Source organism: Hordeum vulgare, chromosome 1H (assembly GCF_904849725.1).
Source record: "Hordeum vulgare subsp. vulgare chromosome 1H, MorexV3_pseudomolecules_assembly, whole genome shotgun sequence".
Lineage (NCBI taxonomy): Eukaryota > Viridiplantae > Streptophyta > Magnoliopsida > Poales > Poaceae > Hordeum > Hordeum vulgare.
In genome coordinates this window covers 1,921,620-1,993,708 of record NC_058518.1, presented here as the reverse complement: position 1 = coordinate 1,993,708, position 72,089 = coordinate 1,921,620, and the positions used below count along the sequence as shown (strand labels likewise).

The following is a 72,089-nucleotide window of genomic DNA, read 5'->3' as shown; positions in this document are numbered from 1 at the left end:
AGATCGCGTTTCCGCGGAGCTCGGGCGGAGCCCTGCTGAGACAAGGTCATCACCAACCTCCGGAGCGCCGTCACGCTGCCGGAGAACTCTTCTACCTCTCCGTCTCTCTTGCTGGATCAAGAAGGCCGAGATCATCGTCGAGCTGTACGTGTGCTGAACGCGGAGTAGCCTTCCGTTCGGTACTAGATCGTGGGACTGATCGCGGGATTGTTCGCGGGGCGGATAGAGGGACGTGAGGACGTTCCACTACATCAACCGCGTTCACTAACGCTTCTGCTGTACGATCTACAAGGGTACGTAGATCACTCATCCCCTCTCGTAGATGGACATCACCATGATAGGTCTTCGTGCGCGTAGGAAAATTTTTGTTTCCCATGCGACGTTCCCCAACAGAGAAATCCTCAAGTCCTTGGTGATCTGCACCAGCTCCTTTCCGAACGGCATAGTGGTGTCGGGCTGGCAAAACTCCGTGAACTTAACAGGGATGAAGGTGGCCATCTAAACATTGGAAAATCGGAGAGAAGTCAGAATTGATCAGAAGAGGAAATAGAAGATTTATAGACATATGAGAAAATTGTTTTCTTCCTAAGGCTTTTCCATTCCTAGAGGTTACGTCCTAAGGTCAGCATGTGCACTGATACCATTTCTGTAGCGACCCGACTCAAGACGAGTCAAGCCTCTCGTGTTTCCGTACCATCCCAAGATCATGCTGGTACACACACAGTACATAATGTATATATTCAAGAGTTCAATCACACAACTTTATTAATCGAAATCTCATAAAGAGTACTTTATTACAATAAAGGATTACAATAAAGTGGCTGAAGGCCATCTCATGAGATTATCTAACGAAGACTAGCGGAAGCATCAGGTAGACGGGTCCATCCGACTCCAAGGGCATGTCGCTGAGCGTAGATCGTAGCCTCACTCCTGGTCGGAAAAGTACTCTGCAACATGATACGTTGCAGCCGTGTAGGTCAGCATACTAAATATGCCGGCAAGTCATCAAAGAGAGGGGGTAAAATAATAATCAACTATCTCTACATGCATATTTGGCCGGTGGAGCTAAGTTTTGCATAAAGCCAGTTTTATCCTACAACAAGAGGGGTTTGAAGCAAAATATTACTACATTGTTTGTTGTTAACGAGATGGTTCCGCCAACCAATTCTCGTACCCGAATAGTTGTTAACACCCACATCATTAATAAGTTGTGTCGAGAGTTCAGGGGAAATTCAATGCCTTCGGCTCAAGTTGTCCATGACCGTGGACACGGCTAATCGATTAGGTTGAGCACTCTGCAGAGTTTTGCACACGTTCCCCACAAGATTTGATCACCCCCGGGTTTGTCCTCGCACTTCAGGGTGTTTGAAGACCGGATGATCAAAACATGGTCTTTCAACGGGTCCCTCTGAATCCCTGTCGGTGCCCATCCATTCCTGCCGTTCTTCTACATCTGCTAGCACCGCCTGTCTAGAGTCGCCACATTGTCCAACCAAGCCAGAGCCCATAATGACTTGTGGCTGTGCAGGTAAGCCTTGAGTCTTGAAGTCTTCGTCCGTCTCTTCGAGCCTGGGTGAAGCTTTCCGCAGGATGACATGGCCTCTCCAGCATCCCGGGCATCCACTGGGTTCTCCAGGGAGCCGATCAACCGTCCTTCACCCAGAGTTGCATTGCGTCCGAGGTCTTGAAAATCTTGTCTTAGCCGGTCTTGATTATTATATCAACCTCGCATCGCTCGTGGTATACACTCAACCGATAACCCGTCTACTCAAGCATAGCATTAAGAAATTGTCGTCCCGGGGCCAAGTATCGGGGTTGTTGTGTTCCTACCACATGATACGACAACTTATGCTAAAGTTTCCAAGTACCTAGGCAGCATGCAAATTGGGCAAAGAAAGGTGATCTACCATGCATCGAAAACATAGGTAAAATAACATGATCAAAATGACTTGCCTTGATGATAGTTGTCTTGCTCGAGCGCTTCTAAGTAACACGCTTCGCACTCCGGATGATCTACCGATACAAACATAAAACACACCATAAGCACTTCAATCATGCAACAAGTAAAAATAACATCACATGTAGGGATTTGCTAAAGCCTAAGCAAAAGAATTCATCACGCGCCGGTATGGCAGAAACTTGTTTCTGTTGCAAACACCAGTAAAAATACTTTACATTTTTTTAAACTTCTACCACAGTAATATTTTATCACTAGGAAGCAGTAGCAAAAAGAATCAACTCAAAATCATTTTTTAAACTCCTGGAATAGGCAAAAAAAGGTTTAAAGTAAATCTTCTCTAACTTATATTTGAAAATTTCAAACATAGACACATTATATGTTTTTAAAAACTACAGGAAATTTTTGAGCTACTGGAAAAAGAATCAATGTCATTGGACTTCCGAATAAAAGGTTGTGGCCAAAACAAAACAGAAACTTTCTGTTTTTGAAATTTAGACAGAAAAATATGAAGCTAACTAGTACAAAAAAGAGGGTAGACGTGGCATGTTGCTATAGGCCGAGGGGTGCGTTTGCTGCAAACTTAGGAGCAATTGGCCTAGGCTTAGCAAAAACTACTGGCTAAATTACTAAGTGAAAATAAACCGCTGGTTTTCTAATATAAACCGAAGAGGTATCCTAGGGATCTAATCTAGGCCATCCCACTAAGATCTAAGGGCTAAAAAAAGAAAAGAAGAAAGAACAGAGGGATGGAGGGAGTACCATGGCTGGGAGGGGGTAGCTCCGGCGAGGGGCGTCGCCGGCGAGGGGGGAGGGGGCTCCGGGGCGTTGGAGGAGTCGGGGCGGCGGCGGTGGTGGTCCTCCGGCGAAGGGGGGCCTCGGGCGGAGCGGAGAGGGGCCTGGGGCGCTGCTCCAGTAGGGCGATGGAGGTAGCAACAGCTTGGGCTCCTGCTGCTGCCGGCGAGGGTGGCTCGGGCGGTGGTTTGGCGAGGTAAGGGTGGGAACAGGGACGGCTCGGGGTGGGCTCTTATATAGGCCAGGGGAGGGGAGAGCTAAGGAAGGGAGGGGAGGAATCGGGGAGGATCCCGAAGTTCTGGAGGGCACGCTCGGTCTCGGTCTGGGAAGAAAATAGGAAGGGGGAGGAAGGTGGTGACTGACGGGGGCTTGGCTCGGTTGGTGGGGCCCAGCGGCCAGTGAGAGAGAGGAGGGGAAGAGTGGGGCGGTCGCCCTGGATTTAAGGGATTCAGATCCCGGGGACAGGGGATTTTGGCCCAAGTCTAAAAAGCGCTCGGGGGCGGCGGCTAAAAGGAAAAAAAAAACTTTCTTATTTCTGACTTTTTCCGAGACAGAAAATCAAAAACGAAATAAAAGGAAATAAATCAATATTAATATAGGGTACTATATACCAAAAAAATCAGAAAAATATCCTCTACCCGAATAACATTTCTCCAAAGCAAAAATAAAAAATTTAAAAAAATGTTTTTTTCAGAAATTCACTAAATTGCTTTATTTCTTTTTGCAAATATTTTTGCAAATAATCCTTGGATTTTCTTGGCTCCAACATTTCAGAAATTATCCCACACTTTGGAGGGTCATTTTCCTCCGCGCTCTCTCTTGCGTGCAAGAGAGTATTTCTCCGGGCATTAGTCGTGCGAGGAAAAATGGAAATGCAAAATCGAAAAGACAAAAGAAATTCACGTGCTAAATTTAATTCACTCAATATGCATAGATGCTTAGCTACAATGTAAAACATTCCCAATTAGGAAAATTGGGATGTTACAGTTTGTGAACGAACAACTTAAGAAAAGTTTTCAAAACTGTTCCTACAAACGGTTCCTTTGAATTGTTTGGTTGTCATGAGTATTTTGAGTACTCGTTGATGAAAAATGGACTCTGTATGGGGCACATATCACTGTATTAGTTCACACTACTCAAAATTGATTCAGAACCGAGTTTATAGAGAAGTTCTTGTCTTGCTCGATCCGTATTTTTCTGTTCTTTTTCCATCAAATATCCATATGAGATGCAATTAGGTCTATGGATAAGTTAGAGACCATATTTCCTACGATTCACTAGGGTTCAAGCTGGGACATCGTGTATGTTCTCTTGAGTGTGCTCCTCGAGTGTTCATTAAGTTCCTGTGAAGTTTGTGAACGAACTCCTTAAGAAACATGTTCCATAAGTTTCCTACGAAATTTTCATGTGAATTGTGTGTTCTTCATGAGCGTTTCGGGTAATTGTTGAGGGAGAACTGACTCGTATGCATCAGATATCTCTATATTAGTTTATACTGCTCAAAACTGATCCAGAACCAAGTTTATAGAGGAGTTCTTTTCTTGTTGGATCCTATATTCCCTCTCATTTTCCCCTAAAAATCGCAATATGACATCCATTAGCTCTAGGTATACGCGAGAGACCATAGTCTGAAGATGTCCTAGGGCACAAGCTAGGACTTGGTGTATGTTCTCTGAACGCATTCGTCTAGCATTCATTAAGAAAGTTCCAATGCAGTTTGTGAACGAACACCTTCAAAAAAGTTTTCAAAATTGTTCCTACAAACGGTTCCTTTGAATTGTTTGGTTGTCATGAGTATTTCGAGTACTCGTTGAGGAAAAATGGACTATGTAAGGGGCAGATATCTCTGTATTAGTTCACACTACTCAAAATTGATTCACAACCGAGTTTATAGAGCAAATCTTGTTTTGTTCGATCCGTATTTTTCTGTTCTTTTTCCATCAAATATCCATATGAGATGCAATTAGGTCTACGGATAAGTGAGAGACCGTATTTCGTATGATGCACTAGGGTTCAAAACATGGTCTTTCAACGGGTCCCTCTGAATCCCTGTCGGTGCCCATCCATTCCTACCGTTCTTCTACATCTGCTAGCACCGCCTGTCCAGAGTCGCCGCGTTGTCCAACCAAGCCAGAGCCCATAATGACTTGTGGCTGTGCAGGTAAGCCTTGAGTCTTGAAGTCTTCGTCCGTCTCTTCGAGCCTGGGTGAAGCTTTCCGCAGGATGACATGGCCTCTCCAGCATCCCGGGCATCCACTGGGTTCTCCAGGGAGCCGATCAACCGGCCTTCACCCAGAGTTGCATTGCGTCCGAGGTCTTGAAAATCTTTTCTTAGCCGGTCTTGATTATTATATCAACCTCGCATCGCTCGTGGTATACACTCAACCGATAACCCGTCTACTCAAGCATAGCATTAAGAAATTATCGTCCCGGGGCCAAGTATCGGGGTTGTTGTGTTCCTACCACATGATACTACAACTTATGCTAAAGTTTCCAAGTACCTAGGCAGCATGCAAATTGGGCAAAGAAAGGTGATCTACCATGCATCGAAAACATAGGTAAAATAACATGATCAAAATGACTTGCCTTGATGATAGTTGTCTTGCTCGAGCGCTTCTAAGTAACATGCTTCGCACTCCGGATGATCTACCGATACAAACATAAAACACACCATAAGCACTTCAATCATGCAACAAGTAAAAATAACATCACATGTAGGGATTTGCTAAAGCCTAAGCAAAAGAATTCATCACGCGCCGGTATGGCAGAAACTTGTTTCTGTTGAAAACACCAGTAACAATACTTTAATTTTTTCTGAAACTTCTACCACAGTAATATCTTATCACTAGGAAGCAGTAGCAAAAAGAATCAACTCAAAATCATTTTTTAAACTCCTGGAATAGGCAAAACAAGGTTTAAACTAAATCTGCTCTAACTTATATTTTAAAATTTCAAACATAGACAAATTATATGTTTTTAAAAACTACAGGAAATTTGTGAGCTACTGGAAAAAGAATCAATGTCATTGGACTTCGGAATAAAAAGTTGTGGCCAAAACAAAACAGAAACTTTCTGTTTTTGAAATTTAGACAGAAAAATATGAAGCTAACTAGTACCAAAAAGAGGATACACGTGGCATGTTGCTATAGGCCGAGGGGTGCGTTTGCTGCAAACTTAGGAGCAATCGGCCTAGGCTTAGCAAAAACTACTGGCTAAATTACTAAGTGAAAATAAACCGCTGGTTTTCTAATATAAACCGAAGAGGTATCCTAGGGATCTAATCTAGGCCATCCCACTAAGATCTAAGGGCTAAAAAAAGAAAAGAAGAAAGAACAGAGGGATGGAGGGAGTACCATGGCTGGGAGGGGGTAGCTCCGGCGAGGGGCGTCGCCGGCGAGGGGGGAGGGGGCTCCGGGGCGTTGGAGGAGTCGGGGCGGCGGCGGTGGTGGTCCTCCGGCGAAGGGGGGCCTCGGGCGGAGCGGAGAGGGGCCTGGGGCGCTGCTCCAGTAGGGCGATGGAGGTAGCAGCAGCTCGGGCTCCTGCTGCTGCTGGCGAGGGTGGCTCGGGCGGTGGTTTGGCGAGGTAAGGGTGGGAACAGGGGCGGCTCGGGGTGGGCTCTTATATAGGCCAGGGGAGGGGAGAGCTAAGGAAGGGAGGGGAGGAATCGGGGAGGATCCCGAAGTTCTGGAGGGCACGCTCGGTCTCGGTCTGGGAAGAAAATAGGAAGGGGGAGGAAGGTGGTGACTGACGGGGGCTTGGCTCGGTTGGTGGGGCCCAGCGGCCAGTGAGAGAGAGGAGGGGAAGAGTGGGGCGGTCGCCCTGGATTTAAGGGATTCAGATCCCGGGGACAGGGGATTTCGGCCCAAGTCTAAAAAGCGCTCGGGGGCGGCGGCTAAAAGGAAAAAAAAAACTTTCTTATTTCTGACTTTTTCCGAGACAGAAAATCAAAAACGAAATAAAAGGAAATAAATCAATATTAATATAGGGTACTATATACCAAAAAAATCAGAAAAATATCCTCTACCCGAATAACATTTCTCCAAAGCAAAAATAAAAAATTTAAAAAAATGTTTTTTTCAGAAATTCACTAAATTGCTTTATTTCTTTTTGCAAATATTTTTGCAAATAATCCTTGGATTTTCTTGGCTCCAACATTTCAGAAATTTGCCCACACTTTGGAGGGTCATTTTCCTCCGCGCTCTCTCTTGCGTGCAAGAGAGTATTTCTCCGGGCATTACTCGTGCGAGGAAAAATGGAAATGCAAAATCGAAAAGACGAAAGAAATTCACGTGCTAAATTTAATTCACTCAATATGCATAGATGCTTAGCTACAATGTAAAACATTCCCAATTAGGAAAATTGGGATGTTACAGTTTGTGAACGAACAACTTAAGAAAAGTTTTCAAAACTGTTCCTACAAACGGTTCCTTTGAATTGTTTGGTTGTCATGAGTATTTTGAGTACTCGTTGATGAAAAATGGACTCTGTATGGGGCACATATCACTGTATTAGTTCACACTACTCAAAATTGATTCAGAACCGAGTTTATAGAGAAGTTCTTGTCTTGTTCGATCCGTATTTTTCTGTTCTTTTTCCATCAAATATCCATATGAGATGCAATTAGGTCTATGGATAAGTTAGAGACCATATTTCCTACGATTCACTAGGGTTCAAGCTGGGACATCGTGTATGTTCTCTTGAGTGTGCTCCTCGAGTGTTCATTAAGTTCCTGTGAAGTTTGTGAACGAACTCCTTAAGAAACATGTTCCATAAGTTTCCTACGAAATTTTCATGTGAATTGTGTGTTCTTCATGAGCGTTTCGGGTAATTGTTGAGGGAGAACTGACTCGTATGCATCAGATATCTCTATATTAGTTTATACTGCTCAAAACTGATCCAGAACCAAGTTTATAGAGGAGTTCTTTTCTTGTTGGATCCTATATTCCCTCTCATTTTCCCCTAAAAATCGCAATATGACATCCATTAGCTCTAGGGATACGCGAGAGACGATAGTCTGAAGATGTCCTAGGGCACAAGCTAGGACTTGGTGTATGTTCTCTGAACGCATTCGTCTAGCATTCATTAAGAAAGTTCCAATGCAGTTTGTGAACGAACACCTTAAGAAAAGTTTTCGAAATTGTTCCTACAAACGGTTCCTTTGAATTGTTTGGTTGTCATGAGTATTTCGAGTACCCGTTGAGGAAAAATGGACTCTGTATGGGGCAGATATCTTTGTATTAGTTCACACTACTCAAAACTGATTCAAAACCGAGTTTATAGAGCAGTTCTTGTCTTGTTCGATCCGTATTTTTCTGTTCTTTTTCCATCAAATATCCTTATGAGATGCAATTAGTTCTACGGATAAGTGAGAGACCGTATTTCCTATGATGCACTAGGGTTCAAGCTGGGACATGGTGTATGTTCTCTGAGTGTGCTCCTCGAGTGTTCATTAAGAAAGTTCTTGTGAAGTTTGTGAACGAACTCCTTAAGAAACATGTTCCATAAGTTTCCTATGAAAGTTTCATGTGAATTGTGTGTTATTCATGAACGTTTCGGGTAATTGTTGAGGGAGAACTGACTCGTATGCATCAGATATCTCTATATTAGTTTATACTGCTCACGACTGATCCAGAACCAAGTTTATAGAGTAGTTCTTGTCTTGTTGGATCCGATTTCCCTCTCATTTTTCCCTAAAAATCGCAATATGACATCAATTAGGTCTGGGGATAAGCGAGAGACCATAGTATCAATATGTACTGGGGCACAAGCTGGGACTTGGTGTATGTTCTCTGAATGCGTTCGTCTAGCATTCATTAAGAAAGTTCCAATGCAGTTTGTGAATGAACACCTTAAGAAAAGTTTTCCAAATTGTTCCTACAAACGGTTCCTTTAAATTGTTTGGTTGTCATGAGTATTTCAAGTACTCGTTGAGGAAAAATGGACTCTGTATGGGGCAGATATCTCTGTATTAGTTCACACTACACAAAATTGATTCAGAACCGAGTGTATCTAGTAGTTCTTGTCTTGTTCGGTTCGTATTTTTCTGTTCTTTTTCTATAAAATATCCATATGAGATGCAATTAGGTCAGTGATAGACCATATTTCCTATGCTGCACTAGGGTTCAAGCCGGGACATGTTGTATGTTCTCTGAGTATGCTCCTGGAGTGTTCATTAAGAAAGTTCCTGTGAAGTTTTTGAACGAACTCCTTAAGAAACATCTTCCATAAGTTTGTTATGAAAGTTTCATGTGAATTGTGTATTCTTCATGAGCGTTTCAGGTAATTGTTGAGGGAGAACTGACTCGTATGCATCAGATATCTCTATATTAGTTTATACTGCTCAAAACTGATCCATAACCAAGTTTATAGAGCAGTTCTTGTCTTGTTGGATCTGATTTTCCCTCTCATTTTCCCTAAAAATCGCAATATGACATCAATTAGGTCTAGGGATACGCGAGAGACCATAGTCAGAAGATGTACTAGGGCACAAGCTGGGACTTGGTGTATGTTCTGTCAACGAGTTCGTCTAGCATTCATTAAGAAAGTTCCAATGCAGTAAGTGAACGAACACCTCAAGAAAAGTTTTAAAAATTGTTCCTACAAACGGTTCCTTTGAATTGTTTGGTTGTCATGAGTATTTCGAGTACTCATTGAGGAAAAATGGACTCTGTATGGGGCAGAAATCTCTGTATTTGTTCAGACTACTCAAAATTGATTCAAAACCTAGTTTATAGAGTAGTTCTTGTCTTCTTCGATCCGTATTTTTCTATTCTTTTTCCATCAAATATCCATATGAGATGGAATTAGGTCTACCGATAAGTGAGAGACCATGTTTCCTATGATGCACTAGGGTTCAAGCTAGGACATGTTGTATGTTCTCTGAGTGTGCTCCTCGAGTGTTCATTAAGAAAATTCCAGTGAAGTTTGTGAACGAACTCCTTAAGAAACATGTTCCATAAGTTTCCTATGAAAGTTTCATGTGAATTGTGTGTTCTTCATGAGCGTTTCGGGTCATTGTTGAGGGAGAACTAACTCGTTTGCATCAGATATCTCTATATTAGTTTATACTACTCAAAACTGATCCAGAACCAAGTTTATAGAGTAGTTCTTGTCTTGTTGGATCCGATTTTCCCTCTCTTTTCCCCTAAAAATCGCAATATGACATCAATTAGGTCTAGGTATACGCAAGAAACCATAGTCTAAACATGTACTAGGGCACAAGCTAGGACTTGGTGTATGTTCTCTAAACGCGTTCGTCTAGCATTCATTAAGAAAGTTCCAATGCAGTTTGTGAACGAACACCTTAAGAAAGGTTTTCAAAATTGTTCCTACAAACGGTTCCTTTGAATTGTTTGGTTGTCATGAGTATTGCTAGTACTCGTTGAGGAAAAATGGACTCTGTATGGGGCAGATATCTCTGTATTAGTTCACACTACTCAAAGTTGATTCAGAACCGAGTTTATAGAGCAGTTCTTGTCTTGTTCGAACCGTATTTTTCTGTTCTTTTTCCATCAAATATCCATATGAGATGCAATTAGGTCTATGGATAAGTTAGAGACCGTATTTCCTATGATGCACTAGGGTTCAAGCTGGGACATCGTGTATGTTCTCTCGAGTGTGCTCCTCGAGTGTTCATTAAGAAAGTTCATGTGAATTTTGTGAAGGAACTCCTTAAGAAACATGTTCCATAAGTTTCCTATGAAAGTTTCATGTGAATTGTGTGTTCTTCATGAGCGTTTCGGGTCATTGTTGAGGGAGAACTAACTCGTTTGCATCAGATATCTCTATATTAGTTTATACTACTCAAAACTGATCCAGAACCAAGTTTATAGAGGAGTTCTTTTCTTGTTGGATCCTATATTCCCTCTCATTTTCCCCTAAAAATCGCAATATGACATCCATTAGCTCTAGGTATACGCGAGAGACCATAGTCTGAAGATGTCCTAGGGCACAAGCTAGGACTTGGTGTATGTTCTCTGAACGCATTCGTCTAGCATTCATTAAGAAAGTTGCAATGCAGTTTGTGAACGAACACCTTCAGAAAAGTTTTCAAAATTGTTCCTACAAACGGTTCCTTTGAATTGTTTGGTTGTCATGAGTATTTCGAGTACTCGTTGAGGAAAAATGTACTATGTAAGGGGCAGATATCTCTGTATTAGTTCACACTACTCAAAATTGATTCAAAACCGAGTTTATAGAGCAAATCTTGTTTTGTTCGATCCATATTTTTCTGTTCTTTTTCCATCAAATATCCATATGAGATGCAATTAGGTCTACGGATAAGTGAGAGACCGTATTTCGTATGATGCACTAGGGTTCAAAACATGGTATTTCAACGGGTCCCTCTAAATCCCTGTCGGTGCCCATCCATTCCTACCGTTCTTCTACATCTGCTAGCACCGCCTGTCCAGAGTCGCCGCGTTGTCCAACCAAGCCAGAGCCCATAATGACTTGTGGCTGTGCAGGTAAGCCTTGAGTCTTGAAGTCTTCGTCCGTCTCTTCGAGCCTGGGTGAAGCTTTCCGCAGGATGACATGGCCTCTCCAGCATCCCGGGCATCCACTGGGTTCTCCAGGGAGCCGATCAACCGGCCTTCACCCAGAGTTGCATTGCGTCCGAGGTCTTGAAAATCTTGTCTTAACCGGTCTTGATTATTATATCAACCTCGCATCGCTCGTGGTATACACTCAACCGATAACCCGTCTACTCAAGCATAGCATTAAGAAATTATCGTCCCGGGGCCAAGTATCGGGGTTGTTGTGTTCCTACCACATGATACTACAACTTATGCTAAAGTTTCCAAGTACCTAGGCAGCATGCAAATTGGGCAAAGAAAGGTGATCTACCATGCATCGAAAACATAGGTAAAATAACATGATCAAAATGACTTGCCTTGATGATAGTTGTCTTGCTCGAGCGCTTCTAAGTAACACGCTTCGCACTCCGGATGATCTACCGATACAAACATAAAACACACCATAAGCACTTCAATCATGCAACAAGTAAAAATAACATCACATGTAGGGATTTGCTAAAGCCTAAGCAAAAGAATTCATCACGCGCCGGTATGGCAGAAACTTGTTTCTGTTGAAAACACCAGTAACAATACTTTAATTTTTTCTGAAACTTCTACCACAGTAATATCTTATCACTAGGAAGCAGTAGCAAAAAGAATCAACTCAAAATCATTTTTTAAACTCCTGGAATAGGCAAAACAAGGTTTAAACTAAATCTGCTCTAACTTATATTTTAAAATTTCAAACATAGACAAATTATATGTTTTTAAAAACTAAAGGAAATTTGTGAGCTACTGGAAAAAGAATCAATGTCATTGGACTTCGGAATAAAAAGTTGTGGCCAAAACAAAACAGAAACTTTCTGTTTTTGAAATTTAGACAGAAAAATATGAAGCTAACTAGTACCAAAAAGAGGATACACGTGGCATGTTGCTATAGGCCGAGGGGTGCGTTTGCTGCAAACTTAGGAGCAATCGGCCTAGGCTTAGCAAAAACTACTGGCTAAATTACTAAGTGAAAATAAACCGCTGGTTTTCTAATATAAACCGAAGAGGTATCCTAGGGATCTAATCTAGGCCATCCCACTAAGATCTAAGGGCTAAAAAAAGAAAAGAAGAAAGAACAGAGGGATGGAGGGAGTACCATGGCTGGGAGGGGGTAGCTCCGGCGAGGGGCGTCGCCGGCGAGGGGGGAGGGGGCTCCGGGGCGTTGGAGGAGTCGGGGCGGCGGCGGTGGTGGTCCTCCGGCGAAGGGGGGCCTCGGGCGGAGCGGAGAGGGGCCTGGGGCGCTGCTCCAGTAGGGCGATGGAGGTAGCAGCAGCTCGGGCTCCTGCTGCTGCTGGCGAGGGTGGCTCGGGCGGTGGTTTGGCGAGGTAAGGGTGGGAACAGGGGCGGCTCGGGGTGGGCTCTTATATAGGCCAGGGGAGGGGAGAGCTAAGGAAGGGAGGGGAGGAATCGGGGAGGATCCCGAAGTTCTGGAGGGCACGCTCGGTCTCGGTCTGGGAAGAAAATAGGAAGGGGGAGGAAGGTGGTGACTGACGGGGGCTTGGCTCGGTTGGTGGGGCCCAGCGGCCAGTGAGAGAGAGGAGGGGAAGAGTGGGGCGGTCGCCCTGGATTTAAGGGATTCAGATCCCGGGGACAGGGGATTTCGGCCCAAGTCTAAAAAGCGCTCGGGGGCGGCGGCTAAAAGGAAAAAAAAAACTTTCTTATTTCTGACTTTTTCCGAGACAGAAAATCAAAAACGAAATAAAAGGAAATAAATCAATATTAATATAGGGTACTATATACCAAAAAAATCAGAAAAATATCCTCTACCCGAATAACATTTCTCCAAAGCAAAAATAAAAAATTTAAAAAAATGTTTTTTTCAGAAATTCACTAAATTGCTTTATTTCTTTTTGCAAATATTTTTGCAAATAATCCTTGGATTTTCTTGGCTCCAACATTTCAGAAATTTGCCCACACTTTGGAGGGTCATTTTCCTCCGCGCTCTCTCTTGCGTGCAAGAGAGTATTTCTCCGGGCATTACTCGTGCGAGGAAAAATGGAAATGCAAAATCGAAAAGACGAAAGAAATTCACGTGCTAAATTTAATTCACTCAATATGCATAGATGCTTAGCTACAATGTAAAACATTCCCAATTAGGAAAATTGGGATGTTACAGTTTGTGAACGAACAACTTAAGAAAAGTTTTCAAAACTGTTCCTACAAACGGTTCCTTTGAATTGTTTGGTTGTCATGAGTATTTTGAGTACTCGTTGATGAAAAATGGACTCTGTATGGGGCACATATCACTGTATTAGTTCACACTACTCAAAATTGATTCAGAACCGAGTTTATAGAGAAGTTCTTGTCTTGTTCGATCCGTATTTTTCTGTTCTTTTTCCATCAAATATCCATATGAGATGCAATTAGGTCTATGGATAAGTTAGAGACCATATTTCCTACGATTCACTAGGGTTCAAGCTGGGACATCGTGTATGTTCTCTTGAGTGTGCTCCTCGAGTGTTCATTAAGTTCCTGTGAAGTTTGTGAACGAACTCCTTAAGAAACATGTTCCATAAGTTTCCTACGAAATTTTCATGTGAATTGTGTGTTCTTCATGAGCGTTTCGGGTAATTGTTGAGGGAGAACTGACTCGTATGCATCAGATATCTCTATATTAGTTTATACTGCTCAAAACTGATCCAGAACCAAGTTTATAGAGGAGTTCTTTTCTTGTTGGATCCTATATTCCCTCTCATTTTCCCCTAAAATCGCAATATGACATCCATTAGCTCTAGGGATACGCGAGAGACGATAGTCTGAAGATGTCCTAGGGCACAAGCTAGGACTTGGTGTATGTTCTCTGAACGCATTCGTCTAGCATTCATTAAGAAAGTTCCAATGCAGTTTGTGAACGAACACCTTAAGAAAAGTTTTCGAAATTGTTCCTACAAACGGTTCCTTTGAATTGTTTGGTTGTCATGAGTATTTCGAGTACCCGTTGAGGAAAAATGGACTCTGTATGGGGCAGATATCTTTGTATTAGTTCACACTACTCAAAACTGATTCAAAACCGAGTTTATAGAGCAGTTCTTGTCTTGTTCGATCCGTATTTTTCTGTTCTTTTTCCATCAAATATCCTTATGAGATGCAATTAGTTCTACGGATAAGTGAGAGACCGTATTTCCTATGATGCACTAGGGTTCAAGCTGGGACATGGTGTATGTTCTCTGAGTGTGCTCCTCGAGTGTTCATTAAGAAAGTTCTTGTGAAGTTTGTGAACGAACTCCTTAAGAAACATGTTCCATAAGTTTCCTATGAAAGTTTCATGTGAATTGTGTGTTATTCATGAGCGTTTCGGGTAATTGTTGAGGGAGAACTGACTCGTATGCATCAGATATCTCTATATTAGTTTATACTGCTCACGACTGATCCAGAACCAAGTTTATAGAGTAGTTCTTGTCTTGTTGGATCCGATTTCCCTCTCATTTTTCCCTAAAAATCGCAATATGACATCAATTAGGTCTGGGGATAAGCGAGAGACCATAGTATCAATATGTACTGGGGCACAAGCTGGGACTTGGTGTATGTTCTCTGAATGCGTTCGTCTAGCATTCATTAAGAAAGTTCCAATGCAGTTTGTGAATGAACACCTTAAGAAAAGTTTTCCAAATTGTTCCTACAAACGGTTCCTTTAAATTGTTTGGTTGTCATGAGTATTTCAAGTACTCGTTGAGGAAAAATGGACTCTGTATGGGGCAGATATCTCTGTATTAGTTCACACTACACAAAATTGATTCAGAACCGAGTGTATCTAGTAGTTCTTGTCTTGTTCGGTTCGTATTTTTCTGTTCTTTTTCTATAAAATATCCATATGAGATGCAATTAGGTCAGTGATAGACCATATTTCCTATGCTGCACTAGGGTTCAAGCCGGGACATGTTGTATGTTCTCTGAGTATGCTCCTGGAGTGTTCATTAAGAAAGTTCCTGTGAAGTTTTTGAACGAACTCCTTAAGAAACATCTTCCATAAGTTTGTTATGAAAGTTTCATGTGAATTGTGTATTCTTCATGAGCGTTTCAGGTAATTGTTGAGGGAGAACTGACTCGTATGCATCAGATATCTCTATATTAGTTTATACTGCTCAAAACTGATCCATAACCAAGTTTATAGAGCAGTTCTTGTCTTGTTGGATCTGATTTTCCCTCTCATTTTCCCTAAAAATCGCAATATGACATCAATTAGGTCTAGGGATACGCGAGAGACCATAGTCAGAAGATGTACTAGGGCACAAGCTGGGACTTGGTGTATGTTCTGTCAACGAGTTCGTCTAGCATTCATTAAGAAAGTTCCAATGCAGTAAGTGAACGAACACCTCAAGAAAAGTTTTAAAAATTGTTCCTACAAACGGTTCCTTTGAATTGTTTGGTTGTCATGAGTATTTCGAGTACTCATTGAGGAAAAATGGACTCTGTATGGGGCAGAAATCTCTGTATTTGTTCAGACTACTCAAAATTGATTCAAAACCTAGTTTATAGAGTAGTTCTTGTCTTTTTCGATCCGTATTTTTCTATTCTTTTTCCATCAAATATCCATATGAGATGGAATTAGGTCTACCGATAAGTGAGAGACCATGTTTCCTATGATGCACTAGGGTTCAAGCTAGGACATGTTGTATGTTCTCTGAGTGTGCTCCTCGAGTGTTCATTAAGAAAATTCCAGTGAAGTTTGTGAACGAACTCCTTAAGAAACATGTTCCATAAGTTTCCTATGAAAGTTTCATGTGAATTGTGTGTTCTTCATGAGCGTTTCGGGTCATTGTTGAGGGAGAACTAACTCGTTTGCATCAGATATCTCTATATTAGTTTATACTACTCAAAACTGATCCAGAACCAAGTTTATAGAGTAGTTCTTGTCTTGTTGGATCCGATTTTCCCTCTCTTTTCCCCTAAAAATCGCAATATGACATCAATTAGGTCTAGGTATACGCAAGAAACCATAGTCTAAACATGTACTAGGGCACAAGCTAGGACTTGGTGTATGTTCTCTAAACGCGTTCGTCTAGCATTCATTAAGAAAGTTCCAATGCAGTTTGTGAACGAACACCTTAAGAAAGGTTTTCAAAATTGTTCCTACAAACGGTTCCTTTGAATTGTTTGGTTGTCATGAGTATTGCTAGTACTCGTTGAGGAAAAATGGACTCTGTATGGGGCAGATATCTCTGTATTAGTTCACACTACTCAAAGTTGATTCAGAACCGAGTTTATAGAGCAGTTCTTGTCTTGTTCGAACCGTATTTTTCTGTTCTTTTTCCATCAAATATCCATATGAGATGCAATTAGGTCTATGGATAAGTTAGAGACCGTATTTCCTATGATGCACTAGGGTTCAAGCTGGGACATCGTGTATGTTCTCTCGAGTGTGCTCCTCGAGTGTTCATTAAGAAAGTTCATGTGAATTTTGTGAAGGAACTCCTTAAGAAACATGTTCCATAAGTTTCCTATGAAAGTTTCATGTGAATTGTGTGTTCTTCATGAGCGTTTCGGGTAATTGTTGAGGGAGAACTGACTCGTATGCATCAGATATCTCTATATTAGTTTATACTGCTCAAAACTGATCCAGAACCAAGTTTATAGAGGAGTTCTTTTCTTGTTGGATCCTATATTCCCTCTCATTTTCCCCTAAAAATCGCAATATGACATCCATTAGCTCTAGGTATACGCGAGAGACCATAGTCTGAAGATGTCCTAGGGCACAAGCTAGGACTTGGTGTATGTTCTCTGAACGCATTCGTCTAGCATTCATTAAGAAAGTTGCAATGCAGTTTGTGAACGAACACCTTCAGAAAAGTTTTCAAAATTGTTCCTACAAACGGTTCCTTTGAATTGTTTGGTTGTCATGAGTATTTCGAGTACTCGTTGAGGAAAAATGGACTATGTAAGGGGCAGATATCTCTGTATTAGTTCACACTACTCAAAATTGATTCAAAACCGAGTTTATAGAGCAAATCTTGTTTTGTTCGATCCATATTTTTCTGTTCTTTTTCCATCAAATATCCATATGAGATGCAATTAGGTCTACGGATAAGTGAGAGACCGTATTTCGTATGATGCACTAGGGTTCAAAACATGGTATTTCAACGGGTCCCTCTAAATCCCTGTCGGTGCCCATCCATTCCTACCGTTCTTCTACATCTGCTAGCACCGCCTGTCCAGAGTCGCCGCGTTGTCCAACCAAGCCAGAGCCCATAATGACTTGTGGCTGTGCAGGTAAGCCTTGAGTCTTGAAGTCTTCGTCCGTCTCTTCGAGCCTGGGTGAAGCTTTCCGCAGGATGACATGGCCTCTCCAGCATCCCGGGCATCCACTGGGTTCTCCAGGGAGCCGATCAACCGGCCTTCACCCAGAGTTGCATTGCGTCCGAGGTCTTGAAAATCTTGTCTTAGCCGGTCTTGATTATTATATCAACCTCGCATCGCTCGTGGTATACACTCAACCGATAACCCGTCTACTCAAGCATAGCATTAAGAAATTATCGTCCCGGGGCCAAGTATCGGGGTTGTTGTGTTCCTACCACATGATACTACAACTTATGCTAAAGTTTCCAAGTACCTAGGCAGCATGCAAATTGGGCAAAGAAAGGTGATCTACCATGCATCGAAAACATAGGTAAAATAACATGATCAAAATGACTTGCCTTGATGATAGTTGTCTTGCTCGAGCGCTTCTAAGTAACACGCTTCGCACTCCGGATGATCTACCGATACAAACATAAAACACACCATAAGCACTTCAATCATGCAACAAGTAAAAATAACATCACATGTAGGGATTTGCTAAAGCCTAAGCAAAAGAATTCATCACGCGCCGGTATGGCAGAAACTTGTTTCTGTTGAAAACACCAGTAACAATACTTTAATTTTTTTTGAAACTTCTACCACAGTAAGATCTTATCACTAGGAAGCAGTAGCAAAAAGAATCAACTCAAAATCATTTTTTAAACTCCTGGAATAGGCAAAACAAGGTTTAAACTAAATCTGCTCTAACTTATATTTTAAAATTTCAAACATAGACAAATTATATGTTTTTAAAAACTACAGGAAATTTGTGAGCTACTGGAAAAAGAATCAATGTCATTGGACTTCGGAATAACAAGTTGTGGCCAAAACAAAACAGAAACTTTCTGTTTTTGAAATTTAGACAGAAAAATATGAAGCTAACTAGTACCAAAAAGAGGATACACGTGGCATGTTGCTATAGGCCGAGGGGTGCGTTTGCTGCAAACTTAGGAGCAATCGGCCTAGGCTTAGCAAAAACTACTGGCTAAATTACTAAGTGAAAATAAACCGCTGGTTTTCTAATATAAACCGAAGAGGTATCCTAGGGATCTAATCTAGGCCATCCCACTAAGATCTAAGGGCTAAAAAAGAAAAGAAGAAAGAACAGAGGGATGGAGGGAGTACCGTGGCTGGGAGGGGGTAGCTCCGGCGAGGGGCGTCGCCGGCGAGGGGGGAGGGGGCTCCGGGGCGTTGGAGGAGTCGGGGCGGCGGCGGTGGTGATCCTCCGGCGAAGGGGGCCTCGGGCAGAGCGGAGAGGAGCCTGGGGCGCTGCTCCAGTAGGGCGATGGAGGTAGCAGCAGCTCGGGCTCCTGCTGCTGCCGACGAGGGTGGCTCGGGCGGTGGTTTGGCGAGGTAAGGGTGGGAACGGGGGCGGCTCGGGGTGGGCTCTTATATAGGCCAGGGGAGGGGAGAGCTAAGGAAGGGAGGGGAGGAATTGGGGAGGATCCCGAAGTTCTGGAGGGCACGCTCGGTCTCGGTCTGGGAAGAAAATAGGAAGGGGGAGGAAGGTGGTGACTGACGGGGCTTGGCTCGGTTGGTGGGGCCCAGCGGCCAGTGAGAGAGAGGAGGGGAAGAGTGGGGCGGTCGCCCTGGATCTAAGGGATTCAGATCCCGGGGACAGGGGATTTCGGCCCAAGTCTAAAAAGCGCTCGGGGGCGGCGGCTAAAAGGAAAAAAAAACTTTCCTATTTCTGGCTTTTTCCGAGACAGAAAATCAAAAACGAAATAAAAGGAAATAAATCAAAATATTAATATAGGGTATTATATACCAAAAAAATCAGAAAAATATCCTCTACCCGAATAACATTTCTCCAAAGCAAAAAATTAAAAATTAAAAAAAATGTTTTTTTTCCGAAATTCACTAAATTGCTTTATTTCTTTTTGCAAATATTTTTGCAAATAATCCTTGGATTTTCTTGGCTCCAACATTTCAGAAATTTGCCCGCACTTTGGAGGGTCATTTTCCTCCGCTCTCTCTCTTGCGTGCAAGAGAGTATTTCTCCGGGCATTACTCGTGCGAGGAAAAATGGAAATGCAAAATCGATAAGACGAAAGAAATTCACGTGCTAAATTTAATTCACTCAATATGCATAGATGCTTAGCTACAATGTAAAACATTCCCAATTAGGAAAATTGGGATGTTACAGTTTGTGAACGAACACCTTAAGAAAACTTTTCAAAATTGTTCCTACAAACGGTTCCTTTGAATTGTTTGGTTGTCATGAGTATTTTGAGTACTCGTTGATGAAAAATGGACTCTGTATGGGGCAGATATCTTTGTATTAGTTCACACTACTCAAAATTGATTCAGAACCGAGTTTATAGAGCAGTTCTTGTCTTGTTCGATCCGTATTTTTCTGTTCTTTTTCCATCAAATATCCATATGATATGCAATTAGGTCTATGGATAAGTTAGAGACCATATTTCCTACGATGCACTAGGGTTCAAGCTGGGACATCGTGTATGTTCTCTTGAGTGTGCTCCTCGAGTGTTCATTAAGTTCCTGTGAAGTTTGTGAACGAACTCCTTTAGAAACATGTTCCATAAGTTTCCTATGAAATTTTCATGTGAATTGTGTGTTCTTCATGAGCGTTTCGGGTAATTGTTGAGGGAGAACTGACTCGTATGCATCAGATATCTCTATATTAGTTTATACTGCTCAAAACTGATCCATAACCAAGTTTATTGAGCAGTTCTTGTCTTGTTGGATCCGATTTTCCATCTCAATTTCCCCTAAAAATCGCAATATGACATCAATTAGGTCTAGGGATACGCGAGAGACGATAGTCTGAAGATGTACTGGGGCACAAGCTGGGACTTGGTGTATGTTCTGTCAACGAGTTCGTCTAGCATTCATTAAGAAAGTTCCAATGCAGTTTGTGAACGAACACCTTAAGAAAAGTTTTCAAAATTGTTCCTACAAACGGTTCCTTTGAATTGTTTGGTTGTCATGAGTATTTCGAGTACTCATTGAGGAAAAATGGACTCTGTATGGGGCAGATATCTGTGTATTAGTTCACACTACACAAAATTGATTCAGAACCGAGTGTATCTAGTAGTTCTTGTCTTGTTCGGTCCGTATTTTTCTGTTCTTTTTCCATAAAATATCCATATGAGATGCAATTAGTTCTACGGATAAGTGAGAGACCGTATTTCCTATGATGCACTAGGGTTCAAGCTGGGACATGGTGTATGTTCTCTGAGTGTGCTCCTCGAGTGTTCATTAAGAAAGTTCCTGTGAAGTTTGTGAACGAACTCCTTAAGAAACATGTTCCATAAGTTTCCTATGAAAGTTTCATGTGAATTGTGTGTTATTCATGAGCGTTTCGGGTAATTGTTGAGGGAGAACTGACTCGTATGCATCAGATATCTCTATATTAGTTTATACTGCTCACGACTGATCCATAACCAAGTTTATAGAGCAGTTCTTGTCTTGTTGGATCCGATTTTCCATCTCATTTTCCCCTAAAAATCGCAATACGACATCAATTAGGTCTAGGGATACGCGAGAGACGATAGTCTGAACATGTACTGGGGCACAAGCTGGGACTTGGTGTATGTTCTGTCAACGAGTTCGTCTAGCATTCATTAAGAAAGTTCCAATGCAGTTTGTGAACGAACACCTTAAGAAAAGTTTTCAAAATTGTTCCTACAAACGGTTCCTTTGAATTGTTTGGTTGTCATGAGTATTTCAAGTACTCGTTGAGGAAAAATGGACTTTGTATGGGGCAAATATCTGTGTATTAGTTCACACTACACAAAATTGATTCAGAACCGAGTGTATCTAGTAGTTCTTGTCTTGTTCGGTCCGTATTTTTCTGTTCTTTTTCCATAAAATATCCATATGAGATGCAATTAGGTCTACGGATAAGTGATAGACCATATTTCCTATGATGCACTCGGGTTCAAGCCGGGACATGTTGTATGTTCTCTGAGTATGCTCCTGGAGTGTTCATTAAGAAAGTTCCTGTGATGTTTGTTAACGAACTCCTTAAGAAACATCTTCCATCAGTTTTCTATGAAAGTTTCATATGAATTGTGTATTCTTCATGAGCATTTCGCGTAATTGTTGAGGGAGAACTGACTCGTATGCATCAGATATCTCTATATTAGTTTATACTGCTCAAAACTGATCCATAACCAAGTTTATAGAGAAGTTCTTGTCTTGTTGGATCTTATTTTCCCTCTCATTTTCCCTAAAAATCGCAATATGACATCAATTAGGTCTAGGGATACGCGAGAGACCATAGTCTGAAGATGTACTGGGGCACAAGCTGGGAATTGGTATATGTTCTTTCAACGAGTTCGTCTAGCATTCATTAAGAAAGTTCCAATGCAGTTTGTGAACGAACACCTCAAGAAAAGTGTTCAAAATTGTTCCTACAAACGGTTCCTTTGAATTGTTTGGTTGTCATGAGTATTTCGAGTACTCGTTGAGGAAAAATGGACTCTGTATGGGGCCGAAATCTTTGTATTTGTTCAGACTACTCAAAATTGATTCAAAACCTAGTTTATAGAGTAGTTCTTGTCTTGTTCGATCCGTATTTTTCTATTCTTTTTCCATCAAATATCCATATGAGATGGAATTAGGTCTACCGATAAGTGAGAGACCATGTTTCCTATGATGCACTAGGGTTCAAGCTAGGACATGTTGTATGTTCTCTGAGTGTGCTCCTCGAGTGTTCATTAAGAAAGTTCCTATGAAGTTTGTGAACGAACTCCTTAAGAAACATGTTCCATAAGTTTCCTATGAAAGTTTCATGTGAATTATGTATTCTTAATGAGCGTTTCAGGTAATTGATGAGGGAGAACTCACTCGTATGCATCAGATATCTCTATATTAGTTTATACTGCTCAAAACTGATCCAGAACCAAGTTTATAGAGCATTTCTTTTCTTGTTGGATCCCATTTTCCCTCTTATTTTTCCCTAAAAATCACAATATGACATCAATTAGGTCTTGGGATAAGCGAGAGACCATAGTCTGAAGATGTACTGTGGCACAAGCTGGGACTCGGTGTATGTCCTCTGAACGAGTTCGTCTAGCATTCATGAAGAAAGTTCCAATGCAGTTTGTGAACGAACACCTTAAGAAAAGTTTCCAAAATTGTTCCTACAAACGGTTCCTTTGAATTGTTTGGTTGTCATGAGTATTTCGAGTACTCGTTGAGGAAAAATAGACTCTGTATGGGGCAGTTATCTCTGTATTAGTTCACACTACTCAAAATTGATTCAGAACCGAGTTTATAGAGCAGTTAATCTTGTCTTGTTCGATCCGTATTTTTCTATTCTTTTTCCATCAAATATCCATATGAGAAGCAATTAGGTCTACGGATAAGTGAGTGACCGTATTTCTTATGATGCACTAGGGTTCAAGCTGGGACATGGTGTATGTTCTCTGAGTGTGCTCCTCGAGTGTTCATTAAGAAAGTTCCTATGAAGTTTGTGAACGAACTCCTTAAGAAACATGTTCCATAAGTTTCCTATGAAAGTTTCATGTGAATTGTGTGTTCTTCATGAGCCTTTAGGGTAATTGTTGAGGGAGAACTGACTCGTATGCATCAGATATCTCTATATTAGTTTATACAGCTCAAAACTGATCCAGAACCAAGTTTATAGAGCAGTTCTTGTCTTGTTGGATCCGATTTCCCTCTCATTTTTCCCTAAAAATCGCAATATGACATCAATTAGGTCTGGGGATAAGCGAGAGACCATAGTATCAATATGTACTCGGGCACAAGCTGGGACTTGGTGTACGTTCTCTGAACCCGTTCGTCTAGCATTCATTAAGAAAGTTGCAATGCAGTTTGTGAGCGAACAACTTAAGAAAAGTTTTCAAAATTGTTCCCACAAACGGTTCCTTTGAATTGTTTGGTTGTTATGAGTATTTCGAGTACTCGTTGAGGAATAATGTACTCTGTATGGGGAAGATATATCTGTATTAGTTCACACTACTCAAAATTGATTCAGAACCGAGTTTATAGAGCGGTTCTTGTCTTGTTCGATCCGTGTTTTTCTGTTCTTTTTCCATCAAATATCCATATGAGATGCAATTAGGTCTACGGATAAGTGAGAGACCGTATTTCCTATGATGCACTAGGGTTCAAGCTGGGACATGGTGTATGTTCTCTGAGTGTGCTCCTCTAGTGTTCATTAAGAAAGTTCTTGTGAAGTTTGTGAACGAACTCCTTAAGAAACATGTTCCATAAGTTTCCTATACATTTTTCATGTGAATTGTGTGTTCTTCATGAGCGTTTCGGGTAATTGTTGAGGGAGAACTGACTCGTATGCATCAGATATCTCTATATTAGTTTATACTGCTGAAAACTGATCCAGAACCAAGTATATAGAGCAGTTCTTGTCTTGTTGGATCTGATTTTCCCTCTCATTTTCCCCTAAAAATTGCAATATGACATCAATTAGGTCTAGGGATACGCGAGAGACCATAGTCTGAAGATGTACTGGGGCACAAGCTGGGACTTGGTGTATGTTCTCTGAACGCGTTCGTCTAGCATTTATTAAGAAAGTTCCAATGCAGTTTGTGAACGAAAACCTTAATAAAATTTTCAAAATTGTTCCTCCAAACGGTTCCTTTGAATTGTTTGGTTGTCATGAGTATTTCGAGTACTCGTTGAGGAAGAATGGACTCTGTATGGGGCAGATGTCTCTGTATTAGTTCACACTACTCAAAATTGATTCAGAACCGAGTTTATAGAGCAGTTCTTGTCTTGTTCGATACGTATTTTTCTGTTCTTTTTCCATCAAATATCCATATGAGATGCAGTTAGGTCTACGGATAAGTGAGAGACCTTATTTCCTATGATGCACTAGGGTTCAAGATGGGACATGGTGTATGTTCTCCAAGTGTGCTCCTCGAGTGTTCATTAAGAAAGTTCCTGTGAAGTTTGTGAACGAACTCCTTAATAAACATGTTCCATAAGTTTCCTATGAAAGTTTCATGTGAATTGTGTGTTCTTCATGTGCGTTTCGGGTAATTGTTGAGGGAGAACTGACTCCTATGCATTAGATATCTCTATATTAGTTTATACTGCTCAAAGCTGATCCAGAACCAAGTTTATAGAGCAGTTCTTTTCTTGTTGGATCCCATTTTCCCTCTTATTTTTCCCTAAAAATCACAATATGACATCAATTAGGTCTTGGGATAAGCGAGAGACCATAGTCTGAAGATGTACTGTGGCACAAGCTGGGACTCGGTGTATTTTCTTTGAACGCGTCCGTCTAGCATTCATGAAGAAAGTCCCAATGCAGTTTGTGAACGAACACCTTAAGAAAAGTTTTCAAAATTGTTCCTACAAACGGTTCCTTTGAATTGTTTGGTTGTCATTAGAATTTCGAGTACTTGTTGAGGAAAAATAAACTCTGTATGGGGCAGTTATCTTTGTATTAGTTCACACTACTCAAAATTGATTCGGAACCGAGTTTATAGAGCAGTTAATCTTGTCTTGTTCGATCCGTATTTTTCTGTTCTTTTTCCATCAAATATCCATATGAGATGCTATTAGGTCTACGGATAAGTGAGTGACCGTATTTCCTATGATGCACCAGGGTTCAAGCTGGGACATGGTGTATGTTCTCTGAGTGTGCTCCTCGCGTGTTTATTAAGAAAGTTCCTCTGAAGTTTGTGAACGAACTCCTTAAGAAACATGTTCCATAAGTTTCCTATAAAAGTTTCATGTGAATTGTGTGTTCTTCATGAGCGTTACGGGAAATTGTTGAGGGAGAACTGACTCGTATGCATCAGATATCTCTATATTAGTTTATACTGCTCAAAACTGATCCAGAACCAAGTTTATAGAGCAGTTCTTGTCCTGTTGGATCCGATTTTCCCTGTCATTTTTCCCTAAAAATCGCAATATGACATCAATTAGGTGTAGGGATACGCGAGAGACTATAGTCTGAAGATGTACTGGGGCACAAGCTGGGACTTGGTGTATGTTCTCTGAACGCGTTCGTCTAGCATTCATTAAGAAAGTTCCAATGCAGTTTGTGAACGAACACCTTAAGAAAAGTTTTCAAAATTCTTCCTCCAAACGGTTCCTTTGAATTGTTTGGTTTTCATGAGTATTTCGAGTACTCGTTGAGGAAAAATGGACTCTGTATGGGGAAGATATCTCTGTATTAGTTCACACTACTCAAACTTGATTCAGAACCGAGTTTATAGAGCAGTTCTTGTCTTGTTCGATCCGTATCTTTTGTTCTTTTTCCATCAAATTTCCATATGATACGCAATTAGGTCTACGGATAAGTGGGAGACCGTATTTCCTATGATGCACTAGGGTTCAAGCTAGGACATGTTGTATGTTCTCTGAGTGTGCTCCTCGAGTGTTCATTAAGAAAGTTCCTGTGAAGTTTGTGAACGAACTCCTTAAGAAACATGTTCCATAAGTTTCCTATGAAAGTTTCATGTGAATTATGTGTTCTTAATGAGCGTTTCAGGTAATTGATGAGGGAGAACTCACTCGTATGCATCAGATATCTCTATATTAGTTTATACTGCTCAAAGCTGATCCAGAACCAAGTTTATAGAGCAGTTCTTTTCTTGTTGGATCCCATTTTCCCTCTTATTTTTCCCTAAAAATCACAATATGACATCAATTAGGTCTTGGGATAAGCGAGAGACCATAGTCTGAAGATGTACTGTGGCACAAGCTGGGACTCGGTGTATGTCCTCTGAACGAGTTCGTCTAGCATTCATGAAGAAAGTTCCAATGCAGTTTGTGAACGAACACCTTAAGAAAAGTTTCCAAAATTGTTCCTACAAACGGTTCCTTTGAATTGTTTGGTTGTCATGAGTATTTCGAGTACTCGTTGAGGAAAAATAGACTCTCTATGGGGCAGTTATCTCTGTATTAGTTCACACTACTCAAAATTGATTCAGAACCGAGTTTATAGAGCAGTTAATCTTGTCTTGTTCGATCCGTATTTTTCTATTCTTTTTCCATCAAATATGCATATGAGAAGCAATTAGGTCTACGGATAAGTGAGTGACCGTATTTCCTATGATGCACTAGGGTTCAAGCTGGGACATGGTGTATGTTCTCTGAGTGTGCTCCTCGAGTGTTCATTAAGAAAGTTCCAGTGAAGTTTGTGAACGAACTCCTTAAGAAACATGTTCCATAAGTTTCCTATGAAAGTTTCATGTGAATTTTGTGTTCTTCATGAGCGTTTCGGGTAATTGTTGAGGGAGAACTAACTTGTATGCATCAGATATCTCTATATTAGTTTATACTGCTCAAAATTCATCTAGAACCAAGTTTATAGAGTAGTTCTTGTCTTGTTGGATCCGATTTTCCCTCTCTTTTCCCCTAAAAATCGCAATATGACATCAATTAGGTCTAGGTATATGCAAGAAACCATAGTCTGAAGATGTACTAGGGCACAAGCTAGGACTTGGTGTATGTTCTCTGAACGCGTTCGTCTAGCATTCATTAAGAAAGTTCCAATGCAGTTTGTGAACGAACACCTTAAGAAAAGTTTTCAAAATTGTTCCTACAAACGGTTCCTTTGAATTGTTTGGTTGTCATGAGTATTGCTAGTACTCGTTGAGGAAAAATGGACTCTGTATGGGGCAGATATCTCTGTATTAGTTCACACTACTCAAAGTTGATTCGGAACCGAGTTTATAGAGCAGTTCTTGTCTTGTTCGATCCGTATTGTTCTGTTATTTTTCCATCAAATATCCATATGAGATGCAATTAGGTCTATGGATAAGTGAGAGACCGTATTTCCTACGATGCACTAGGGTTCAAGCTGGGACATCGTGTATGTTCTCTCGAGTGTGCTCCTCGAGTGTTCATTAAGAAAGTTCATGTGAATTTTGTGAACGAACTCCTTAAGAAACATGTTCCATAAGTTTTCTATGAAAGTTTCACGTGAATTGTGTGTTCTTCATGAGCGTTTCGGGTAATTGTTGAGGGAGAACTGACTCGTATGCATCAGATATCTCTATATTAGTTTATACTGCTCAAAACTGATCCAGAACCAAGTTTATAGAGGAGTTCTTGTCTTGTTGGATCCGATATTCCCTCTCATTTTTCCCCTAAAAATCGCAATATGACATCCATTAGGTCTAGGGATACGCGAGAGACCATAGTATGAAGATGTACTGGAGCACATGCTGGGATTTGGTGTATGTTCTGTCAACGCATTCGTCTACCATTCATTAAGAAAGTTCCAATGCAGTTTGTGAACGAACACCTTAAGAAAAGTTTTCAAAATTGTTCCTACAAACGGTTCCTTTGAGTTGTTTGGTTGTCATGAGTATTTCGAGTAGTCGTTAGGAAAAATGGACTCTGTATGGGGCAGATATCTCTGTATTATTTCACACTACTCAAAATTGATTCAGAACCGAGTTTATAGAGCAGTTCTTGTCTTGTTCGATCCGTATTTTTCTGTTCTTTTTCCATCAAATATCCATATGAGATACAATTAGGTCTATGGATAAGTGAGAGACCGTATTTCCTACGATGCACTAGGGTTCAAGCTGGGACATCGTGTATGTTCTCTCGACTGTGCTCCTCGAGTGTTCATTAATAAAGTTCCTGTGAAGTTTGTGAACGAACTCCTTAAGAAACATGTTTCATAAGTTTCCTATGAAAGTTTCATGTGAATTGAGTGTTCTACATGTCCGTTTCGGGTAATTGTTGAGGGAGAACTGACTCGTATGCATCAGATATCTCTATATTAGTTTATACTGCTCAAAACTGATCCAGAACCAAGTTAATAGAGCAGTTCTTGTCTTGTTGGATCCAATTTTCCCTCTCATTTTCCCTAAAAATCGCAATATGAGATCAGTTAGGTCTAGGGATACCCGAGAGACCACAGTCTGAAGATGTACTGGGGCACAAGCTGGGACTTGGTGTATGTTCTCTGAACGCACTAGCATTCATTAAGAAAGTTGCAATGCAGTTTGTGAACGAGCACCTTAAGAAAAGTTTTCAAAATTGTTCCTACAAACGGTTCCTTTGAATTGTCTGGTTGTCATGAGTATTTCGAGTACTCGTTCAGGAAAAATGGACTCTGTATGGGGCAGCTCTGTATTAGTTCACACTACTCAAAATTGATTCAAAACCGAGTTTATAGAGCAGTTCTTCTCTTGTTCGATCTGTATTTTTCTGTTCTTTTTCCATAAAATATCCATATGATATGAAATTAGGTCTACGGATAGGTGAGAGACCGTATTTCCTATGATGCACTAGGGTTCAAGCTGGGACATCGTGTATGTTCTCTCGAGTGTGCACCTCAAGTATTCATTAAGAAAGTTCCTCTGAAGTTTGTGAACGAACTCCTTAAGAAAGATGTTCCATAAGTTTCCTATGAAAGTTTCATGTGAATTGTGTGTTCTTAATGAGCATTTCGGGTAATTGATGAGGGAGAACTGACTCGTATGCATCAGATATCTCTATATTAGTTTATACTGCTCAAAACTGATCCAGAACCAAGTTTATAGAGCAGTTCTTGTCCTGTTGGATCCGATTTTCCCTGTCATTTTTCCCTAAAAATCGCAATATGACATCAATTAGGTGTAGGGATACGCGAGAGACTATAGTCTGAAGATGTACTGGGGCACAAGCTGGGACTTGGTGTATGTTCTCTGAACGCGTTCGTCTAGCATTCATTAAGAAAGTTCCAATGCAGTTTGTGAACGAACACCTTAAGAAAAGTTTTCAAAATTGTTCCTACAAACGGTTCCTTTGAATTGTTTGGTTTTCATGAGTATTTCGAGTACTCGTTGAGGAAAAATGGACTCTATATGGGACAGATATCTCTATATTAGTTCACACAACTCAAACTTGATTCAGAACCGAGTTTATAGAGCAGTTCTTGTCTTGTTCGATCCGTATTTTTTGTTCTTTTTCCATCAAATTTCCATATGATATGCAATTAGGTCTACGGATAAGTGGGAGACCGTATTTCCTATGATGCACTAGGGTTCAAGCAGGGACATCGTGTATGTTCTCTCGAGTGTGCTCCTCGAGTATTCATTAAGAAAGTTCCTGTGAAGTTTGTGAACAAACTCCTTAAGAAACATGTTCCATAAGTTTCCTATGAATGTTTCATGTGAATTATGTGTTCTTAATGAGCGTTTCAGGTAATTGATGAGGGAGAACTGACTCATATGCATCAGATATCTCTATATTAGTTTATACTGCTCAAAACTGATCCAGAACCAAGTTTATAGAGCAGTTCTTTTCTTGTTGGATCCGATTTTCCCTCTTATTTTTCCCTAAAAATCACAATATGACATCAATTAGGTCTTGGGATAAGCGAGAGACCATAGTCTTAAGATGTACTGTGGCACAAGCTCGGACTCGGTGTATGTCCTCTGAACGAGTTCGTCTAGCATTCATGAAGAAAGTTCCAATGCAGTTTGTGAACGAACACCTTAAGAAAAGTTTCCAAAATTGTTCCTACAAACGGTTCCTTTGAATTGTTTGGTTGTCATGAGTATTTCGAGTACTCGTTGAGGAAAAATAGACTCTGTATGGGGCAGTTATCTCTGTATTAGTTCACACTACTCAAAATTGATTCAGAACCGAGTTTATAGAGCAGTTAATCTTGTCTTGTTCGATCCGTATTTTTCTATTCTTTTTTCCATCAAATATCCATATGAGAAGCAATTAGGTCTACGGATAAGTGAGTGACCGTATTTCCTATGATGCACTAGGGTTCAAGCTGGGACATGGTGTATGTTCTCTGAGTGTGCTCCTCGAGTGTTCATTAAGAAAGTTCCTGTGAAGTTTGTGAACGAACTCCTTAAGAAACATGTTCCATAAGTTTCCTATGAAAGTTTCATGTGAATTGTGTGTTCTTCATGAGCCTTTAGGGTAATTGTTGAGGGAGAACTGACTCGTATGCATCAGATATCTCTATATTAGTTTATACAGCTCAAAACTGATCCAGAACCAAGTTTATAGAGTAGTTCTTGTCTTGTTGGATCCGATTTCCCTCTCATTTTTCCCTAAAAATCGCAATATGACATCAATTAGGTCTGGGGATAAGCGAGAGACCATAGTATCAATATGTACTGGGGCACAAGCTGGGACTTGGTGTATGTTCTCTGAACCCGTTCGTCTAGCATTCATAAAGAAAGTTGCAATGCAGTTTGTGAGCGAACACCTTAAGAAAAGTTTTCAAAATTGTTCCTACAAACGGTTCCTTGGAATTGTTTGGTTGTTATGAGTATTTCGAGTACTCGTTGAGGAAAAATGGACTCTGTATGGGGAAGATATATCTGTATTAGTTCACACTACTCAAAATTGATTCAGAACCGAGTTTATAGAGCGGTTCTTGTCTTGTTCGATCCGTGTTTTTCTGTTCTTTTTCCATCAAATATCCATATGAGATGCAATTAGGTCTACGGATAAGTGAGAGACCGTATTTCCTATGATGCACTAGGGTTCAAGCTGGGACATGGTGTATGTTCTCTGAGTGTGCTCCTCTAGTGTTCATTAAGAAAGTTCTTGTGAAGTTTGTGAACGAACTCCTTAAGAAACATGTTCCATAAGTTTCCTATACATTTTTCATGTGAATTTTGTGTTCTTCATGAGCGTTTCGGGTAATTGTTGAGGGAGAACTGACTCGTATGCATCAGATATCTCTATATTAGTTTATACTGCTGAAAACTGATCCAGAACCAAGTATATAGAGCAGTTCTTGTCTTGTTGGATCTGATTTTCCCTTTCATTTTCCCCTAAAAATTGCAATATGACATCAATTAGGTCTAGGGATACGCGAGAGACCATAGTCTGAAGATGTACTGGGGCACAAGCTGGGACTTGGTGTATGTTCTTTGAACGCGTTCGTCTAGCATTTATTAAGAAAGCTCCAATGCAGTTTGTGAACGAAAACCTTAAGAAAATTTTCAAAATTGTTCCTACAAACGGTTCCTTTGAATTGTTTGGTTGTCATGAGTATTTCGAGTACTCGTTGAGGAAGAATGGACTCTGTATGGGGCAGATGTCTCTGTATTAGTTCACACTACTCAAAATTGATTCAGAACCGAGTTTATAGAGCAGTTCTTGTCTTGTTCGATCCGTATTTTTCTGTTCTTTTTCCATCAAATATCCATATGAGATGCAGTTAGGTCTACGGATAAGTGAGAGACCTTATTTCCTATGATGCACTAGGGTTCAAGCTGGGACATGGTGTATGTTCTCTGAGTGTGCTCCTCGAGTGTTCATTAAGAAAGTTCCTGTGAAGTTTGTGAAAGAACTCCTTAATAAACATGTTCCATAAGTTTCCTATGAAAGTTTCATGTGAATTGTGTGTTCTTCATGTGCGTTTTGGGTAATTGTTGAGGGAGAATAGACTCCTATGCATCAGATATCTCTATATTAGTTTATACTGCTCAAAACTGATCTAGAACCAAGTTTATAGAGCAGTTCTAGTATTGTTGGATCCGATTTTCCCTCTCATTTTTCCCTAAAAATTGCAATATGACATCAATTAGGTCCGGGGATAAGCAAGAGACCATAGTCTGAAGATGTACTGGGGCACAAGCTGGGACTCGGTGTATGTTCTTTGAACGCGTCCGTCTAGCATTCATGAAGAAAGTTCCAATGTAGTTTGTGAACGAACACCTTAAGAAAAGTTTTCAAAATTGTTCCTACAAACGGTTCCTTTGAATTGTTTGGTTGTCATTAGAATTTGGAGTACTTGTTGAGGAAAAATAAACTCTGTATGGGGCAGTTATCTCTGTATTAGTTCACACTACTCAAAATTGATTCGGAACCGAGTTTATAGAGCAGTTAATCTTGTCTTGTTCGATCCGTATTTTTCTGTTCTTTTTCCATCAAATATCCATATGAGATGCTATTAGGTCTACGGATAAGTGAGTGACCGTATTTCCTATGATGCACCAGGGTTCAAGCTGGGACATGGTGTATGTTCTCTGAGTGTGCTCCTCGCGTGTTTATTAAGAAAGTTCCTCTGAAGTTTGTGAACGAACTCCTTAAGAAACATGTTCCATAAGTTTCCTATAAAAGTTTCATGTGAATTGTGTGTTCTTCATGAGCGTTTCGGGAAATTGTTGAGGGAGAACTGACTCGTATGCATCAGATATCTCTATATTAGTTTATACTGCTCAAAACTGATCCAGAACCAAGTATATAGAGCAGTTCTAGTCTTATTGGATCCGATTTTACCTCTCATTTTTACCTAAAAATTGCAGTATGACATCAATTAGGTCTAGGTTTACGCGAGAGACCATAGTCTGAAGATGTACTGGGGCACAAGCTGGGACTAGGTGTATGTTCTCTGAACGCGTTCGTCTAGCATTCATTCAGAAAGTTCCGATGTAGTTTGTGAACGAACACCTTAAGAAAAGTTTTCAACATTGTTCCTACAAATGGTTCCTTTGAATTGTTCGGTTGTCATGAGTATTTTGAGTACTCGTTGAGGAAAAATAGACTCTGTATGGGGCAGTTATCTCTGTATTAGTTCACACTACTCAAAATTGATTCAGAACCGAGTTTATAGAGCAGTTAATCTTGTCTTGTTCGATCCGTATTTTTCTATTATTTTTCCATCAAATATCCATATGAGAAGCAATTAGGTCTACGGATAAGTGAGTGACCGTATTTCCTCTGATGCACTAGGGTTCAAGCTGGGACATGGTGTATGTTCTCTGAGTGTGCTCCTCGAGTGTTCATTAAGAAAGTTCTTGTGAAGTTTGTGAATAACTCCTTAAGAAACATGTTCCATAAGTTCCGTATGAAAGTTTCATGTGAATTATGCATTCTTCATGAGCTTTTCGGTTAATTGTTGAGGGAGAACTGACTCGTATGCATCAGATATCTATATATTAGTTTATACTGCACAAAACTGATCCAGAACCAAGTTTATAGAGCAGTTCTTGTCTTGTTGGATCCGATTTTCCCTCTCATTTTTCCCTAAAAATCGTTGTATGACATCAATTCGGTCTAGGGATATGCGAGAGACCATAGTATCAATATGTACTGGGGCACAAGCTGGGACTTGGTGTACGTTCTCTAAACGCGTTCGTCTAACATTCATTAAGAAAGTTCCAATGCAGTTTGTGAGCGAACACCTTAAGAAAAGTTTTCAAAATTGTTCCTACAAACGGTTCCTTTGAATTGTTTGGTTGTCATGAGTATTTCGAGTACTCGTTGAGGAAAAATGGACTCTGTATGGGGCAGATATCTCTGTATTAGTTCACACTACTCAAAATTGATTCAAAATCGAGTTTATAGAGCAGTTCTTGTCTTGTTCGATCCGTATTTTTCTGTTCGTTTTCCATCAAATATCCATATGAGATGCAATTAGGTCTACGGATAAGTCAGAGACCGTATTTCCTATGATGCACAAGGGTTCAAGATGGGACATGGTGTATGTTCTCTCAGTGTGCTCCTCGAGTGTTCATTAAGAAAGTTCCTGTGAAGTTTGTGAACAAACTCCTGAAGAAACATGTCCCATAAGTTTCCTATGAAAGTTTCATGTGAATTGTGTGTTCTTCATGAGCGTTTCGGGTAATTTTTGAGGGAGAACTGACTCATATGCATTAGATATCTCTATATTAGTTTATACTACTCAAAACTGATCGAGAACCAAGTTTAGAGAGCAGTTCTTGTTTTGTTGGATCCGATTTTCCCTCTCATTTTTCCCTAAAAATTGCAATATGACATCAAATAGGTGTAGGGATACGCAAGAGATCATATTATGCAGATGTACTGGGGAACAAGCTGGGACTTGGTGTATGTTCTCTGATATATAGGCATCACATCCATAGGGAAACAGGCTAACTCCTGCCTGCACCTATTACTATTACTGGACCCATCAACCCCTATCCCGCATGCATCTAGACTATTAAGTAAAACAGGGTAATGCTTGGAGAACAATGACATGAAATAGACAGAGAACTCAAGCAATATGAAGTAACCCCTACTATGTCACTACAAAGATGTGGGCCAACAATACAAAGACGTGTCTTGACCCCTACTATGTTACTCGGATATAGGGTACCACCAGATTGAATCCAGTACAACGCACGCCTAACACTGAAGAAAGATTAATCTAGTTGGCCAAACTAAATAATTAGATCGGAGAGATTTACGATTCCATTTTTGTATCAACGTTTACATACACAATTAATGGAAAAAGTGTAAGAAATGAAGAACTTAGAAGAACTTTTTATGACTTTTATTTCCATGATTGGACAAGTCCTGGTCGAGTCACAGTCATGGTGCATGACACTTTATTTATCATTACTACATCGATTGGTCCAGCGATTATGGAATGATGATCCATGTACTAATTATTATAGCTCTCATCTGTTCATTGTCCTCCAACACCGGTGACTACACTGATAAATGGTGCTATGATAGTGGAGCAGTTATGTGGGACATTAAAGTTGCACATGGCCGGAACGGACTGCAACAACAACCATCTGATTGCTTCCATTTGAGCTAGTTGTTGCGGTTGGACGATGCCCTAACCCTGGACGAGCACACATTGACCCACCTGTTGTGGCTGAGGCTGTTGTTGCACGATCTGCACGCCTTGTCTTTGGCCTTGCTGCATGAAGATGGCATGCACAATGCTATCGGTTGCTATGCATTTGTATTGTTCAGGGATCCGTGCCAATTGCAGGAAACACTGTTGCTGCATCACTTGACAATTGCTCTGCTGCAAGATCTTTGACCAGAGGTACAATACCTATTTTGCTGTGCTACATTTTATTGGGAAATTGATACAAAAGCACATAGTTATGTGATATTCACGACAAAGATCATGTGTATATAGGCATCACATCCATAGGCAAATAGGCCAACTCCTGTCTGGACCTATTACTATTACTCCACCCATCGACCGCTATCCCGTATGCGTCTAGACTATTAAGTAAAACAGAGTAATGCTTGGAGAACAATGACATGAAGTAGACAAAGAGAACTCAAGCAACATGAATTAACCCCTACTATGTCACTACAAAGACGTGGGGGAAACAATACAAAGACGTGTCTTGACACCTACTATATTACTCGAATATAGGGGTACCACTTAGAAGAACTGATATAAGAAATAAAGCACTTAGAAGAACTTTTTATGACTTTTATTCCCACGACTGGACAAGTCATGGTCGAGTCACACATCATGGTGCACGACACTTTGTTTATCATTATTACATCGATTGGTCCATCGATTATGGAACGATGATCCATGTACTAATTATTATAGCTCTCATCTTTTCATTGTCCTCCTACACTGGTGACTACACCAACAAATGGTGCTCTGGTAGTGGAGCAGTTAGGTGGGACATTAAAGTTGCACTTGGCCGGAATGGACTGCAACACCAAGGATCTGATTGCTTCCATTTGAGCTAGTTGTTGCGGTTGGACAATGCCCTGACCTTGGACGAGCACACATTGACCAACCTGTTGCGGCTGAGGTTGTTGTTACATGATCTGCACACGGATATAGGGTACAAAGACATGGAAGAATGATATAAGAAATGAAGCAGCTAGAAGAACTTTTTATGACTTTTATTCCCACGACTGGACAAGTCCTGGCCGAGTCACACACCATGGTGCACGACACTTTGTTTATCATTATTACATAGATTGGTCCATCCACTATGGAATGATGATCCATGTACTAATTATTATAGCTCTCATCTTTTCATTGTGCTCCAACACCGCTGAGTAAACCAACAAATGGTGCTCTGATAGTGGAGCAGTTAGATGGGACATTAAAGTTGCACATGGACAGAACGGACTACAACATCAAGGATCTGATTGGTTTCATTTGAGCTAGTTGTTGCCGTTGGACGAAGCCCTGACCCTAGACGAGCACACATTGACCAACTTATTGTGATTGAGGTTGTTGTTGCGCGATCTGCATGCCTTGTCTTTGGACGTGCGGCATGAAGAGGGCATGCACAATGCTATCGATTTATGTGCATTTGTATTGTTCAGGGATCTGTGCCAATTGCAAGCAACACTGTTGCTGCATCACCTGACAATTGCTCTGCTGCAAGATCTTTGACCACAGGTACGATCACAACGACATGGGCCTGTGATACGTCCATTTTGCATCATGCTTTCATGTTGATATTTATCGCTTTATGGGATGTTATTACACTTCATGGTACAATACTTATGCCTTTTCTCTCATATTTTACAAGGTTTACCTGAAGAGGGAGAATGCCGGTAGCTGGAATTCTGGCCTGAAAAAGGAGCAAGTTTGAGATACCTATTCTGCGAAACTCCAAAAGCCGTGAAAATCAACGAGGAATTATTTTGGAATTTATAAAAAATACTGGGCGGAAGAAGTACCAGAGGGGACCCACCAGGAGGCCACAAGCCTGCTAGGCGCGGCCTACCCCCTCGCCGCGCCTAGGGGGCTTGTGGGCTCCCTGTTGCCCCTCTGGCTCCCCTCTTTTGCTATAAGGAGGGTTTCGTTCCAGAAAAAATCAGGAGGAGGATTTCGGGAGGAATCGCCGCAGCCACGAGGCGGAACATGAGCAGAACCAATCTAGAGCTCCGGCAGGATCGTCCTGCCGGGAAACTCCCCTCACGGAGGGGGAAATCGTCGCCATCGACATAACCAACACTCATCTCATCGGAGAGGACTCATCACCATCAAAATCTTCATCAGCACCATCTCATCTCCAAACCCTAGTTCATCTCTTGGAACCAATCTCTGTCTTGCGACTCCGATTGGTACTTGTAAGGTTGCTAGTAGTGTTAATTACTCATTCACTACTGGAATTGAGAAATTTGCCGTCTGCCATGCCTTTGCCGTCTGCTGACGCATGGCAAAGATCCTCTGTGCCGTTAGGTGGTACAAAGCAGATGGCAAAGATGTTGCTGATGGCAAAGGTTTTATTTGCCGTCGGCCACCTCTTTGCCGTCTGCTGACGCATGGCAAAGGCCCGAGAGGCGGACGGCAAAGAGCACGCAGACGGCAAAGGGGCGCCACCCTAACGGCCGAAGCCCGCCCCACCCCACCCACCCCTTTGCCGTCTGCCTCCTAGCTTCTGCAGACGGCAAAGGGGCGCTCCCCCTAACGGCACCCAGCCCCCACCCCCGCTCCCCTAACGGCACACTCCACCCCCACTCCCCTCGATCTCCTGCCTCTCTCACGCACGCCCCTGCCCACTCCAGTGCCGCCGCCACCACCACCTGAGCTGCTCCGGCCCAACGCCGCCGCCCACGATCGGAGCTCCCCGCTCCCCTCCTCCCCGTGTCCCTCCTCCCTACGGCCCTCCTCCTCGCGCTCTACCCACCCAAGCACTGCCACCACAACCACTGGAACCGCTCTGGCCCACCACCGCCGCCCATGGCCGGAGCTCGCCCTCCCCTCCTCCCGGCGCACCTCCTCCCCACGCCCCTCCTCCCTGCCACCCAGGGCCGGAGCTCGCCCTCCCCTCCTCCCACTACCCTCCTCCCACTGCAGGTAAGTTTTTTTTGTCTTTATTTCCTGTTTTTTCTTTTAAATTAGATAGTTAATTTAGATAGTTAGTTTATTTTCTATTTTTCTGTTAAATTGGATAGTTAGTTTTTTTCCGTTTTTATGTGAAATTAGATAGTTAGTTTATTAGGTAGAAAAAGTAGATAGAGAAGAAAAAATAGATAGAAAAAAAACATAGAAGAAAATAAGAGAATAATAAACTAGAAGAAAAAGGAAGAAGAAGAAGAAGAAGAAGAAGAAGAAAGAAGAAAGGAGGAGAAAGATAAAAGAAAGAAGAAGAGGAGGAGGAGGAGGAGGAGGAGGAGAAAGAAGAAGAAGAATAATAATATGATGATCAAGAAGAAGAAGAAGAAGAGGAGGAGAGAGGAGAAGAAGAAAGAAAGGACCCCGACCCCCGGCCCATGACCCCCGACGCCCGACGCCACCAACCCCCGACCCTCGACCCCCGACCTCCGACACCACTAAGACCCGATCCTGACCCCCGACGCCCGACACCACTGACCCCCGACCCCCGACTCCCGACCCCTGACTCCACTAACCCCCGACCCCCGATGCCCGACGCCATTGACCTCGACTCCAGAAGCCACTGACCCTCGACCCTCGACCCCCGACGTCCGACGCCACTGACCCTCGACTCCCGACGCCACTGACCCTCGACCCCCGACCCCCGACGCCCCTGACCCTCGACCCCCGACCCCCTACCCCCGACCCCCGACACCATTGACCCCCAACCCCCGACCCCCGACACCTCTTCGGCCTCTTGTTGACCAGAGAGACCCCAACCCCTGACGCCAGTGATCCTCGACCCCCGACAACACTAACCCCCGACCACCGACACAACTAACCCCCGACCGCCGACGCCACCGACACCCGACACCACCGACCATCGACGCCACCGACACCCGACACCACCGACCATCGACGCCACTAAGCCGACGGGGTCATAATTTTGTAAATTATGAGTTAGGTCACATATTTTCCGATTATGTTAATTATAAAAACATCATATTTGTGTTGATCGAGTGAATTTCAATGTGCAGTTGTTCGACGACCTCCACGTGCGTTGGACGAGCTCCGCCCTTGCGTTTGTTGGTGAGCACAAATGACTTCTCCTCCTACCCGCTTAATTTTCTCTGTCCCGGTCTTCGTGCCGATGAAACTTTCTAGCTATAGGTTTCTTCAATCATGAGTATGCGTGACCAGTATGCGTCTCCCGTTCGAAAGGGCGACATCTATAAATATGCATTTCTTTGCATATTTATAACCGCCATCCTTTCGAATTGTCCAACATTATCCATGGACAGCCCGAGTATGTGTAGATTGGGTTTGTTTTCCCGTATGCTGTGCTCCGGATCCGATGCGGAACTTGCTAGCTATAGGTTTCTTCAATCAAAGGTAAGCTCGCACCATCCGGTGCTTCGAAAGGGAAATCGTTGGATGTCGAAGAATGGCGACCATTTCATTGTATATCTTCACCAACCTAACAGAAGTGCGGCCGTACATCGAGTAAGTTCTCGGTAATTTATTGTTCCGCAACTTCTAATTGATTTGAACTACTCTTATTCCCGGATATTTGATATAGTCGATACGTCGCCGAATTCTCGGATGGAGCGGTCATCGAAAAGGATTCCGTCGAAGAGTATGAGCTTCTCGCAAAGCATGGAGGCGACTATCCCGGTTTCATCTCTTGGTTCAAACAAAGGGTAATTAATTACCATTAAGGGGCCATTTGATTTATTGGTCTAATTTGCGGCTAATGAATCCATTCTTTCGTATTAAACTTGTAGGCTGATGCAGAGTCTATGGACGCCGAGTTGAGACAAGTCGCTAATGGTTTTGACTATAACGTCCGTTCATTTGACAAATACAACATCAACGGGTATCACTTTCGTACCTTTGGCAAAGAGCTATCTATGCCCGACCTAAAGACTACAAATTGTTCTGTCTCTGCTATCGGAAAGGAGACACCTATCACTTCTTGACCGATTACATAATGGTGGCCTTCCACATGTTCTTCGTGATAGTGATGATGATGATGCATTTATTGATGATAGTGATGATCATGATGCATTTATTGACCCCGAAGAATATATAGAGGAGGACGATTGTTATTAGTTCATGTCAGGTATTCAACTATTATACTATATATAAATTTTGAGTTCATGTTAGGTATTCAATTTTTATTAGTCATGTTGGTATTTATGACGATGATAGACTTAAATTATATACATTTTATTACTCCTGTTGGTATTTATGTTGTACTAATTTCATTTACTCTTTGTCATGACAGGTGTTGAAAGATGGTGGGAAAGGGTCGAAAGCACTCCGCGGCTGCTTCTTCGTCGGCGGGTGATGGGATGGGTACTTCCATTCCTGCCTCGCCTCTTCGGAGAGTGTTGCTTTCTACTATGCAAGGAGCATCCCCCGTGAGAGGAGGTGGACCCCCCGCGAAGCCGAGAGGCACTAAAGGTACACGTTGTATTCATGTTGGTATTTATGTTGTACTTATGTTGTGCATATTGCTATTTATATACATTTTATTACTCATGTTGGTATTTATGTTGTACTAAAGGTACACGTGGCCGCGAGAGAGGTAGGGCTACACGGTCTCCGCCACTACCCCAAGCGGATTCACCTGAGCACGGGACTTCTAGGGTGGATTCGTCTGAGGTGAAGGCTACATGGTCTCCAATTCACGAGCCTCGGGTCGACGAGCCTCAGGTCGACGAGCCTTCGACCCACGAGACTCGTGTCCCAGAGGCTTCCTTCCAGGCGACTCCGGAGCAAAGAAGGGATGAGGGTACGTCCCAAGAGACCCAGGGCCTATTGATCCCGAGCTGGTGATGATAGCTGGCAACAGGAGGCCCCATGGCTCGATCACCATTGGAGACAGCCTTATACGTTGTCCTAACACTCTCCGGCAGATAAAGGCACGCCAAACGAGCTCTTGTCCGGAGATAACACGTCGTCCACGGCCAGTCGAGCTCGCCATCGAGGCTAGTTTAATGGACTCAACTATCTTTCCGCTTTATGTTGTGCGTTGGAACCAATATGATTACATTGCTAACAATGAGTTGTGTTGCAGGCTGCTATTCAGAAAGAGAGAGAGGCAATGCAGGCGGCTATAGCGGAGAAGGATAAGGAAATTAGGGAGCTGGAGGAGAGGACGACTGCATTGATGGAGGCGGAGAGGGCACGGAATGATGCGTCTAACAGGGCCATATACAAGCTCTTCGTGGTAAGTTTCTTCTTCATGTTATTTCAAATCTTGCATTTGAATGTTCGTTTCATTAATAAATAAAAAGTTTGACTTGTCGAAACCAAATGTACAGTCTATGTGCGAGAAGAGCGGCCAAGTCCCTCCGCCGATGCCAGTCATTAACGTGGCGGGGACGGTGAGTTTCATTTCAGTGTAGTGATCTTAAGAGTGTCCTCATGCTAACTACACATTGCAAACGATGTTTGGTGCAAAATATCTCCCGAAACGCATCGCACGACCCTTCTACAGTCGAGCCTTCTCCAGGGCAGCCTTCTCCAGGTGAAACAAGCCAGAGCCACCGTGCTTCACCCTAACTTAGGTATGTTATTTCTAGTGTTTTAATAAAAGATAGCTAGACTTCCATCTAAATGACATAATTAGCTTAGCCAATTTAGCCCGAAGAAGGGAAGGAAGAAGAAGAAGAGGAGAAGAAGAAGAAGGAGAGGGAGGAGGATAAGAAGGAGAAGAAGGAGGAGAAGAAGGAGAAGGAGCTCCTTCTCCTTCTTCTTCCTCCTTCTTCCTCCTTCTCCTTCTCCTTCTTATTTTCTTCTTCTTCTCCTCTTCTTCTCCTTCTCTTCCTCCCCCTCCTCCTCCTTCTTTTACTTCTTCTTCTCTTTCTCTTCTTCTACGTAGCTTAGACTCATCCAAGAAAGGCTAAATTGGCTAATTATCCATCTAAATGACAGAATTAGCTTAGTTAGCTCCAAAATGACCTATTTAATCAAAAATGACCTATACTTAGCTAATTATCCTCGAAATGACATAATTAGCTCCAAAAAGGCATTCTTAGCCAATTTAGCCCGTAGAAGGGGACAAGAGGAGAAGAAAGAGGAAAAATGAAAGGAAGGAAGAAGAAGAAGAGGAGAAGAAGAAGAAGGAGAGGGAGGAGGATAAGAAGAAGGAGAAGGTTCTCCTCCTTCTCCTTCTTCTTCCTCCTTCTCCTTCTCCTTCTTCTTTTCTTCTTCTTCTCCTCTCCTTCTCCTTCTCCTCCTCCTCCTCCTCCTCCTCCTTCTTCTTTTACTTCTTCTTCTTTTCTATTCTTCTACGTAGCTTAGACTCATCCAAGAAAGGATAAATTGGCTAATTATCCATCTAAATGACATAATTAGCTTAGTTAGCTCCAAAATGACCTATTTAATTAAAAATGACCTATACTTAGCTAATTATCCTGGAAATGACATAATTAGCTCCAAAAAGGCATTCTTAGCCAATTTAGCCCGAAGAAGGGGACAAGACGAGAAGAAAGAGGAAAAATGAAAGGAAGGAAGAAGAAGAAGGGGAGAATAAGAAGAAGGAGATGGAGGAGGATAAGAAGAAGGAGAAGAAGGAGGAGAAGAAGGAGAAGGAGCTCCTCCTTCTCCTTCTTCCTCCTTCTTCCTCCTTCTCCTTCTCCTTCTTCTTTTCTTCTTCTTCTCCTCTTCCTTCTCCTTCTCCTCCTACTCCTCCTCCTCCTTCTTTTACTTATTCTTCTGTTTCTCTTCTTCTACGTAGCTTAGACTCATCCAAGAAAGCCTAAATTGGCTAATTATCCATCTAAATGACAAAATTAGCTTAGTTAGCTCCAAAATGACCTATTTAATAAAAAATAACCTATACTTAGCTAATTATCCTCGAAATGACATAATTAGCTCCAAAAAGGCATTCTTAGCCAATTTAGCCCGAAGAAGGGGACAAGACGAGAAGAAAGAGGAAAAATCAAAGGAAGGAAGAAGAAGAAGAGGAGAAGAAGAAGAAGGAGAGGGAGGAGGATACGAAGAAGGAGGAGAAGAAGGAGAAGGAGCTCCTCCTTCTCCTTCTTCTTCCTCCTTCTTCCTCCTTCTCCTTCTCCTTCTTCTTTTCTTCTTCTTCTCCTTCTCCTCCTCCTCCTCCTCCTCCTTCTTTTACTTCTTCTTCTCTTTCTCTTCTTCTACGTAGCTTAGACTCATCCAACAAAGGCTAAATTGGCTAATATCCATCTAAATGACATAATTAGCTTAGTTAGCTCCTAAATGGTCTATTTAATAAAACATGACCTATACTTAGCTAATTATCCTCGAAATGACATAATTAGCTCCAAAAAGGCATTCTTAGCCAATTTAGCCCGAAGAAGGGGACAAGAGGAGAAGAAAGAGGAAAAATGAAAGGAAGGAAGAAGAAGAAAAGGAGAAGAAGAAGGAGAGGGAGGAGGATAAGAAGAAGGAGAAGAAGGAGGAGAATAAGGAGAAGGAGCTAATCCTTCTCCTTCTTCTTCCTCCTTGTTCCTCCTTCTCCTTCTTCTTCCTCCTTCTTCCTCCTTCTCCTTCTCCTTCTTCTTTTCTTCTTCTTCTCCTCTTCCTTCTCCTTCTCCTCCTCCTCCTTCTCCTCCTCCTCCTTCATTTACTTCTTCTTCTCTTTCTCTTCTTCTACGTAGCTTAGACTCATCCAAGAAAGGCTAAATTGGCTAATTATCCTACGAAATGACATAATTAGCTTAGTTAGCTCCTAAATGGTCTATTTAATAAAACATGACCTATAGTTAGCTAAGTTCTCTTCTAAATGACATAATAAGGCTTACGTAGCTGCAACATGACCTATTCCCCCTAACTTAGGTATTAAATGGCCTATAATTAGCCTAGCTAGATCAAAAATGGCTTAATAAGCATAGTTTGCTCCAGAATGGCCTATTTTACCCAAGTTAGCTCTGAAACGACCTATAGTTAGCTAGGGTTCCACCTAAATGACATAATTAGCTTAGTTAGCTCCTAAATGGTCTATACTTAGCTAATTTCTCTCCGAAATAACCTATATATACACTACTTCATCTAGTATTATTCTTCTAACTTTCTTTTTTGTCATTTTGCAGATTACCTTCACTTCACGGGAAGCTTGGAAAATATTGATGGAATGCTTGAAGATGATTTCTTGTACCATGGGTTGTATTGAAACTATTGTAGTATATGAATATATGAAACTTTGTATGCATGTGGATGAAACTGGTGTAATATATGGTTTGGTACGGATGCAACTTGAAAGCTGGATATAAGTGGTTATTTTAATATGGTTATGAGTACGGAAAGAAATTTATTTATGTCAAATATATATATATATATATATATATATATATATATATATATATATATATATATATATATATATCCTGATTATTGTTAAAAATGCTAGATATAACAAAAAATAAATAAATAAGGGGCTGGTTCCCCTCTTTGTCGTCTGCCACCACATGGCAAAGGGGGGAAGGCAGACGGCAAAGGGGGGAATCTGCCCCCTCTCTTTCCCCTCTTTGCCGTCTGCCCCACATGGCAAAAGGGGGAAGGCAGACGACAAAGGGGGGAGAGAGAGGGGGCAGATTCCCCCCTTTTCCGTCTGCCCCCACATGGCAAAGGGGGGAAGGTAGACGGCAAAGGGGGGAATCTGCCCCCTCTCTCTCCCCTCTTTGCCGTCTGCCCCCACATGGCAAAGGGGGGAAGGCAGACGGCAAAGAGAGGAGGCCTGCCGTTAACACTTAAGAGGGATGTTGCAATATGTGTCGTCCCATTTATTTTGCCGTCTGCCCCCTCATGGCAAAGATTCTTTGTTGTCCGCTTTGAGAAAGCACACGGCAAAGAACCTCTTCACCGGATTTTTTTTGCCGTCTACTTTGCCGTCAGCTGACCGACGGCAAAGCCTTTGCCGTCCGTGGTTGCACCCTTTGTCGTCCGCCTTGGCAGATGGCAAATTTGTGAATTTCAGTAGTGTTTGTAGTTGATGCTAGTTGGATTACTCGGTGGAAGATTATATGTTCAGATCCTTGATGCTATTCACTACCTCTCTGGTCATGAATATGATTATGCTTTCTGAGTAGTCACTTTTGTTCCTGAGGACATGGGATAAGTCTTGCTATATGTAGTTATATGAATTTGTTATTCGTTCGATATTTTGATGCGTTGTATGTTTTTTTCCTCTAGTGGTGTTATGTGAACGTCGACTTGATAACACTTCACCATTATTTGGGCCTATATGAAGGCATTGGTAAGTAATTAGTAGATGACTGGTTGCTAGAGTGATAGAATCTTAAACCCTAGTTTATGTGTTGCTTCGTAAGGGGCTGATTTGGATCCACTAGTTTAATGTTATGGTTAGACTTTGTCTTAATTCTTCTTTCGTATTTGCCGATGCTTGTGAGAGGGGTTAATAATAAGTGGGAGGTTTGTCCAAGTAAGGGCAGCACCCAAGCACCGGTCCACCCACATATCAAACTATCAAAGTAGCGAACGCGAATCATATGAACATGATGAAAACTAGCTTGACAGAAATTCTCACGTGTCCTCGGGAACGCTTTACCTCCTATAAGAGTTTGTCCAGGCTTGTCCCTTGATACAAAAGGGATTGGGCCCCTTTTCTGCACCTTTGCTACTTGTTACTTGCTACTTGCTACGAATCATCTTATCACACAACTATCTGTTATCGATAATTTCAGTGCTTGCATAGATTACCTTGCTGAAAACCACTTGTCAGATCCTTCTTCTCCTCATCGGGTTCGACACTCTTACTTATTGAAAGGACTACGATAGATCCCCTACACTTGTGGGTCATCAGCCTGCACTGTTGCAAGAGAAACTCCTTGCACGGATTCAGTTGTTGTTGGAGATATAGCTGAATAGTTGGTTGTTGCCAAGGAAATGGTTGTTGTGGTTGCTCGGGATATTTTTGTTGCGGGGGCTGAGGAAAAGGTTGTAACAGTGGCTGAGGGTATGATTGTGGGGGCTGGGGGAATGATTGGTGTGGTGGCTGAGGGAGTAGTTGGTCGGGGAATGGTAGGAACGGGTGGGTAAACGGTAGTAGTGGCCGTTGGGGGAATTGTTGTGTGGGTTGGGGAAATTGGTGTTGTGGTTGCTGGAGCCATTCCTCCTGGGATTGAGGAAATGGACGTTGTGGTTGTTGAGGGAATGGTTGTTGTGGCTGGGGAAATTGTTATTGTGATTGACTGATGAATGGTTGCTGAGACTCGGGATAGGGTTGTTGTTGTGTCGATTGTACTTGGACACTAGGGTTGACTTGCATCTCAGAGGTGGCAAAGGTAGTCGCCATGGCAAGGATTGTAAGGATGATGAAGATCTTCATGGTGGATTTGTGTTAGCTAAACCTTTCTTGGTAATGGTGCTTGTGTTCTAGTTATGTAAAGGATGGATGATGGTATGTGATCTACAAAATATAGGCCTCTTTATAGCACTAGTAGAAAACGGGCCTTTGGCCTGGACCATTTAGTCCCGGAGTGCCTCTGGGCCGGCACTAAAGGCCCGGCCACGTCGCCCCAATTCTCAATGCCTCCCTCGAGGCTTTAGTCCCGGCCCGTAAGGAGCCTTTAGTCCCGGTTTGTGTCCCAAACCGGGACTAAAGGGCTACGCGGCGGGGAGTGGTGGTGGCAACCGTTCGTATCACCCTTTAGTCCCGGTTGGTGGCTCAACCCGGGACTAAAGGACTAACACGTGGCATGCCGTGGTTGTGGCGACGGTTGGTATACCTCTTTAGTCCTGGTTGGTGGCTCAACCCGGGACTAAGAGCCTAACACGTGGCCTGCCGTAGTGGTGGCAACCGTTTGGTATACCTCTTTAGTCCCGGTTGGTGGCTCAACCCGGGATTAAAGGCCCAAACGGTTTGCATCCCGCGTCGTTTCGGGCGATGAAAAGCACGAACCGAAGCGTACAGTCGTCATTTCTCTGTTCTTCTTCTCTCTCGCATCGCCCTCTCTGTTCTTCTCCTCTCTTCTTCCCTTCTCTTCTTCCACCATGCCAACTAGCTTGCATGAGGTGGTCGCGCATGGCATGGCGAAGCTCCGTGTCGTGTACACGAACCTGAGCAGGGAGGTGCCGTTTTTCCTTCAACAGTTGAAGGAACGATGGTTTGACCACGCAGCGGATCATGAGAAGTTCTTCGGGCTTGATCTGGAGTACACGGCCGATCAACGCGGTGTTGTCGTCATCCAAATATGCTTCGCAAGCCATGTCTTGATCTTCCAATGGGCGAGGTAAGTTTTGAGGCTTTCTTTGATCCAAGATAATGACATTGTATAAGTTTATTTGTTTCAATCATAGTTGGTTCCCTTCAAATTGTTGTAGTGAAACAATTTTGATTAGTTGAAGGGGAGCACAATCTAATTGGAATAGTGTTCCATAATCTAAAAAATCGTATTAGAATCAACTAGTGTTTAATATGTTCCATTGGAATCATAGTTGGTTCCCTTCAAATAGTTGTAGTGAAACAATTTTGATTACTTGAAGGGGAGCACAATCTAATTGGAATAGTTTTCCATAATCTGAAAAATCGTATTAGAATCAACTAGTGTTTAATATGTTCCATTGGAATCATAGTTGGTTCCCTTCAAATAGTTGTAGTGAAACAATTTTGATTAGTTGAAGGGGAACACAATCTGATTGGAATAGTGTTCCATAATCTGAAAAATCGTATTAGAATGAACTAGTGTTTAATATGTTCCATTGGAATCATAGTTGGTTCGCTTCAAATAGTTGTAGTGAAACAATTTTGATTAGTTGAAGGGAACACATTCTGATTGGAATAGTGTTCCATAATCTGAAAAATCTGATTGGTTCAATATGTTCCATTGAAATCATAGTTGTAGTGATACAATTTTATGCGATGTTCTTTGATCCAAGGTTATGAAAATTGAATATAGCTTGTGATCTCTCTAGGTTCCATTGGATAGCAATATGATATGTCATATTCATGAAAATTGCATATAGCTAGTGATCTCTCTAGGTTCCATTGGATAGCTATAGTGATCTCTCTAGGTTCCATTGCATATGTTCTATTTGAATCCTAAAGATAAGTTTCTCTTTAGTTGTAGTGAAACATGTTTCCTTATTGCAGCAGTATGTAACATTTGTTCCATTTTAATTTGTTTCTGTTGCAGGAGTGACAAGCATTGTCCAGGACTCATGGAGTTCCTTCGCAGCGGCGTCACTTTTGCTTCCGTTGACATAAGGAACGACAAGCTGAAGATGAGGCACAACTTCGGTATTGAGATACCAGCTGGTTGCCTCGTTGATCTCCAAATGATATTCAGGCTTCGACATGACAGGACTTCGATGGCTCATATGGCAGTTGCCTTGATCGACGAGTCATATGGTGATATGAAGACCAGTTTCCCAAAGTATCAGCACAAACTTTGGGAGAAGGGCCCACTTGATGATATCAACATTCAGTATGCAGCAAAATATGCATACATTTCATACGAGTTGTACCACAAGATTTGAGTCGTCAACTATGGCTAGTGTCACCTCGAGGAACGTGGACATTCTTATTTAGATGATTCAGACGAGTAGTGTTCTGAACGTCGAACACTTGTATATATATCTATGGTAGCTATTATTATGTACTGTTTGGGCTAGTACCATGTACTTCTTGGACCAATTTATATATGTCTAGTTTCTGTTTGTGCCATTAGAGTTTCCAAATTTGAATGATTTAGCCCTTTCTAACTTCATTTGCTACTTTTGAATGGTTTAGCCCTTTCTAACTTCATGGTATCATGCATTTTGACCACATATATATACAAAAAGTCTTCAGTTCAAATAAGTTCAAAAAATTAAATCCCTTTTGTAACAGATCTGTTTTTGATTAAAACTATCATTTAAAAATGAAAGACCATTAGAACCACGTGGCGTGCAGCGGAACCACGTGGCGTGCCGCGGAACCACTTTTGTTGTGGGGGTCACTTCTCCTTCTTCTCCTTGTGCTAGATATTGGTTATGCACTAGGGGAAGTAGGAGTAGCGACCATCATCGACGGTTGAAAAATCAGGTGAGCTAGTGTCCACCATATATGAGAGAAGAAGAAATCCCTTTGTGATGTGCCTTTGAATGGTGCATTTTGAACACACAAAAAGTATGGAGTTCAAATAAGTTCAAAAAAAATGAAATCCCTTTGTAAGAGATGAGTTCTCGTTCGAAACCCTGCTACTTCGAGAGAGATTGTCAGTTTTGTACACGAACTGCATACAGTTTTTTCGTAGCCCTCTCAACTTTTTAACACATGCTATGTGGGTGAAATGATGATAGCATGCCAACTTTCAACATTTTCAGAGTTCATTTGTAGTGCTTTTCAATTTCAGGGTCAACTAGCTCAAAAAAATAAGTAAATGCACGAAATATACCAAATGAAGTCAGAAATTGTTGAAATTTTGTGATGTGCCTTTGAATGGTGCATTTTGAACACACAAAAACTATGGAGTTCAAATAAGTTTTTAAAAAAATGAAATCCCTTTGTAAGAGATGAGTTCTCGTTCGAAACCGTGCTACTTCGAGAGAGATTGTCAGTTTTGTACACGAACTGCATCCAGTTTTTGTCGTAGCCCTCTCAACTTTTTAACACATGCTATGTGGGTGAAATGATGATAGCATGCCAACTTTCAACATTTTCAAAGTTCATTTGTAGTGCTTTTCAATTTCAGGGTCAACTAGCTCAAAAAAAATAAGTAAATGCACGAAATATACCAAATGAAGTCAGAAATTTGTTGAAATTTTGTGATGTGCCTTTTAATGGTGCATTTTGAACACACAAAAAGTATGGAGTTCAAATAAGTTGAAAAAAATGAAATCCCTTTGTAAAAGATGAGTTCTCGTTCGAAACCCTCCTACTTCGAGAGAGATTGCGAGTTTTGTACACGAACTGCATCCAGTTTTTGTCGTAGCCCTCTCAACTTTTTAACACATGCTATGTCGGTGAAATGATTATAGCATGACAACTTTCAACATTTTCAGAGTTCATTTGTAGTGCTTTTCAATTTCAGGGTCAACTAGCTCAAAAAAATAAGTAAATACACGAAATATACCAAATGAAGTCAGAAATTGTTGAAATTTTGTGATGTGCCTTTGAATGGTGCATTTTGAACACACAAAAAGTATGGAGTTCAAATAAGTTCAAAAAAAATGAAATCCCTTTGTAAGAGATGAGTTCTCGTTCGAAACCCTGCTACTTCGAGAGAGATTGTCAGTTTTGTACAAGAACTGCATCCAGCTTTTGTCGTAGCCCTCTCAACTTTTTAACACATGCTATGTGGGTGAAATGATGATAGCATGCCAACTTTCAACATTTTCAGAGTTCATTTGTAGTGCTTTTCAATTTCAGGGTCAACTAGGTCAAAAAAAAAGTAAATGCACGAAATATACCAAATGAAGTCAGAAATTGTTGAAATTTTGTGATGTGCCTTTGAATGGTGCATTTTGAACACACAAAAAGTATGGAGTTCAAATAAGTTTAAAAAAATGAAATCCCTTTGTAAGAGATGAGTTCCTGTTCGAAACCCTGCTACTTCGAGAGAGATTGTCAGTTTTGTACACGAACTGCATCCAGTTTTTGTCGTAGCCCTCTCAACTTTTAACACATGCTATGTGGGTGAAATGATGATAGCATGCCAACTTTCAACATTTTCAGAGTTCATTTGTAGTGCTTTTCAATTTCAGGCTCAACTAGCTCAAAAAAAATAAGTAAATGCACGAAATATACCAAATGAAGTCAGAAATTTGTTGAAATTTTGTGATGTGCCTTTGAATGGTGCATTTTGAACACACAAAAAGTATGGAGTTCAAATAAGTTCAAAAAAATGAAATCCCTTTGTAAGAGATGAGTTCTCGTTCGGAACCGTGCTACTTCGAGAGAGATTGTCAGTTTTGTACACAAACTGCATCCAGTTTTTGTCGTAGCCCTCTCAACTTTTTAACACATGCTATGTGTGTGAAATGATGATAGCATGCCAACTTTCAACATTTTCAGAGTTCATTTGTAGTGCTTTTCAATTTCAGGGTCAACTAGCTCAAAAAAAATAATTAATGCACGAAATATACTAAATGAAGTCAAAATAACAAAACAGATAATAGTTTGGATAGTCAAAATTATTAATTATGAAAATAAAAAATAGTTTGCATTATTTATTCAATTTGAAACACTTTTCATTATCATAGTTTTGTCAAATTCTCAAATATGCAAAAAGAATTTTTAATAAACATAGTTTTTAATTGAAAATAACAAAATAGATAATAGTTTGGATAGTCAAAATTATTAATTATGAAATTAGAAAATAGTTTTGAATTATTTATTCAATTTCAAACACTTTTCATTATCATAGTTTTGTCAAATTCTCAAATATGCAAAAAGAATTTTTAATAAACATAGTTTTTAACTGAAAATAACAAAATAAGTTAATAGTTTGGATAGTAAAAATAATTAATTTTGAAAATAGAAAATAGTTTTGAATTATTTATTCAATTTGAAACACTTTTCATTATCATAGTTTCGTCAAATTCTCAAATATGCAAAAAGAATTTTTAATAAACATAGTTTTTAATTAAAAATAACAAAATAAGTTAATAGTTTGGATAGTCAAAATAATTAATTTTGAAAATAGAAAAAAATTGAAACTATATGATAAATCATGGACAAAATTCGACCTGAATTCACTTTGAATTCAGATTGAATTTTCTCCACAATTTCGAATATAGTTTCAATTTTCAGTAAGTTTAGGCCCGTAAGCCTGCTTTAGAGAGGAGCTCGATGGACAAGCTGCGACGGGGCTTATAAACAAGTGTTTGTCCCCCTCGCTTGGCGAGGTGGGACTAAACTTATCATGCAGCCGAGGAGGGGCTATAGTCCCGGGTGGAGCCACGCCCCGGGACTAAAGACCCCCTTTAGTCCCGGCTGGAGCCACGACCCGGGACTAAAGACCCCCTGCTTCCCGCCTCCTGGTCTGCCCGAAAAGAGGCCTTTAGTCCCGGGTCGTGGCACCAACCGGGACTAAATGGGGTCTTTAGTCCCGGCCCGAGACACGCACCGGGACTATAGATCCACCTATATAAGCGGGACTTCGAAAATTTCCAACCCAATTTGTCCATTTCTCTTCTTCTTCCTCTCGTTCTCCTGCCCGGCGCGGCATAGCGACGAACTAACCGACGCCGTCAGGCTGCCCGCCGTCCTGCTCGCCACCGCCTGCCATACTCCTCGTCGTCGCGCCGTCCTCCTCGCCGCGCGCCGTCGACACCTCCGGCCGGTAAGCCCTCCGCCCCCTCCTCCCCAACACTCCGGCCAGTATATATAGAAGAAAGGAAGAAAAAGGAGAAGAAAAGAAGAAAAAGGAGAAGAAAAGAAGAAAAAGAAAACGATTTTTTTTGTCATTTAATTCCTATTGTTATTAGGTTTGTGCTAGATTATTAGGGTTAGTAATATTTAGAATTAGGTTAGGGTTACAAAAAGAAGAAATATGAACAAAAATAAGAAAATAAGAATAGGAAAAATGAAAATAAGAAGAGGAGGAGAAGAAAAGAAGAAAAAGTGTATATTGTATAGTGTATATGCTTAAGTGTATAGTGTATATAGTGTATAGTGTATAAGGAGAGGAGGAATTTTGCTATAGTGTATATAGTGTATAGTGTATAAGAAAAGAAGAAAAGAAGAGGAGGAGAAGAGATCAAGGAAAGAAGAGGAGGAGAAGAAAAATGAAAATAAGAAGAGGAGGAATTTTGCTATTGTATAGTGTATATGCTTAAGTGTTAATAGTGTTTCTTAGATTATTACTTAATTTTGCTATTGTATATGCTTAAGTGTTAATAGTTTAATTTTGCTATTGTATATGCTTAAGTGTTAATAGTTTATTTTTAGCAAGAAAATTAATAGAACTAGTTTATTTTTTTAGTTCATTTTACGATGCCTATCCCGCATCCTCGTCGTCGACTCGGCGGAGGACACCTGCTTGATCAGAGGGGCCGTGTCCGGGACAGGGCTCCGCCCGGCTGGTATTGGGAGGTGCTACCTTCCGGGGGGCGTAGGTTGGTGAGGAGCCAGCCCGTCGTTGACCCGATCCTTGTTTGGTGGCGGTCGCGTGGGCCAGTGAAAGTGTCGAGGCTTCCGGATTCCGCGGAGGTGGTACGTCACCGTGTCAGCGAGGAGGATGAGCACGTCCGTCGCTACATGGTTGCGTTGGAGGTCAAGTTCAAGCATACCTGGTAGGTTCTTCGGGAATCTCACTGGAGTTATGATCCTGTGATGGTTCCTTCTCTTTGGGTGTCCACCGCCCGCGCCGATACCCGTCGGGCGCTACGGTTCTAGATGTATTAGTGATGCTATATGTATGATAATATTCGAGGAGTATTAGTGATAATATTCGACGATGTACGGACAAAAGTGGTGATGTATTAGCTTATAATTGAATGCATGCTAATTTGAATACTACTTTATTTTACGATTTGGTTTTGCTTATTGAATGCTCAAATTGGTAAAGTATTCCTACTTTGAATACTATGCAGAAATTTAGGAGTCTCAAATTGGAAAAGTACTCCTACTTTGGTTTTTGGTACAAAGGTTAAGAGAATCCGTTTTTTGCAGAACTATGGATCCACATATCAGGAACCTCGAAGAGGAAGAACTTCTGGAAGATATAATCAAAGACGGCCCCGACGTTGAAGCAGCAGAATCTCCGTTGTCATATCTAAACCAGGACGTTGGAATGGAGGTCGAGCGACACGAAGATGAAGCCGATGGGGCAGGAGATAGTTCCAATTACGGAGAAGGTGATAGCTCCACTGATGGAGAAGCCGGTGAAGAGGAGAAGTCCGGCGAGGTATACATATGAAGTTCGACAATCACTTGTAATATGTGAAAAATATTGGAGATGGCTCTATATTGTATACATATACATTCATTTGACGAGTGTTTCTCCCTCTTAGGCCTCCACATCGAGCAAAACTACGAAACGAGGCCCGACTAGAAAGTGGGATGCACGGACACATTACACATTTGAGGTGATATTTCCTACGGGCGAACCCAAGCTTCCTAAGAATGTTGCTGACACATTCAAGAAGCAATGCGGAGTTCTCGTTAGGGATCACGTCCCGATCAGCGTTCGGGAGTGGAACAAGCGCAAAGGGGCAGTCGATAGTGACTATGTCGCCGAAAGGTACAAAGATAATCTTTGGAATGATCTCATGTCACATTTAAACCTGAGAGAATGTGAGAATGAAGACGCCATAGACAAACTGAGGGCCAAAGTCAAGCAGTGGACTCTGAAGAAGATGGCCGAACTGTTCCGTAGCTGGAAGAAGAAGCTATGGAAAAACTATGTGAAGACACAGAAAGTGCCAGTATTCGAGGGGTATCTAGCCAAGCAGGCGAATCATTGGAAGACATTTCAAGAGTACAAGGAGTCAGAAGATGCCCAAGCATTATCAGAAAAGAACAAGATAAATGCCGACAAGAAGAAATATCACCACAAGCTGGGGCCAGGGGGCTACGAGACTGCCATCCCAAAGTGGGATAAGAAAGAGCAAGATCTGATAGATAAAGGCGTCGTACGTGAACCACTCCGTGATGAGTGGGAATTGAGAGCAAGAAATTGGTTCCTTGTGCATGGTGGGTCGTACGACGAAACAACAGGGGACCTCATCTGCAATGACAATCTTAGGATACCCAGGGAGAATTGGAAAAGATAGTGAAAGAAATTAAGGAGGGACAAAGAAAGTTCACTGCAGATAGAGATAAAGATTTGCTCACACTGGTCCTCGGCAATGACGAACATGGAGGACGAACGCGAGGCTTCGGTCCTTCTTACCCGTGGTGGCTTGGGTTTGCCAGAGACCAAGACACTTACAGAAGCCGAGAGAGAGAAAAGAAGCGGCAGTAGGATGAGGAGAATGACAAGTTCAACCAGTTGCTTGCCAGGATTAACGAGCAACAAAAGTAGACTGATGAGCTTAGAGGAGTACCGCGCCAGGAAGATCCTGCAGTTGATATTACCGGCGCCCCATCTAAGCGGAAAAGCAGCGTGGCTGAATCTGAGGCCCCGCCCGACGATGAACGAAGAATGATAGACGGCGGTCCTGGCTACCCCATGGATGGAATCAAGGAGTCAACATCATGTGAACTCCATCAGAAATTCAAGAACATATCCATGAAGGTGGCCGTCGGACAAGCTTTACCTTCTGGCCCTGATGCACGCTGGCATGGCCGTGAGATTCCAGCCGGCTTTGCTAAAGTCGGGGTGGATGAAATCATGACGGGGTTTAATGATATGGAGCTCGACATAGCTGGACCCGAAGATGAGAGGACACTCGGAGAAGTACTGGGTGGAGTCATCCTATGGGACAAGAACTACATCAAGCTTCGAGGCTCGACCCCAAGGAAAACACCGCCTCCGAGTCGTCGCAGGTCACCTACACCTCCATTACCTCCAAGCCCTCCACATGACGTCGGCCAGCACAACATGAGTCCATCTCGATCACCGCTGCCGGACTTGGGTTTTCCGTCTCCGCCACCGCCCGCACATGATACTAAGAGGAAGCGTGCCAGCAAGAACGCTTCATCGGTGATTTCGAAGGGACGGAGCTCCCCAAAGCGCAAATTGTCCCCCTCCCAAAGGTACCTCATGCTAACCTTCCTATCAGACCTTATGATCGTACCCTCGAGGAAAATGCCAGGATAGCAAAGGAACAACATGATGCGCAGATGAAAAGGAAGGGACCCGAGCCCCGCCCGAAATACACCGAGAAGAACATAGCATGGGCAAAAGACTTCATAACCACTCCATCACACTGTGACTTACACTATAAGCCTGATGACTATACACGCACATTGCAGAAGGAAGTGAAAAAGAGCAGGTCACGTGCAAGTGCAAGTGGGAGCAAATCAAGTTCAACTACAAGCAAGAAAAAATCAGACGTTCCTCAGCTTGGACAACAGGCCAAACAGTCGATCCCATCGCTCAAGGTGTTAACCGAGAATGTTCCCCCTCTGGTGCAGGGGCAAGCTTTTGAAAAAGAAAAGGAGTTGGCGGATGAATGTGGTATCTCGGTTAAAGATTTGCTGGCTTCCCAAGACGACAGGATACCCAAGGCTGTGGTAGCCCCTAAGCCACAGTTTGTCATGGGAGAGCCTTTGGTCAGCAAAGATGATCTCCCAACAAATATGCGTTACTTGCATAAATGGTACTTAAGTGAATCAAAGAATGGGAGAACGATGATCGTGTTGAGTGTCCCACAGGAGTACTACGGCCGCTCCGAAGAAATCCATATCGACTTTGATGAACTCTTCCAGATGTACAATGGCGACGCCCTCGACAAATTGCTTATGAGTTGCTATTGTCTGTAAGTTTTTCAATTCGTTGTCTACATATAACTTGTTTAGTTATTTCAATTCATTGTCTATATATGACTTGTACTCTATTATGCAGAATGAAGATTCTGGAGTGTAAAAGTAAGAGCATCCTAAATATTGGGTTTATTGATCCAGATAAAATACATATAGCGACGCTAACTAATTAACCCAAGGAGACGGAGGAAAACCTTCTAAGGTTTCTAAGAGATCAAAATTTCTGTGACCACATACTGTTTCCATACAACTTCAGGTGAGGGTCTTTACTCTGTTGTGTCCATTCACTTATAACTGTAATTTATAAGTTACTGACATATATATATATATACATGTGCAGCTTCCATTGGATTCTGTTGGTCATTCAAATTGATAAGGGAAGAGTTGATGCCTTCGACCCATTATCGAGACCCTTGGAACAGTTCCAAAGCCTGCAGGACATGCTCCAAGGGTAATTTTAATCATTCTTGCGCTCTATCGGTCTCTTTCGATGATTTTCTGATATATCAATTAATGAAAAACTTAGCAAATCATTATCCTTGTCGGGCAGGGTTTGGAATCGGTTCAAGTCCGTGACTCCCGGTAACTTTCCTGAGAAGCTGACCTTTAGAGCGGCTCAGGTAAGTAGTAGTATGATATACTTCTATTAATTTTCAATACATTTATGATGCTAGATTATTATTTTGATTATATATATTCTATTCTCGTAAAGTGCGACCAGCAGCCACGGGGAACGCATCTATGCGGATACTATGTTTGCGAGACCATTCGCACGTTTACCTCTGAGTTCAAGGATCACAGATTCGACGTAAGCAATGAACATTCACACCTCTATTTTTACCGGTCATTCTTTGCTATCATGATTGATATTCATATTCATCTCCTCTTCTTATATAGCACTCGACCATGAGGACGAAGGTCCTACCAGAGCAACGCGCGATTGCTGTTGCAGAGGAGCTTGCGGGATTTCTGAGGACGGAAGCTATAGAAGACAAAGGACGATTTAGTGTAGCTAAGGGCCATTACTCATGTTCGTCCATGTAATCGAATAGACGGGCTCTAGTCCCGATAATTCAGATCTCCATATAATTGTATATATATGATCGCTTGTAAGATAAGTTAATCTTATATATATATATATATATATGCATAATTATTTCTATTTTAAATTATATAAAAACTAATTCCCGAACACCAAACGAGGCATCATGTTAATCTCCTGAACACCTAAACCCTAAAACCTAAAACCCAAAAATAATTTCATTCAAAAGAAAAACCCAAAAGCCAGCAAAATCTGAAAATATTTTGTCCCGGACCGTATAACGAACCGGGACTAAAGGGCCTGCCCCTGGGGCGCTACGAGGTGCCCACGTGGAGCACCTTTAGTCCCGGCGTGTAAGAGGGCCGGGACGAAAAGGTTATGCCTTTAGTCCCGCCCCTTTAGTCCCGGTTGGTGAACCGGGACTAAAGCCCCTTACGGGCCGGGGCTATAGGCCCTGTCCCCGCTAGTGTAGATGTCATATCATGGTTCCTTTTCATAGTTTATTTCCTATTTTAATGTGCATTCGTGCTTATCGAACTGATCATTTGGAATGTTTGTGTTTGGTGGCACTACATACAAAGGTAATTTTGGACACATCATGAAAGTTGCTTTGTGGTTGTACATAAATTGTAAGTGCACGATGAGGTTGATAATAGGTGTTAACTCATCTTATTCACTTTACATCTCAAAGAAGTAGCTATCTTCCAATCCTTCTAAAACTAACTTTGTCATGTTCTCAAAGTTGTGAGGGATAAACTGGATCTTCCTACGTTGTGTGGAACTATTTTTTTAATCTTGTGTGTGTTTTTAAGATAGACCATACTACAAAGATAGCTTGCCTGGACCGAAATTAATTTGGTAAACGTATGTGTGTTGTTAAGATAGTTCAGACTTGTAACGTGAAGTCCATTCTAGGCATACTCTTTCTAAACTAACTTTTAGGGTTGTAACATATGATTCTTAGAAAAACAAGAAGATACGACTCATAAAATTCCCTTTTTATGTAAATTTATTGGTACATGAATCATTAATTATTATATTCACCCCTTTGTGTGAGGTATCTTTGAGTGTAGTGATATTCGTTCAACATTTTTTGAATACTCATGTTTTTTACTCTTTTATTTTCCAAACATGTATTCTAAAGTGTGCACTGGATTTATGTAATTTTTAGCATTTCATGAGTACAATAGTAAGTTTTCTTAGACCAGAAATATTATATCGGTCTCAGGAATTTCCTCGTAGACCGGTTTCTTATATTTATGGAGTCCATAGTAAACTCAATATTGACGTTGTGTTCTTAGAATGAGATAAGGAAATATTATAGTGGATGTTTAAAAAATAATATCGTAGTAATTCCACCAATAAAAGGAATTCCTACATTAAAGCCGAACTAATGTTACCGGATTTGTTTTGTGTCATGCACACAACCATAGGATGAGCCTGATCGTGATATTGCTTGGCATATTTAATGCTTGCTGTTGGGACTCGATTTTTTTTCTTGCAGAGATCATTCTTTAGGCTTTACCATGTTGCAATTTAACTTTGATTTCATCTCTTAGGTGTTCCCCGAAGAATTTCTTTTGAGAATTCTTCCGCACCACCAAACTTGAAATTCTAGCACTCCAAGAATAACTGAGTTAATATTTAACTTTTGATGTAGGATTAAGAACCATAAATCTTATTTTATGTTAGAATCTCTCTTATTTGTCCAATACAGTCTAACGTTTTGAATTATTATATTATTTACAATTTCACACTGAATTAATTGATGCATGGGTGAGGTCATAGAATGTGTTTTCAACGCAGAAAAGAAGCAAAGATGACTTAAAGTGAAACTCTCAATAAGCTAAAAATACATTGTACCCTATAAGATGATGATGAAGAAGAAGGGTGATTTAACTATATAAATTATTTTTCAAAATGCCATGTGATGTCCATGAGGACCCTGAAGGTATATGTCACCTAACGATTGGTCTTGAAGTATTAGTTTGTATGGCACATGCACAACACACGGGTAACTATATATTAATGCACAAGACATTGATTGCGGTTTGGTATGAAAATATACATACACATTGAACGGACGAAACGATTAGAAATGTAGCACTCACGATAACTTTTGTGACTTTCATTCCCACGATTGGCCAAGCCCTGGTCGAGTAACAAATCATGGTGTTGGACACTTTATTCGTCCTGATTACATCGATTGGTGCATCGGTTATGGAACGATGATCCATCTACAAATTACTATCGTTCGTATCTTTTCATTCTGATCCAACACCAGTGACTACGATGACAAATGGTACTCCGATAGTGGAGTAGTTAGGTGAAACATTAGTGTTGCACATGGTTTGAACAGTGTGCAACATCAACGATTTGATTGCTTCCATTTGACCTAGTTGTTGCGACTGGACGATGCCCTGACCCGGGACGAGCACGCATTGACACATCTATTGTGGCTGAGGTTGTTGTTGCACGATGTGTATGCCTTGTATTTGGCTTGCTGCATGAACATGACATGCAAAACGATATCGATTGTTGTGCATTTGAATTGTTCATGGATCTGTGCCAATTGCACGCAACACTGTTGCCGCATCACCTTGCAATTTCTTTGCTGCAAGATCTTCGACCGGATGTATGATACTGATGACCCACAAGTATAGCGGATCAATCGTAGTCCTTTCGATAAGTAAGAGTGTCGAACCCAACGAGGAGCAGAAGGCTCTGATAAGCGGATTTCAGCAAGGTAATAACTGCAAGCACTGAAAGTAGCGGTAACAAGTGATTGTGTAGCGAGGTGAAACGTAGCAAGCAAAGAGTAACAAGTAACAAGTAGTAGCAACGGGGCAGCAAGTGGCCCAATCCTTTTGTAGCAAGGGACAAGCCTGAACAAAGTCTTATAGGAGGAAAAACACTCCCGAGGACACACGGGAATTTCTGTCATGCTAGTTTCATCATGTTCATATGATTCGCGTTCATTACTTTGATAGTTTGATATGTGGGTCGACCGGCGCTTGGGTACTGCCCTTACTTGGACAAGCATCCCACTTATGATTAACCACTCTCGCAAGCATCCGCAACTACAAAAGAAGAATTAAGACAAAGTCTAACCATAGCATTAAACTAGTGGATCCAAATCAGCCCCTCACGAAGCAACGCATAGACTGGGGTTTAAGCTTCTGTCACTCCAGCAACGCATCATCTACTTACTACTTCCCAATGCCTTCCTCTAGGCCCAAATATGGTGAAGTGTTATGTAGTCGACGTTCACATAACACCACTAGAGGAAAAACAACATACAGCATATCAAAATACCGAACGAATATCAAATTCACATGACTATTATCATCATGACTTATCCCATGTCCTCAGGAACAAAAGTAACTACTCAAAAGACATAATCATAATCATGACAAGAGGTGTAATAAATAGCATCAAGGATCTGAACATAAATTCTTCCACCAAGTAATCCAACGAGCATCAACTACAAAGAGTAATCAACACTACTAGCTGTTGGAATTATGCCCTAGAGGCAATGATAAATATAGTTATTATTATAATTCCTGTATCAAGATAATCATTTATTATCCATGCTATAATTGTATTGAATGAAGACTCATTTACATGTGTGGATACATAGACAAAACACCGTCCCTAGCAAGCCTCTAGTTGGCTAGTCAGTTGATCAAGGATAGTCAGTGTCTTCTGATTATGAACAAGGTGTTGTTGCTTGATAACTGGATCACGTCATTAGGAGAATCACGTGATGGACTAGACCCAAACTAATAGACGTAGCATATTGATCGTGTCATTTTGTTGCTACTGTTTCCTGCGTGTCAAATATTTATTCCTATAACCATGAGATCGTATAACTCACTGACACCGGAGGAATGCTTTGTGTGTATCAAACGTCGCAACGTAACTGGGTGACTATAAAGATACTCTACAGGTATCTCCGAAGGTGTTAGTTGAGTTAGTATGGATCAAGACTGGGATTTGTCACTCCGTGTGACGGAGAGGTATCTCGGGGCCCACTCGGTAATACAACATCACACACAAGCCTTGCAAGCAATGTAACTTAGTGTAAGTTGCGGGATCTTGTATTACGGAACGAGTAAAGAGACTTGCCAGTAAACGAGATTGAAATAGGTATACGGATACTGACGATCGAATCTCGGGCAAGTAACATACCAAAGGACAAAGGGAATGACATACGGGATTATATGAATCCTTGGCACTGAGGTTCAAACGATAAGATCTTCGTAGAATATGTAGGATCCAATATGGGCATCCAGGTCCCGCTATTGGATATTGACCGAGGAGTCTCTCGGGTCATGTCTACATAGTTCTCGAACCCGCAGGGTCTGCACACTTAAGGTTCGACATTGTTTTATGCGTATTTGAGTTATATGGTTGGTTACCGAATGTTGTTCGGAGTCCCGGATGAGATCACGGACGTCACGAGGGTTTTCGGAATGGTCCGGAAACGAAGATTGATATATAGGATGACCTCATTGATTACCGGAAGGTTTTCGGAGTTACCGGGAATGTATCGGGAATGACGAATGGGTTCCGGAAGTTCACCGGGGGGGGGCAACCCACCCCGGGGAAGCCCATAGACCTTGGGGGTGGCACACCAGCCCTTAGTGGGCTGGTGGAACAGCCCAAGAGGGCCCTATGCGCCTAGAGAAGAAAATCAAAAGAGAAAGAAAAAAAAGGGGAGGTGGGAAGGAAGGGAAGGACTCCCACCCACCAAACCAAGTCCAACTCGGTTTGGGGGGGGGGCTTCCCCCCTTGGACTCGGCCGACCCCCTTGGGGATCCTTGAGCCCCAAGGCAAGGTCTCCTCCCTCCCACCTATATATACGGAGGTATTGGGGCTGATTTGAGACGACTTTTCCACGCCAGCCCGACCACATACCTCCACCGTTTTTCCTCTAGATCGCGTTTCTGCGGAGCTCGGGCGGAGCCCTGCTGAGACAAGGTCATCACCAACCTCCGGAGCGCCGTCACGCTGCCGGAGAACTCTTCTACCTCTCCGTATCTCTTGCTGGATCAAGAAGGCCGAGATCATCGTCGAGCTGTACGTGTGCTGAACGCGGAGGTGCCGTCCGTTCGGTACTAGATCGTGGGACTGATCGCGGGATTGTTCGCGGGGCGGATCGAGGGACCTGAGGACGTTCCACTACATAAATCGCGTTCACTAACGCTTCTTCTGTACGAACTACAAGGGTACGTAGATCACTCATCCCCTCTCGTAGATGGACATCACCATGATAGGTCTTCGTGCGCGTAGGAAATTTTTTGTTTCCCATGCGACGTTCCCCAACACTAGCAACCTTACAAGTACCAATCGGAGTCATGAGAGGAAGATTGATTACAAGATATGAACTAGGGATTGGAGAGGAGATTGTGCTGATGAAGATGTTGATGAAGATGCCTCCCCTCCGAGGAGAGGAGTGTTGGTGATGAAAATGGCGACGATTTCCCCCTCCGGGTGGGAAGTTTCCCCGGCAGGATCGTCCTGCCGGAGCTCTAGATTGGATCTGCTCAAGTTCCGCCTCGTGCCGGCGGCGAAACCACGAAAAAGCTCCCTCTTGATTTTTTTTCCAGACCAGGACGCTTCATATAGCCAAAGAGGGGGGCTATTGGGCCTTCAGGCAGCCCACAAGCCTGCCCTGCGCCACGAGGGGGTGGTGGCGGTGGGCAAGCTTGTGGGGCCCTGGTGGCCCCCCTCCGGTAGTTCTTTCGCCCAGTATTTTTAATATATTCCAGAAAAAATCCACGTAAATTTTCAGGGCATTTGGAGATGTGCAGAATAGTGGACTAGGATTTGCTCCTTTTCTAGTCCAGAATTCCAGCTCCCTGAATTCTCCCTCTTCAAATAAACCTTGCAAAATAAGAGAGAAAAGGCATAAATATGGTACCACAAGTAATATAACAGACCAAAAAGCAATAAATATCAACATGAAAGCATGATGCAAAATGGACGCATGAACTCCCCCAAGCTTAGACCTCGCTTGTCCTCAAGCGAAAACCAAGTTCCATAAACATGTCCACATGTTGAGGGACGAAGGTGTCGATAAAACATAATACGGCATGAGGGCATCATGATCACACACAGAGAACAACAATACATCATAAAGATTCTTATGGGAAAGTAAAAATTCCTTCACAAAGCAAAGCATGAAGTAAAAACCTTACCGAGAAGTAACCAACAATAATCCATAGTCATTGAAGCAATTGCAATTTATCACAACATCAAAAAGAGTCAAATAAGAGCTTGTAAGGCAAACCCACATACTCAATCATCTCTTTTGTTTTCCACAATTGTTACAACTCACGTGTTACTCATGGTGTCAAAGTTTCAGCTGGACACAGTGGAAGATAGGGGCTTATAGTTTTGCCTCCCAACGGTTTACCTCAAGGGTAAAGTCAACAACAATAAAGCATGAGTACTCAACTCCAAGTTGATATATGAATATAGATCTTTCCCAAGCATGTGACGGTAGCCAAGACAAAGGCAAAAAGGGAATTGGTGAAGATCACCATGACTCTTACAAGGGTAACAACTAAATGTACAAGATAGGCCCTTCGTAGAGGGAAGCACAGGTTGTCATGCGCTTTTGAGGTTTGAATGCTTGTCCTCTTAGTGCGGAGGAACGTCACTTTATGTTGCCTCCTGTGATAAAGAACTTTATTATGCAGTCTGTCGCTTTTATGTCTTCCTCATCATAGGTTCGTACAAAACTTATTTTCCACACACTAATAGATCATACATATTAGAGAGCAATTTTTATTGCTTGCACCGATGACAACTTACTTGAAGGATCTTATTCAATCCTTAAGTAGGTATGGTGGACTCTCATGGCAAAACTGGTTGGAGGTTTATGGATGCACAAGTAGTATCTCTACTTGGTGTGGGAGTTTTGACTAATATGAGGTGGAAGCAATCGTCACATGCTAAGGGATCTCTAACCATATAACATTGTTTGGAACCAAGCAAACACAATTCATTATGTTGTCTTCCTTTTCCAACATCTACTCCTAGGCATGTAATAGTTTGGTGAGTGCTCACAATTGTTAAAAGTGTCTAAGATGATATATTTATATGTGAACCTCTCTTTCCTTATTACTTCTTATTAATTGCAACAATGACTGAGGTCTATGTTGATTTATTCTCAACATGTTTCAATCATCATACGTGTCATAAGTGAAGTTATCACTTTCCATAAGATCGTCTCATGATCTTTCATGCTATCGTTCTTTTCATACTTTTGATCATGGCACAAAGCAAAGCCCTTGACTAAGACATTCTTTATTATATAACTCGTAAGCTCGAATACATCGGGGGAGAGACAAAAGCAAAAGACTCAAACTAAAAATTAAAGACTTATTCCTCTAAAACAAGAAATAAAAACTGAAAAGGAAAGAACTAAAACAAAGGTAAAAGGAAAAGATATAAAGGTGATACGATACCAGGCCAACTCCTCCAAGCTTGGCAGAAACCAAGGGGATTGCCCATACCATTGTTTAGTTGTCTTCCTTTGGCGGTGATGGTGGTGTTGTTGGAGTAGTCTGATCCTCCGTCTTCCAAGGCATAGGTGCTCCATCATGACAGGATGAACGAGTCGTCGGAATCCTCAAATCTGCAGCCAACCTTATTCATTTAAATCTGTACTCATACTCACAGTTTTGATTCTGCAGGTCATAGATCTGGCCCTGAAGTTGGTCAACCCTATCGTAGAGCCTAGAGAGGTGTTTCCTAATATCAATGGCATCCATCTTGTGGTTTCTAGTGAAATCCGTGATCATCGTGTGGTTTGCGTTGAGTCAATGCTCCACCATCCCTTGGCACTTGAAGACTTGTTGCTCCATTGCTTCGAGCCTCGTCTCCATGCTTCCGGTCTTCTTAGGCCCCTCAACATCACGGATGTGCAACATCCCCTCGCTCATCTTGATAGATTGAGGATATTTCAGCACTTCCGTGAGCTACGGATTGATGACCCTCTCGAAGGTCTTGTCCTTAGGAGCATTTGGGGAAGTCATGATGATCTAGATGTGTGGCAGAAACAAGCTCGAAACAAAAATAGAGGAAAACTACGAGATACGGAGATCAAAACCTTCAGGCGACTATATATTGATTTTTCTCGGTCAGAAGGACTCATCCGCAAGAAAACGGAGTCCGGGAGGCACACGAGGTGCCCACAAGCTTGCACACCGCCACCAAGGGGGGTGGTGGCGGAGTGGGCCCTTGTGGCTGCCTCGTTCGCTCTCCGGACTGCTTTTTATTTTTCGAATTTTCAAAAAAAATCCAAAACTGAGGAAATTTCCTATTGGAAAAGTATCAGAGTCCAATTTCTTGCCGAAACAGATACACCTTCGTTTTCAAGGTCTGAAACAGGCTGATAAACATCCCTTATGTACTCCTGTGGAGTTATGACATTGATGATATTGGTCTCAATATTTATGGGAGTACCAGAGATGTAATGCTTGATTCTTTGCCCATTTACCACTCTAGGAAAATTTCCTTTAGTGTTATTGATTTTGATGGCATCGGAACGATATACTTCCTCGACAACATAGGGACCTTCCCATTTAGAGACAAGCTTGCCTGCAAAGAATCTCAAACGAGAATTGTATAGCAAGACATAATCACCTACATTGAACTCTCGTTTCTGTATTCGTTTGTCGTGCCATCTCTTAACCTTTTCCTTGAACAACCTGGCATTCTCATATGCCTGGGCTCTCCATTCATCTAACGAGCTGATATCAAACAACGCTTCTCACCGGCAAGTCTGAAATCAAAGTTGAGCTCTTTGATTGCCCAATAAGCTTTGTGTTCCAGCTCAAGAGGTAAATGACAGGCCTTACCGTAAACCATTTTATATGGTGACATGCCCATGGGATTCTTATAAGCAGTCCTATAATCCCATAGTGCATCGTCAAGTTTGCTAGACCAGTTATTTCGAGATCTATTGACGGTCTTTTGTAGGATCAACTTGATCTCCCTATTACTCAACTCCACTTGACCACTAGACTGAGGATGATAAGGAGATGCAACTCTATGGTTGACATCATACTTAGCTAGCATCTTGCGGAAAACACCATGAATGAAGTGTGAACCACCATCAGTCATCAAGTATCTAGGGACTCCAAATCTTGGGAATATGACTGCTTTAAGCATCTTAATAGAGGTGTGGTGATCAGCATTTTTAGTGGGGATAGCTTCTACCCACTTAGTAACATAATCCACATCAACTAAGATGTGAGTGTACCCATTGGAACTCGGGAAGGGTCCCATATAATCAAAGCCCCAGACATCAAATGGTTCAATGACAAGTGAATAGTTCATAGGCATCTCTTGACGCTTACTGATGTTCCCTATCCTTTGGCGTTCGTCACAAGACAAGACAAACTTACGAGCATCCTTGAAGAGAGTGGACCAATAGAAACCTGATTGCAATACCTTATGGGCAGTTCTATCTCCAGCATGGTGTCCTCCGTAGGCTTCGGAATGACACTTATGCAGGATCTGTCTCTGTTCATGTTCAGGCACACAACATCTAATAACACCATCTACTCCTTCCTTATAAAGGTGAGGATCATCCCAAAAGTAGTGTCTCAAATCAAAGAAGAATTTCTTCTTTTGTTGATAGGTGAAACTGGGTGGTATGTATTTGGCTACGATATAGTTTGCATAATCGGCATACCACGATGCACTAAGTGAAGTGCAGATGACATTTAATTGCTCATCAGGAAAGCTTTCATCAATTGGTAGTGGGTCATCAAGGACATTCTCTAGCCTAGACAAGTTATCTGCTACAGGGTTGTTGGCACCCTTTCGGTCAACGACGTGCAAATCAAATTCCTGTAGCAGGAGAACCCATCTGATCAGCCTAGGCTTAGCGTCCTTCTTCTCCATGAGGTACTTAATAGCAGCATGATCAGAGTGAATAGTGACTTTGGAGTCAACTATGTAAGATCTGAACTTTTCACATGCAAACACGACTGCTAAAAATTCCTTCTCCGTAGTGGCATAGTTTCTTTGGGCACTGTCTAGAGTTTTACTGGCCTAGTGAATGACATTCAACTTCTTGTCAACTCTTTGTCCTAGAACAGCACAAACAGCGTAATCACTAGCGTCACACATGATTTCAAAAGGCAAGTTCTAGTCAGGTGGTTGAACAATAGGTGCGGTTATCAAAGCCTTCTTAAGTATTTCAAAGGCTTCCTCACAATCCTCATCAAAAACAAAAGGAACATCCTTCTGCAAGACGTTGGTAAGAGGCCTAGAAATCTTAGAGAAGTCTTTAATGAACCTTCTATAGAAACCATCATGACCTAGAAAACTTCGTATACCTCTGATATCTGTGGGGCAAGGCATTTTCTCAATTGCATCAACCTTAGCCTTATCAACTTCAATGCCTCTTTCAGAGATTTTGTGTCCTAAGACGATACCTTCATTAACCATAAAGTGGAACTTCTCCCAATTCAAGACGAGATTGGTCTCTTCGCATCTCTGTAAGACTCGATCAAGGTTGCTGAGGCAATCATCAAAGGAAGACCTATAAACTGAGAAGTCATCCATGAAAACCTCGACAATCTTTTCACAAAAGTCACAGAATATAGCCATCATACATCTTTGGAAGGTGGCAGGTGCATTACATAAGCCAAAAGGCATACGTCTATAGGCAAAGGTACCGAAAGGGCAAGTGAAAGTGGTTTTCTCTTGATCAGATTGTGCAACAGGTATTTGTGAGAAACCTGAATAACCATCTAGAAAGCAGAAGTGTGTGTGCTTTGATAGCCTTTCTAGCATTTGGTCGATGAACGGCAAAGGATAATGATCTTTCCTGGTTGCCTTTTTCAGTTTCCGGAAGTCTATCATCATTCTATAGCCGGTAATAATCCTTTGTGGGATTAGTTCATCCTTATCATTAGGAACGACAGTGATACCTCCTTTCTTAGGTACGCAATGTACTGGACTTACCCAATCACTATGAGCAACAGGATAAATGATTCCTGCTTCCAGAAGCTTTAATATTTCTTTTCTGACGACCTCTATCATCTTAGGATTTAATCTCCTTTGATGATCAGCAATTGGTTTAAAGTCAGGATCGGTTTTAATCTTGTGCTGACATAGAGTAGGACTAATACCCTTAAGATCATCAAGAGTATATCCAATAGCAGCACGGTGCTTCCTCAGAGTTTTTAGTAACTTCTTCTCTTCACGCGCTGAGAGGAGAGCACTAATAATGATAGGATATATCTCCTTCTCATCAAGATAGGCATACTTAAGAGCATCGGGCAACTGTTTAAGCTCGAACACAGGATCACCCTTTGGTGGGGGAGGATCCCCAAGCAATTCAACAGGCAGATTATTCTTGAGAATAGGATATTGTTCTAAGACAATTTTATCTATCTCATCTCTCTCCTCCATATGCATATCATTTTCATGCTCAAGAAGATATTGCTCTAAAGGATCCGTAGGAGGTACAGCAATAGAGGGAAGAGCAATGATTTCATCTCTACCAGACGACTCTCTTTCATGGGTTTGTCTTCCAAACTTGGAGAAGTTAAATTCATGAGACACACCCTCGAAACTAATTGTGACAGTCTGCTTAATGCAATCAATGTGAGCATTGACAGTGTTGAGAAAGGGTCTACCAAATATGATGGGACAAAAGCTATCTTGTGCAGTACCAAGGACGAGGAAATCAGTAGGATACTTCGTCTTACCACATAGGACTTCTACGTCTCTCTCAATTCCCAGAGGGCAGATAGTGTCTCTATTAGCTAGCGTAATAGTGACATCAATGGGTTCTAACTCAGTAGGTGCAATCTCATCTTTGATTTCATCATATAGAGAACGGGGTATTGCACTAACACTAGCTCCCGTATCACATAAACCATGATAACAGTGATCTCCTATCTTAATAGAAACAACGGGCACGCCAACTACAGGTCCGTGTTTGTCTTACACGTGAGGTTTAGCAATTCTAGCGGAGTCCTCACAGAATTTGATAACATGCCCTTCTATGTCTTCGGCTAAGAGATCTTTGATAATAGCAACACTAGGTTCAACTCTAATCTCCTCAGGGGGTGCAAGTGGTCTAATGTAACCCCTACGTATCACACTTGGAGCTTTAGAATAATCCTTCATCCTAGAAGGGTATAGTGGTTTCTCAGTGTAAGCACAAGGAACAACAGGATCACTAAAAGCTATGATTTTCTCCTCAACTAGATTGGTTTTGGATATTTGCTTTCTACAGGAGGATGATATTTAAACCACTTCTCTTTGGGAAGATCAACATGAGCAGCAAATCTCTAGAGTCAAGTTCATATAGGAGGATTCACATAGAGAAGATACTATCTCAGAGTCAAGTTCATACTTAGCGCTAAAATCTCTAGAAGTGTTTGTCTCAACAAAAGATTTAACGCAATCAAACTGGAAATTCATACCTGACTCCTTACCTTCCTCCAGCTCCCAATCTTCAGAGTTACGTTTGATTCTCTCCAATAAATTCCACTTGTGATCAATATCCTTCTTCATAAAAGAACCGACACAAGAAGTGTCAAGCGTGGTACGATCTTCATGAGAAAGCCGAGCATAAAAGTTTTGAGTGATGATTTCTCTCGAGAGCTCATGATTGGGGCATGAATATAGCATTGATTTAAGCCTCCCCCAAGCTTGAGCTATGCTTTCCCTGTCACGAGGCCAAAAGTTATAAATAAAGTTTCGATCACGATGTACTAAATGCATAGGATATAACTTTCAATGAAATTCCAATTTCAACCAATTGTAGCCCCATGATCCAGCATCATCACATAGCCTATACCATGTCAACACCCTATCCTTCAAAGATAAAGGAAAGACTTTCTTCTTTACCTCATCCTCGAGCAAACCTGCAAGCTTAAATAAACCAGAAACTTCATCTACATAGATTAGATGAATGTCTGATGTGAAGATCCATCTCCTGTAAAAGGATTAGCCAGCAGTTTCTCAAGCATACCCAAAGGAATTTCATAAAAGATATTTTCAGTAGGTACCTCAGGTTGAGGAGCAACTCCTCGTGCTTCCATTCGTGGTGAAGATACCCCGAACAAACTCCTCAAAGGAAGAGTTTCCATAGTGACAAGTGACAATAAATTTCAGCAGAGTATATAAATGTTTCCTAACCAATTTCCACTTACCAAAGGCGCTTCACTCCCCGGCAACGGCGCCAAAAAAGAGTCTTGATGACCCAGAAGTATAGGGGATCAATCGTAGTCCTTTTGATAAGGAAGAGTGTCGAACCCAACGAGGAGCAGAAGGCTCTGATAAGCGGATTTTAGCAAGGTAATAACTGCAAGCACTGAAAGTAGCGGTAACAAGTGATTGTGTAGCGAGGTGAAACGTATCAAGCAAAGAGTAACAAGTAACAAGTAGTAGAAACGGTGCAGCAAGTGGCCCAATCCCTTTTGTAGAAAGGGACAAGCCTGGACAAAGTCTTATCGGAGGAAAAACGCTCCCGAGGACACACGGGAATTTCTGTTCATATGATTCGCGTTCGTTACTTTGATCATGTTCATATGATTCGCGTTCGTTACTTTGATAGTTTGATATGTGGGTGGACCGGTGCTTGGGTACTTCCCTTACTTGGACAAGCATCCCACTTATGATTAACCTCTCTCGCAAGCATCCACAACTACAAAAGAAGAATTAAGACAAAGTCTAACCATAGCATTAAACTAGTGGATCCAAATCAGCCCCTCACGAAGCAACACATAGACTGGGGTTTAAGCTTCTATCACTCCAGCAACCCATCATCTACTTACTACTTCCCAATGCCTTCCTCTAGGCCCAAATATGGTGAAGTGTTATGTAGTCGACGTTCACATAACACCACTAGAGGAAAAACAACATACAACATATCAAAAGACCGAACGAATATCAAATTTACATGACTATCATCAGCATAACTTATCCCATGTCCTCAGGAACAAAAGTAACTACTCACAAGACATAATCATAATCATGGCCAGAGGTGTAATGAATAGCATCAAGGATCTGAACATAAATTCTTCCACCAAGTAATCCAACTAGCATCAACTACAAAGAGTAATCAACACTACTAGCAACCTTACAAGTACCAATCGGAGTCGCGAGACGAAGATTGATTACAAGCGATGAACTAGGGATTGGAGAGGAGATGGTGCTGATGAAGATGTTGATGAAGATGCCTCCCCTCCGCCGAGAGGAGTGTTGGTGATGACGATGGCGACGATTTCCCCCTCTGGGAGGGAAGTTTCCCTGGCAGGATCGTCCTACCGGAGCTCTAGATTGGATCTGTTCAAGTTCCGCCTCGTGCCGGCGGCGAAACCACGAAAAAGCTCCCTCTTGATTTTTTTCCAGAGCAGGACGCTTCATATAGCAAAAGAGGGGGACTAGTGGGCCTTCAGGCAGCCCACAAGCCTGCCTTGCGCCACCAGGGGGTGGTGGCGGTGGGCAAGCTTGTGGGGCCCTAGTGGCCCCCCTCCGGTAGTTCTTTCGCCCATTATTTTTAATATATTCCAGAAAAAATCCACGTAAATTTTCAGGGCATTTGGAGATGTGCAGAATAGTGGACTAGGATTTGCTCCTTTTCCAGTCCAGAATTCCAACTGCCT

The 72,089-nt window shown here is 41.8% G+C and overlaps 1 pseudogene; it reads right to left on the bottom strand.

The window, feature by feature from the left end:
- Nucleotides 1-35,705: 35,705 nt before the first annotated feature.
- LOC123453066 lies at nucleotides 35,706-46,385 on the bottom strand (annotated as a pseudogene).
- Between the last annotated feature and the right edge of the window lie 25,704 nt (nucleotides 46,386-72,089).